Here is a 70,107-nt window from a genome sequence, read left to right as displayed (position 1 = left end):
CCAGAAAGATACACAAACTGAAAGGGAGTACAGTTTGGGAGATAATGGATAAAGGGAGATTTCTTTTCCCAGTAAGAATGTTTTTGCGATACTTGCATAATATTTTTTTTTTTAAGTTTAAAGTGGAAAAAAACATTGGGTTAGAAGCAAATTCTAGTCCTATTCTTGCCATTTGAAAATCTTGGTTTCCTCATTTGTAAAATGAAAATAACCATATTTACTTCATAGTGTTTAGCACTGTGCCTATCATGCAACAAACAGTGTTTCCTAATATGTTGCTGTCACCTCATCTGTAAAGCTGGGGTGTGTGCCCCACAAACAGCCATGTAATCCCTCATAACCTCACAAGAGGACTAGCCAAGGGCTAGCAACCACAGCCAAAAGCACTTTACAGCTAAATCAGCAAGTAGATTCCCTAGCTGCTGTAGTCCTTCAAAATCGGCAAGCCTTAGATTTGCTAACTGCCGCTCAGGGAGGGACATTCAAGAAAGAATGTTGCTTTTATATCAATTAGTCATCAGAAATCCTAAATGATGCCCAAAGCCTAACAGACCAAGCCACCTACCCCAAGGAGTCAGCTAAAAACCCAGCATCCCTCTTTGGCTTTTCCTGATCAACTATTTGGTCATCTGTTGTGACACTCTTAATTTCCCCAAATTTGATATTCCTTGCGTTAACCTTTGCCCCTTGCATCCTACAGTGCAACAGTCCTATGTTGACAGGCAGATCCATGCAGTACAAGATCATTTCCTGCTTGTCCGGGGTAACATCCCTCTTCAACCTCACCACTAAAAACACGTGTAACCTAAATGACCCACTAGCAGGGATACCTCTGAGTGCAACTCAAAGTGGGCAGGACTGCAGTTCTCAGCAGCAGCAAGTAGATACAGAAAGCGAGCCCTCTAGTCCACTTCTTCCCCCAAAATATTTTGCGTTGCTTATCAGAGAAGTGGGGATTGAGCTAGGAAAACAGCGAAGCTGGGGTACGTGGAGAGTCAGATATTTAGAAACCTGGGGCACTAGTTACTTATCTAGAGACCTGAAGCAGGTATCTTGAGGCCTGAGGCAGGTGGAGGGTCACTAATCTAGAAATCTGAGGCAGGTGGAGGGTTACTTATCTAGAAATCTGAGGCAGACGGAGTCAGAGACCCCTACTGCAGAAAGATCAGCAGCCCACAACAGGTTATGAGATTTCCACAGAAAACACCTGTTTGCAAGAGAGGCCTAAGGACTTATGTCGGCTAACAACCCCGAGGTAGCTCTCCGCTTGGAGACTACCTGTGTGCTTCTGAGCACACGCCCCATCCACCTGCTCCCGCTTTCCTTCCTTAAACGCTGTTCAATAAGCCGCCTAGACGCCTAGTTGGGTCCTTGAATTCTTTCCTGCAACGGAACACATACCCTCTACGTCAACAAACGAAGTAACAGCACTGGAGGAACCGCGCGTACCGTACACCTGTAGATAACAACGAAGGCCTAGGAAACCGGGGATCTCCGGCCTCGGGCCCTGAAACATCGTGATTGGTCCCAACGTATGCCTGCAGGCTGATCCTTTCCCCTCATTGGTGAAGGATGCTGTTCATTAGCGGAAGGCGGAAGTCAGGTGGAAGGGGCGGTGCTTTAACTGCAGAGGCCGGCAGGCCCTGGCCGGGCTCTTCGGGCCTTTGCGCATGCGTCTGACCTTCTGGACGTCCCATTGTACCCCGCGGCGGCTTCCGGTGTGGCGCAGTAGAAACAAGGGCGTGGCTGGCGAGTCGCGCGTGAGCGGAGGGCCGGGGCGGGGCCTGGGGGTGCGACAGCGTCTTCCCCCTGTCTCTTTCCTCTTGAGTCCAAGGGTCCGGGGAAGGCGTGGGGACACGCTGGTCCTGTTGTCCTTCGGGGCTCGTGTCCATCCTGTGTTCCTGGGAAAGACTCCTTTGAAAGGTTGTGAATGTCTTCTGTAGCTTACTGCTGTGTCCGTCCGTCTGTCCGTCCTTATACTGGGCGCTGGGGGCACGAAGATAACAAGCTCTTTGTCCTCAGGGAGCTCCTATGTGGTGGAGGAAATAAACCCTCTAGAAACAAATTCTAATATTAGGTAGGATGAGATACGGGTGGATCAGGAGGCTTCCAGAAGGTGGAGGTGTTGCTGTTACCAGTCCTCGTCCTGTGGAGTTCTTGCCTTTGCGCCTCTTTGAAGACACCGAGTTTTCCTTATTTCTACATTTCTAATACCTAGGCTCAGGTGCCCTTCCCCGTTTGGGATCTGCTGTGTAGAAAAACCAGGTGGAAGAATTACACCAGCTGATGTGTCGCTAGAGTAGGGGTTCTCAACCAAGGGTGGGTTTTCTTTCCAGGGGACATTTGACAATGTCTGGAGACAATTTTATTGTCACTATTAGCATCTAATGAGTAGAGGCCAGGTATGCTGCTAAACATCCTACAATGCACAGGACAGCAAAAAATTTTCTGGTTCAACATGTCAGTAGTGCTGAGGTTCAGAAACCCTGCCCTACAGTGACAGGAACAGAAATGGAGAGGGGACATATACCAGAGACATCACAAACAAGGACCAGTCTTAGTCTGTCTGTTTTTTAAAGATTTTATTTTTTTTATTTATCTCCCCTCCCCCTTGCTGCTCGCTTGCTGTCTGCTCTGTCCATTTGCTGCGCATTCTTCTGTGTCTGCTTGTCTCCCTTTGTTGTGTCATCTTGCTGCACCAGCTCTCCGCGTGCACAGGCCATCAGCTCTCCACGGGCGGCGCAGGCCAGCCTGCCTTCACACGGAGCTCCTGGGAAGCGAACCCAAGGCCTCCCATATGGTAGACAGGAGCCCAATCGGTTGAGCCATATCCGCTTCCCCTTATTCTCTTTTTGTATTCTTTATGGTGCTTAAGTAGTTGACACCCTGTATATGCTTGTCCATGCATGAATCATGTCTGATGATCCCAGCCTTACCCTTTTTTTTTTTTTTTTGCACCTGTTCATTCCTTTGCCACATATTTATTTAGCACCAGATGTTCAAGGTGCTGGGATCCAGCAATGAACAAAGCACAGTTGCTTTTCTTAAAGACCTTACTGCCTACTGGGGCATGTTTCAGTCTATTGGAGCCAGCATATGTTAATAGGGACCCATGCCTTAATTCATATGCACAAATTGTCACTGCAACAATATTTCCAAGATGCTCCACAGGAATGAATTTCCTGATAGATTGTAAAATTCAGTTTGCTGTCACCATAAATTTCTTCTCCCTAATTAGCAGGTGTTATATTTGCCTATCTTAACAATCATGTAGCGAAGGCATATTTGCAAACCCTTCATTTGTTCTGCTCTAGCCCTTTGCTGCCATCATTTATGCGTGTGCTTATCATCGACACATGCATTACCCAGGTAAATGCATAGCATTCAGGTAATTAATCATGCAACTTCTGGCCCTGGGAAGCTGGGATACACCCAGTAAACAGTAAGGTGACTTGACTAAACTAGAGGGCACATTCAGTGGCCTTCTAGGCCCCTATACTACAGTCTCATCTCGGTCTCATAGAAGGATATTGCTATTCTAGGTCCTTTTATGGTGAAAGCCCAACCTTACACAAAGTCCTGTTTGTAAGAGTGAAATCAGTGAGAGCAGAGTTGATTCTTATTTAGTAGATTGAGAGGGAATGCCTTGGACTCTTCTTGAGCATAAGTTTTAGATCTGGAATCTGCACAGTTTTCAGGAGTTCATTATAGGCTTCATGAAATCTAGAAGACATGATATTTTTACATGAGCCATGGTACATATGTATTCACAAACATTCGAGGGCAAGGGTTTGCTGCTTTCATCAGATTCTCAAAGGGATCTATGGACCCCTCCTAATTGAGAACTATTGCCCTATAGTTTAATGTGTAGCCAACATTCCTCTGGACTTTATTCTTCTCTTGTCAACTCTAATGAGTTTAACAGGTAGGCTGGTGGTCAGACAAGTAGATGGCTGTCAATATGGGGTGGGGGAGTTAGTGGAATACTAGAAGGACAAGTACTGTTCAGAAGAGTTCATCAGGTTACACAATCACCTAGAAATATGTAAACAAGTCCTAAGGAATAATAAGGTGTTGGGGTTTAAAGAAAAAAAAAGACCTGACTGCCTTGCAGAGGGTGACAGACATTAAACATAAATGTATGTCAGGTGGTGAGATATGCTGTGAAGACATTCCTATAACACGGAGTTTCTGTCACCACATACCATTTACTCAGTACCTTCTAAGTGCCAAACACTGAGCTAGATGCTTTACCATTGCCATTTCTAATCTTTTCCTCCATCCTGCAAAGTGGGTATTGTTATCCTCAGATGAGAAAATAATCTTGGAGAAGTTGAAATAATTTGCACCCCCACCCGCCCGGAAGAGAGACTAATAAACAAATTTTTTGACCAGGCTTGTAGGGGGAAGTTTGGCCTGAAGAGGGCATTCCTGAATCAGAACACATTAACGGGGAAATGGACTTTGGCCCAGTGGTTAGGGCGTAAATCTACCATATGGGAGGTCCGCGGTTCAAGCCCCAGGCCTCCTTGACCCGTGTGGAGCTGGCCCATGTGCAGTGCTGATGCGCGCAAGGAGTGCCGTGCCACACAGGGGTGTCCCCCGCGTAGGGGAGCCCCACGCGCAAGGAGTGCACCCATAAGGAGAGCCGCCCAGTGCGAAGGAGGGAGCAGCCTGCTGAGGAATGGCGCTGCCCACACTTCCCGTGCCGCTGACGACAACAGAAGCGGACAAAGAAGCAAGACGCAGCAAAAAGACAGATAAATAAATAAATAAATAAAAAAGAACACATTAATGGTGTGAAAATCTCCAGATAGAAGATCCTATTCACATATGTTAGGTGCCTTGGCTATTAAGTAAGAATGAAGGGTAAAATAATGCTGCAATGGTTTAGAGTTCAGGTATTTAATAAAGGCCTATGAAGCCAAGGTGAGAGTAAGGCAGGGGATGGATAAATGGACAAGTCCCACTTTTTGCTTGGCCAACTTCAGAAGCCAACCATTCCTGGGAGATAGTGCAATGAGTGTGACATGAGGTTGCAGCTATGCCTGCATCCTCCCAAGTTCCCCAGGCCTAAAGCCCCAGCAGGCCTTCCCTGGGATGGTATTAATACATAGTATGAGGACTGTGTTAAGAAATTTCACAGAAATTTTTTAAACCAGAGTGTTAAAAGTGAGAGAAGAGGCATCATAATAAAAGGTTTTGGAATTGGTTTAACCTGTGTTCAAAATCCAACTCTTTTTTTTTTTCTATCTGTTTACATCATTGTCTTTTTTGTGTGTGTATATCATTTTGCCATGCACGAGCCTTGCAACTCTATGCTGCACAGGAGCCTGCACCTCAATATGCAGGTCTGGGGTGCCTTTTTTCTATTTTTTTTTACCAGAAGATCCCAGGGATAGAATCCAGGTCCTCCATATGGTAAATGGGAGCTAAACTGCATGAGCCACAGCTGCTTCCCCAGCTCTTTCATTTTAGTTACTTTGCAGTTCACTTAACCTTTGATAGCAGGTAGGCATTAGATGCTACCAGGAAACCAAGACTTCACTTTTAATTCTCAGTAAATCCAAAACTTATGAAAAACTTAAGATGTGCCCTGGAATGGCCAAGTATATGGGAGTGACTGAGCAGCTGCAGCAGCACCTCCTCCAGAAGCCAGAGCAGGTAACATCAAGTTCAAAACCTTTCAGACTTGCTACCACAGTGAGTGGTGAGGTTCTTACTAGAATCCTGTATTCTTCATAAGGAAATGAGTATACTGTTGAATGCTTCTCAGTCCTTGTCTTTGTATTTACCCCCAAAACCAAGCCAAGATTGAACAGTGGGAGAGGAGGCTGGGATTGATAATGGTGAAAGACAGGACTCATTCACACTCTAGCCCAGGGTCTCAGAAGTCCTGAGCTATTTCAAAACTGACTGGTAAGGAGATCTCCTTACAGGAGAGGCATAGAAGGGGTAGAAAGAGGAAAGTGGGTTACGGAGGCTAGAGGGGCTCTGCTCTTGATCAGCCATCTTAACACTGAGGAACCAGAGGCGAAACCAGAGGTAAAAAGGGTAACATCTGTAGGCTTTCCCTACTTCCTAAGGTTGCAGTGGGAATATTTGATTCTGCCCATGGGAAATAGTTAGGAACCTTTGGGAAAAAAGAGTGCCAAATAAAAAAATTATATATCAATTAGTTAAAATGTTTCATTGAGGGAAGGTGGTATAGAAACTGTATGGAGAGCCCAGTATTTAACTTACAGAAAAAAACTGCCTTTTTAATGGATGTCTGAAGGGCTGAACCAAACCAGGAGGATAATATTACACATCCAAGGAACTCAATAGACTTGGGGATGTTGTCATTTGTACACCTACTTAAAATGCATTCTTGAGTGATTAGTGCAGTGATTAGGCCGAGTTAGGCAATGAGAAGGGGCCTGTTTTAGTTTGATAAGGCTGCCAAAAGCAATATACCAGAAATGGGTTGGCGGAGCAGATGTGGCTCAGGCAGTTGGATACACACCTTCCACATGGGAGGTCCCAGGTTCAGTTCCTGGTGCCTCCTAAAGAAGGCAAACAAACTACAAGCAGACAGACAATGAGCAAAAACAATGAAGCAGATAATGAGCAAAAACAGCAAACTACACAACAACAATAAGCAGATAGCAAAAAAATCAGGGGGTGGATGTGGCTCAAGAGTTAGGCACCTGCCTCCCACATGGGATATCCTGGGTTTGGGTCCTGGTGCCTCCTAAAGAAGAAACAAACAGACAATGGGCAAAAACAATGAGCTGACAACAAGCAAAAACAACGAGCAAACAGAAACGGGAGCCATTGAGGGGGGAGGAATGGGATTTTTTTAGACTAAGCTTACAGTTTCAAAACTGAGAAAAATGTCCAAATCAAGGCCTCATCAGGTGACGCTTTCTCCCCAAAGACCAGCTGCTGGTGATCCTGGACAACTCTCCCTCATATGGCAAGGGACATGGCTGGTCTCCTTCTCTTCCAGGTTTTGTTGCTTTCAGCTTCTGGCTTCCTCTGACTTTCTCTCTGCTCCTGTGACTTTCTCTCTCTGCTTCTGTGGGTTTCTCCCTGTATTCATCCCATTTATAAAGGAATCCAGTAAGAAGATTATGACCTACCCTGGTCCACACCTTACTGAAGTAATCTAATCAAAAGGCCCTTACTGAAGTGACCTAATCAAAAGGTCCCACCAAAAATAGGATCACACCCACAGGAATGGATTAGCTCTAAGGACATGATTTCCTTGGGTCCACCCAGCTTCAAATCTTAACTGTGGTTACTTGACCAAAAAGGAAACAGTCCTAGGGTTGACACCCAGAATGTTCTCTCCTGGTGGCAGGTATGCACAGGAGTCTGAAGAAATAAAGACCTTCTTTGCCATCCTTGGCAAATGAGTTTCATGAAAACTACCTATTACTAGAACTAAGGGTACCCAAAGCGATAGCTGTGCTGCCAGAGAAGCTGAGTATTCACAGATCCTAGAGCAGTATCATACCAAGGTCAAATGCCACCAGATATCATAAGGAGACCAGAGGCCAAGTCCCAAAGCCCTCTTTGCTTTTATGAGAAAATGAACAAGAAGAACATTGAGGAGCCAATCCAGGAGCCTAGCACTCCCAGCATCCAAGCCCCAGCCAAAAAGATTAAATGGTAACACACATTCTCTTCTGAAACATTTGCATAAAGGATTTAATAAGGAAGGAGTCATCTGCAACTTGGGAAATATGGGTTATAACTGTCTCTATCCCTGATTGAGCCACAAGACTCTATACCCTATACCCTCCAAATTTTTTTCCTCTTTCTAAAAGGATACCACAAAGATACCACAAAGAAATATTTATATTCCATGTGGGCTTGTATCTCTTTCTTCAAGTTATTTCTTCCTCTGACTTCTCCATATTTTTGCTTCATCATTGACCCTGATAAGGACCAGAAAGGCCTAGAGTGGACATAGATGGGAAATGTAAGTGAAAGGGAGAATTGTGAAGGCTGAATATGGAAGAAGTCTCCACCTGAGAAACAGTAACCTTGCCAAATTGAAAGAAATCTTCCTAGAGAAGATTTCTGGTATCTGGGAAGATGAAGCTCTTTCACCTGGGCATCCTCTAAACTCTCTAAGGGCAGGTTTCTACAGGCAACTCTGCCCCAAATGGTAGCTGCAAGGAGAAATCACAAGCTTGCAAAGTGAGATAAAATCCTAATTTTTGACATTGCTTCAGTGGATCTGGATTTCTCTTTTCAACATTTATCAGCTGGACTTCTCTCTATTCAATAGTTCTCTAATTTCCATTGCTCTTAAAATTTATGTCATTTCCTGCTTAAAATAATATTCCAATAACTTCCCATGATGCGTAATGATAAAATACAAAATTCTTAGCATACCATGTAACAATAAAGGTCCAGTCAAGGAAAACAGAAACACAAAAAATTCAGATGTTGCTATCTTTAGGTAATGTACATACCACTTATCAAATGTAATGCTGAAAGTTCATGGCACTTGTGGATAACTGGGTAAACAGAAATGACCAAGGGAAGGTGATTTGAAGTCCCCAAAGAAGCATTTGTTTTAGGTCTAATCCTCTTTTGAGGGAGAAACTGCAGTAGCATGGAAATTGTTGAGCAATGTGGCATACAAATTACTCTCTGGGGGATACTGAGAGATAAAATTCAGGAGCTGGCATCAAACTAATGGTTCCATAGTCAATGTTAATTACATACATAGTCATCAGTGGGATGAAAAATACATGATATCCATCATGTCCAAAAGTCTCCCAAGAACTTCTTTGGGGATGCTCTAGAGATCCAAATGCAGAACTGAGGTAAATGCTAAAGTCCAGACCTCAAATTTAATGCAGTACTATCTTGGTGAGCTTTGAGTGCTGCACTAAGTTGATTGTGTTTTGTGGTTTTTTTACACTTTTTGCGACGGTTTCCTCGGCCGGTAGAGGTGGGGTCTGGCTGCGGACGAGGGGTCGGTCCAGCTCTGGACAAGGGGTCGGTCCCGCTTGGGACGAGGGGTCGGTCCCACTTGGGACGAGGGGTCGGTCCGGCAGCAGACGAGGGATCGGTCTCACAGGGGTTGCGCGGTTTGGCTGACGGGGTCGCCCGGCAAAGCCGGCGACGAGGGGGTCGCCCGGAGAAGCAGGCGACGAACTGGGGACAAGGGAGGCCAGGCCCTTGTCGGGGGCTCTCAGGACTGGAGGGCGCACGGCAGAAGAACTACCGCAGAGACAAGGTAAACACGCAAGTCCACTTTATTGAGGGAGAGGCAACAGTTTTATAGGGGCTGGGGAAGGCTGATTGGTCGAAGCCACGCCCTGTTCTGATTGGTTGCCGGCGAAAGGTCAGTGGGCGGTACTGGACGGGGGAGGGGTGGTGGTTAGGGATTGGCTGTCGCTGTTGCTGGGGGAAGGGGCAGGGTTTAGGGATTGGTGGCTGCTGTTGCTGGGGTGGAAGGCAGACTTGAGTTTCCCGCCCACGCCTGGCTGTTGCTGCTGTCGGGGGAGGGGAAAAGGGCAGACTGGAATTTTCCACCCTGCGCCTGCGCAGGGAGAAAGAAGAAGAAGGGTGCCGCCCCACAGGCATCGTGTGGCGCCATCCAGGAGGAGGGGCGGCCGCGGAAGCATGGCTGCCGAGAAGGGGAGACCCGAGGGCACTCTGCGCCCATGCCGAGCTCCCTTCAGGGGTGGCGGTGAGTCTGACCAGCCACCCTATTATGGGGGCATCGGCTTGGCCTGCCGTGGCTGCTCCCCCGCCAGGCCAGCAAACCACACTTCAGCCCGAGGGGTGACCGCACTTTTTTTATCCCTCTCCCCCTTGCGACTTTTTGCATGCCATCTACCCTCTGTGTTCATTCGCTGCGGGCTCTTCTGTGTCCTTGCTTGTCTTCCTTCTTTTTGTTGTGTCACCTTTGCTGAGTCAGCTCTCCACAGCATCTGTGAGCCGGGCAGTGCTCCACAGCATGCGGGTGAGCCTGCCTTCACAAGGAGGCCCTGGGACAGGAACCGAGGGCCTCCCATACGGTAGACAGGAGCTCATCTGATTGAGCCACAGCTGCTTACCATGATTGTGTTTTTTCATGTACTAAGGTGGCACAAGTACTCTATTTTATCACAGTTCTCATGTATAGTGAAGTTACATGACAAGCACAGTTTTCTTGCTTCACTGCTGTTCTTCATCACACCAGGGTTTTTTGTTTTGAGAAATTAAGTGATAGTGAGTCTCTAGAAATACAATGTTTAAGGCTACCACAATGAATAAATAGTAATCAAGGATTTTTTTTAAATCTTATGCAGCTTTTCAAAGTTATTTCAAAACTGGTGTTTATTTAAAATAAGTGTTAACTTGAATGTATTTTTTATGATGATTATAGTAATGGTAATTTTACTATTAAAGAAAGTGAAAGGTTTAGTTTTGTTAGTACGGCTCAGTGTGTAGCTGTCAGGTGTTTCTCACCTAAGGGCAAAAGAAAATGATAGTAATAATTGTAGCAGTTTTGTTTATTTTTGCGCATGTACCAAGTGTAGGTTTAAAGGTAGGCAGGTAAATACTTCCAAAATTTGGAGATAACCACCTTTCTGTACGTTTGTTATGCTTGACTATTTCCATGTTCTTCCAGTGACGGTTTTACAGATTCTTATCTGTTTATTCATGGGGAATTAAAATGTAAATTGTGTTTTTCAACTGTAATTTCCTCTAATTGAATAAGACTGCTATAAGATATGCAAACTATAAACAGCATTAATTCTCTTATGTTCTATTATGTTATGCTGTGATTTGAACTTTTCCCATGACAATTTATTAAAAAGCACCAACAGTTTCCCATTTATGGGTAAAAAAGAAAAAGAAAAAAACAGAAACCACGCTAGATATTTCAAAGAGAATTTAATATAATGGATTGGTCAAATGGGTGTCAAAGTACAGAAATGAAAAAGGAACACTAAGGTAGAGAGCAGTTATCACACACGGGGTTAAGGAAACAAGAGGGAAAAGATTGGGTTTATCAGAACTTGGAAGCTTGAAACAGAGGCCCTGAAAAGCTGGGACTCACACCTCTGGGCAGCTGCTGCCTGACTGGGACTGGTGCCTTTGAGGGCCCCAATTAGGCTGGTTCTGGAAGAGAGGGGAAAAAAGCTGGAGGGAGGAACTAACTACTCCTACCTAATAAAGGCTACCGTATTTTTTGAATGAGTACATGAATGTCTTCTCTAATTCTGACCACTCTACTCCAGAACACCTGCAATAGTGGCAGGCAAGGGTTGCAAGCTCTAATGCTGTGTTCCCTTTTCTGCCCAGCAGAACAGAGGATAAAGAAGTTTGAAGTGTGAAGGCAACTTTTGAAATGCATTCAGTAGTTGCATTCCAATTCCCCTGACCATAGAAAATCCAGGAGTAGGAGGAGCCTGCTAATGGAGGTCTCTTGAAACACCTCCAATTCCTTAAAATCTCTGTGATTTGTTCTGGATCAGTATGTTTTAAATTTGGCTCTTAATTGTTTTTCACACATCACTCCTTTCACTTGCTATTCTCTTTGAAATAAGACTCTCCTGAAACCCCTGTATTTTCCTTATGCCTATGATCTGATCTCCCTTCTCAATGCTGGCTCAAACCCTTCCCAGCCCATTCTGTTCCTCCTCTCCCCATTTCCTTCCCCTTATTCCTTCTCTGCATGTCCTACTGTGCGGAAGCAGATCCTACACTTGGATCCTCTTCATGATCTTTCAAGCTTCTTCATGAGCATTAAGTTTCACATAATGAAGAACATTACAACCACAGGCCAAGAAAGTTGAGGAAGCACCTTTATTTTCATCAGAAATAGTAATGCTTATAAGCTTGCACAAGCCATTTACTGTAAGACACAATAAACCAGGAAGTAGGGAGGGGGGATGGCAAAAAGATATATCTTCCAAAGGTTAACCTAGATGTTATGCTTGCTCTTAAGGAAAGAGGTCTTGGTATATCTAGTGGCTTAACTCATCCTTCCTCTTTTCTGAAGGTAGTAGTAGTAGTAGATAGCAGAGTGCCTAGATGTCAATTTCTGGCTTAGGAAAGATTCATGCTGTTAACTTCTAGATGCACTTCCATGAGGGGAAGAATTTATTTCTTGTGCCATGCTCTGATCTGGCTTGGAAATACTTCTCAAGCCACTGACCACCCATTCTCAGTGTTGGGAACAGGGATACCCTAGTGTCCTGGCAGGACTTACAGATCCTATAGTCTTCTCTCCTTTAAAGCAAAATTTAAATCCACAATGAGACATAACTCTGGAGTCATAGGCAAAGCCAAGAAGGGAATTCAGTATCCTTATTCTTTTTTTTAAGATTAATTTTTATTTATTTCTCTCCCCTCTGTCCCCTCCCCCCCCCCAGTTGTCTGCTCTCTCTCTGTCCATTCGCTGTGTGTTCTTCTGTGTCCACTTGCATTCTTTTTTTTTTTTTTTTTAAAGATTTATTTATTTATTTAATTCCCCCCCCTCCCCTGGTTGTCTGTTCTTGGTGTCTATTTGCTGCGTCTTGTTTCTTTGTCCGCTTCTGTTGTCGTCAGCGGCACGGGAAGTGTGGGCGGCGCCATTCCTCGGCAGGCTGCTCTTTCTTTTCACGCTGGGCGGCTTTCCTCACGGGCGCACTCCTTGCGCGTGGGGCTCCCGCACGCGGGGGACACCCTTGCGTGGCACGGCACTCCTTGCGCGCATCAGCACTGCGCATGGCCAGCTCCACACGGGTTAAGGAGGCCCGGGGTTTGAACCGTGGTCCTCCCATATGGTAGACGGACGCCCTAACCACTGGGCCAAAGTCCGTTTCCCTCCACTTGCATTCTTGTCAGGCAGCACTGGGAATCTGTGTCTCTTTTTTTTTTTTTTTGCATCATCTTGCTGTGTCAGCTCTCCATATATGCAGCGCCACTCCTGGGTGGCTGCACTTTTTGTGTGTGTGTGGTGGTTCTCCTTGGGGGGCGCACTGCTTGCATGGGGGGCACCCCTGCATAGCACAGCACTCCTTGCATGCGGCAGCACTGCATGTGGGCCAGCTAACCACATGGGCCAGGAGGCCCTGGGTACTGAATACTGGACCTCCTATATGGTAAGTGGACATTTTATCAGTTGAGCCACATCCACTTCCCCAGTATCCTTATTCTAATTCCTATTCCTGGACATAGTTCTTAAGTTCCAGTTGTCAATAAGCCAAGAACTGGTTAACACCTCCCCACAAGTAGAAGGAAATTCTAAGAAGCATGTGTTGACCTAAGAAATTGACTTTTCAGGATTCCTACATGGTTACAACACTTCTGTATCCTCCTGTAATGTGACTGGCTCTTTTATGTGAACCCCCCAGTGGTGGGTGAGGATAGAGTTCTTAGTGAAGCTTTTCTCACACTGAAAGCACTTGTAAGACTTTTCCCCAGTATGGGTTCTCTGGTGGGCACTGAAGTGGGAGCTGTTGTGGAAGCTTTTCCCACACTCCACACAATTGTATTGGCTTTCCCCAGTGTGCCTCCCACCCCCGTGAGCACTAAATTGGGAACTGTTGTTGAATCTCCTTCCACATACAGTGTGCTGATAAGGCTTCTCCCCAGTATGGGTCCTCTGGTGGACAGTGAGGCTGGAGTGCCAGCTGAAGCTTTTCCCACATTTCCCACACTGGTAGGTTCTCTCCCCTGTGTGAGTTCTTAGGTGGGTAGTGAGACTGGAGTGCTCACTAAATTCTTTCCCACATTCAGTGCATTTAAGATGATGCTTTTCTCCTGTGTGGATCTTCTGATGCTGATGAGGTAAAAACCTCAGCTAAAACTTTTTCCACATTCATGATGTTTACAGCCATTTTCCAGTTTGGAGACTGGCTGGTGGGGAATGATGGACCTCTGAGAACAGTTTTGCCCACACAGGTGTTTGTAGGCTTTCTCCCCAAGTCTCTGGTAACTCATCCTTTCTTGGAGTGGGGATTTCTCCCCACTTTTCCCTGGAGAATTTCTCCTATGCCTTTTTTTTTTTTTTTTTAAGATTTATTTTTATTTATTTAATTCCCCTCCCCTCCCCGGGTTGTCTGTTTTCTGTGTCTTTTTATTGCGTCTTGTTTCTCTGTCCGCTTCTGTTGTCGTCAGCGGCACGGGAAGTGTGGGCGGTGCCATTCCTCGGGAGGCTGCTCCCTCCTTCACGCTGGGCGGCTCTCCTCATGGGTGCACTCCTTGCGCGTGGGGGCTCCCCTACGCAGGGGACACCCCTGTGTAGCATGGCACTCCCTGCGCACATCAGCACTGCGCATGGGCCAGCTCCACACAGGTCAAGGAGGCCCGGGGTTTGAACCGCGGACCTCCCATGTGGTAGACGGACGCCCTAACCACTGGGCCAAAGTCCGTTTCCCTCCTATGCCTTTTTGATGTTAGCTCATTCTCTTAGCATTTCTTTAGCTCAGAGTGCTCAGAAAGTTCTCTGCTAAATTTTCTCTGTAAAGTCTTGTTTTTACTTCCTCTAAATCATCCCATTTTGGATTTTCTTTTTTAATCCCATTCTTGGTCTCAAAACCTGAAAGAATAGAAATACATTGACTGTACTGTGAAGGGAAACAATGGAATAAGGAGTTACTAAACTACTATGAAAAAGAAATACCTAATTGGAATCCTTCATGTGATTAAGTCTTACACTAATTAAAAGTCTAAGTTTTTATTTTCCAATAGTGATATTTTTGGGATAATAGAAATTTGAGACCTTCAGTTTCCACCAGCTCCAAATTCTGTAGTCATAGACATATTACATCCTGGCCTCCATGCCAACTTTTCTCCTATTCTCTCTCTCTTTGGTGTTCTGACACAGTGACAAAACAGGTAAAGATTCAAGCTCTGTGTCACCTGGCAATCTATTTATAGGTGTATTTTCAATTTGTGAATGGCCTAACCTCTGGAAGCAGAATGATAAGAGACTATCTGGGTTTGGCTAGCTGAAACAAGAAGAAAACAAGTTTCTCAGTAGCTGGCAAGCACAGGCTTGGGCTACAAAAGGAGCATCAGTGCTGGAAAAGGCAGGAAGAAGACAGAATCTGGACTGGAAGCCTAACTAGTAATCTGAGGAAACAAAGTAAGTGGAACTTCATAGAATAATATGGCTTGGCCTCAATGTAAGAGGTTGGCAAATGCAAAAACAGGGCTCTAAATGCAAGAGAAAGAAGCCTGAAACACCATGAAAACCAAGACTCCCTGGCCTGTACCAGGTCAGATATCAAGACAATGTCAAAGCCATGAGCAGAAACAGCTCCTTCTTCATTTCTGGACTAAGGGCCTCTAAGTGGGCTTTTCCATCCATTCACCATCTGGAACAAGAGAGTCTTACCCAGTCTGTTAGGGAACAGGATAGGCAGATCAAGTCTCCTGACTTCCTGGCCAGGATTCCTGAGGTCCTTTTCATTCCTGTCTGTACCATCCCTTGTGGTACCATCTCATCCTGTGTGGGCTCCTTATTCTGCTGATTCAGCTCTCCAAGCTCAATTTCATTTCTCTTGGCAAGAAACATCATCACTTGCCACATCAGGAGCTGAGGCCAAGGAGCTCATCTCCTCATAAAAGGTACAACGCTTAGTAACATAGCCTCTCCCCACTTTGCGGTAGCTCAACTGTATGCCTTTGAACTTGGTGCAACACAGCTCTGGGGTCCACAGAAAGCCCTGCTCCTGGAGTTCATTCTACCGCAGCACTGTAGATATGACTGTTCTGCTAATAGGTCTGAAGTTTTTCATTAAGCTGAGAATCACTAAGAATGGCTAGGAATGTCTTGGTATCTTCATAGCTCCAGTGCATATCTGCTGGCAGGGGACAAAGAACACAGCAATTACATCAGGAAGGACTGCACATATTGAGTAAAGGATCTCTGTAGCCTAAGAAATTATATCTAGTTTTTCAAATTAAACCACAACTGGCTACTGTTATTCCTGGGAAGACATCTCACTGTGGGCTTTTAAAGTTAAAATATAAAAACTTTTAGTATAATAGAAAAAACATCCTCTCCAACTGAAAAGGAGTTGTACAGTTATCAACTAAAGCTGCCCTTTCCATTTCTCCTTAATTCTCCTGAGACTCAGTAATTTTTCCTGGAGAGATAACAGCAATAAAGATAGTGGTTTGCCTGTCTCCACAGTTGTGGGAATCCCTGGGGGAGTGTGGTCATATAAGAGGACACGATGGACAGCAAGGACTTGGAGGGAAGCAAAGACTCAGAGGAGAAAGAGCTGTTACAGGAAACACCTACTCTCACTTCTGATACATGAGTAACTCCTGATCTGGCCCATGTAAATCTGTTTCTCTGTAAATCCTGTCATCCTATAATACAAGAAATTAAATTACAAGAACTAATATCCAATGTCAAAATAAGTAGTAAACTCCTGAGAAGAGAAGTTCAGGCTGAATGGTTACTCAAGAACACTCAGCACACACGCCCACAGCCTGGGTGAAGTCCGGCATCCTCCCAGAGGAGTGTCCATCTGGGGCCTGATTGTGAGGACAAATTATCTAGAGCTGTCCCAACCAGTGCTCTCTGGTTGGAGTAACACATCTGGGAGTGTTACTCTGAAGGACACTCAGCCTCCTCCTCTCATCACCTCTACTCTGTTCATAGCCACCACCATCTCATCCCTGGATTGCTGCTGTAACTTCCTACCTGGTCCTCTTGTTTTAAACCTCCTACAGTCTATTTTCAATCCAGCAAAGTAAGTTCTTCCTTCTCCCTTTATTATTCAATTCAGCTTACTTTCCCCCCATTCACTCCACCTAACATTAAGTGCCTACTATGTTAGTTTGTGATTAGTACAGATATAAATGACATTGAGGGAAGTGGACTTGGACCAATGGATAGGGCGTCTGCCTACCACGTGGGAAGTCTGTGGTTCAAACCCTGGACCTCCTTGACCCGTGTGGAGCTGGCCCATGCGCAGTGTTGAGGTGCACAAGGAGTGCCCTGCCATGCAGGGGTGTCCCCCACATAGGGGAGCTCCACACACAAGGAGTGCACCCGGTAAGGAGAGCCGCCCAATGTGAAAGAAAGTGCAGCCTGCCCAAGAATGGCACTGCACACACAGAGAGCTGACACAAGATGATGCAACAAAAAAAACAGATTCCTGGTGCCATTGATAAGGATAGAAGTGGTCACAGAAGAACACACAGCAAATGGACACAGAGAGCAGACAACTAGGGAGGGGGAGGGGAGAGAAAAAAAATACCACAGTGATTTACTTTGTAATAGACTGGAAAGTAAACTGCTTAAAAATTTAAAAAAAACTTTAAAAAATAAAAAATAAAAAATAAATGACATTGAACTTGCCTTCTTGGAGATCATAGTGCTGTAAGTCACTGTGGCAAAAAGGAGTCACAGGGAGGTGGCAGTGGCTCAGTCAGATGAGCTCCCGTCTACCACATGGGAGGCCCTCAGTTCGCATCCCAGGGCCTCCTTGTGAAGGCAGGCTCGCCCACATGCTGTGGAGCACCACCCGGCCCGCAGATGCTGCGGAGCACTGCCTGGCCCCGAAGTACCGTGGAGTGCCACCCAGCCCACAAATGCCACAGAGAGCCTACTCAGCAAGGTGACACAACAAAAAAAAAGGGAGAAAGTGAGAACACAGAAGAGCCCACAGCAAATGGACACAGAGAGCTGACAACAAGCAAGCCGCAAGGAGGGAAGGGAAATAAATACAGACACAGAAGAACGTACAGTGAGTGAACACAGCACACAGCACACACAAAGCTGCAAGAGGGGGTTAAAAAAAAAAAAGGGAGACATAAAAATTTTAGAAGAGTTAAGTGTCAAGCAAATTGAAATATTCAAAATGATCCTCTTAAAATTCAAGGTAGAGACAAGGTAGAGACAGCAAAAGATGTTCCAGGATGCTGTTCTCCCACAGCATCTTTGAACAACTAGCAAAACCTAGGAGAGATATATCTTCCTCAAAACTCTGGAAAATAAATTAAAGGTTTGGGATAACTAGATGAGTGCTGAATAAAAACTAAAAACCCAGCTTTTTAAATGATGACATGCTTGTGGTGTACATCCTACCCCCTCCCCATGTGGTGTGAAGTCAGCCTGAGTTCCCATTGTGGGTCTCCAGCCTGTTCCAGAGGGAGCAGAGTAACCCCAGTGTCCATACTGGAGTGCTATATGTCACTGCCAAGCTACTGGGTGGCAGCCTGAAAGACTGAACCAGGAAACTTGTCTCAGGCACACTCTCCAAGAACTTACCCTGCAGGCAGAAGCCACTTGCAGACAACAACAGAAGTATAAAAAACAAGTCAAAACAGCCTGGAGCAAAGGATACTCTGAAGGAAAGTTTTGCAAAGACTGTGAAAGGTGTTTCTTGTGTGTGTGTTGGTTGGTTGGTTTTTGTTAGTTCCTGGCACTCTGGGAAATCTCTATCATATCATTAGCTGGATACAAACTAAAGGAATAGAGAGCTCAAGGACTAAGTCCCAGAGATATCATATTATATCATTAAAATATGCAGTGTGTAAAAAAAAATTACTAGACAAAGAAATGGGAAATGATAGCCAATCCGAAAACATAAAAATCCAGAAACCGGGAAGCGGATTTGGCTCAACAGATGGAGCATCCGCCTACCACATGGGAGGTCCAGTTCAAACCCAGGGCCTCCTGACCTGTGTGATGAGCTGGCCTACGTGCAGTGCTCATGCAGGCAAGGAGTGCCATGCCACACAGGGGTGTCCCCCATGTAGGGGAGCTCCATGTGCAAGGAGTGAACCCCGTAAGGAGAGCCACACAGCATGAAAAAAAGTGCAACCTGCCCAGGAGTGGCACCGCACACACGGAGAACTGACACAGCAAGATGACACAACAAAAAGAGACACAGATTCCCGGTGCTGCTGACAAGACTATAAGTGAACATGGAGGAGCATGCAGAGAATGGACACAGAGAGCAGACAACGGGGGGGAGGGCGGGAAAGGGGAGAGAAATAAATAAAAAATAAATCTTAAAAAAAAAAAATCCAGAAACTATAAACTATAAACTTTGAACATACCAGACACATACTTTTAAAAACTGATTTTCAGTATGTTCAAGGAGATAAAGGAAAGCACAAAGAAAGAACTAAAGGATATCAGAAAAACAATGAAAGAACAATAAGAGAATCTCAATAAAGTGATAAAAATTTTAAAAAGGAATCAAGCAGAAATACTGTGGTTGAAGACCACAATAACTGAAATGAAAAATACCCTAGAAAGTTTCAACAGAGGATTAGAGCTGGCAAAACAAAGAATCAGTGAACCTGAAGAAAAGACAAATTGAAATGATTCAAGTAGAGGAGCAGAAAGAAAAAATAATTTTAATAAATAAACATGATCAAGCATACTAATATATGCATTTGGGATTCCCAGAAGGAGAAGAAAGAATATTCAAAGAAAAAATGGCAGAAAACTCCCCAAATTTACAAAAGTCATGGATATGCACATTCAAGAAGCCCAGTGGTTCCCAAACAGGATAAATGCAAAGAAAATCATGCCCAGACACATAGTAGTCAAACTCTTGAATGTCAAGGACAAGGAGAGCGTTCTGAAAGCTGCAAGAGAGAAAAGCAATGTGATATGTACAAAGGGGTCCCAATAAGATTGTGTGCCAATTTCTCATCAGAAACCATGGAGGCAAGAAGGGAGGGGGATGAAATATTTAAAGTGCTGAAAGAGGGAAACGGACTTTGGCCCAGTGGTTAGGGCGTCCGTCTACCACATGGGAGGTCCGCGGTTCAAACCCCGGGCCTCCTTGACCCGTGTGGAGCTGGCCATGCGCAGTGCTGATGCGCGCAAGGAGTGCCGTGCCACGCAAGGGTGTCCCCCGCGTGGGGGAGCCCCACACGCAAGGAGTGCGCCCATGAGGAAAGCCGCCCAGCGTGAAAAGAAAGAGCAGCCTGCCCAGGAATGGTGCCACCCACACTTCCCGTGCCGCTGACGACAACAGAAGCGGACAAAGAAACAAGACGCAGCAAATAGACACCAAGAACAGACAACCAGGGGAGGGGGGGAGGATTAAATAAATAAATAAATCTTTAAAAAAAAAAAAAAAGTGCTGAAAGAAAACAGTTGCCAACCAAAAGTTGTATATCAGGCAAGACTTTTTTTTTATTTTTTAAAGATTTCTTTTTATTTATTTCTCTCCCCTTCCCCCCACCCCATCCCAGTTGTCTGTTCTCTGTGTCCATTTGCTGTGTGTTCTTCTGTGTCCGCTTCTATTCTTGTCAGTGGCACCAGGAATCTGTGTCTCTTTTTTTGTTGCATCATCTTGCTGCGTCAGCTCTCCGTGTGTGCTGCACCACTCCTGGGCAGGCTGAACTTTCTTTTGCAGGGGCAGCTCTCCTTATGGGGCACACTCCTTGCACGTGGGGCTCCCCTACGCCAGGGACACCCCTGCATGGCAGGGCACTCCTTGCACACATCAACACTGCACCTGGGCCACCTCCACACAGGTCAAGGATGCCCTGGGTTTGAACCATGGACCTCCCATGTGGTAGGTGGATGCCCTATCCGTTGAGCCAAGTCTGCTTCCCAGGCAAGACTTTTTAAAAAATAAGGAAGATATTAAGACATGTCCAGTTAAACAAAAGCTGAGGGTGTTCATCTCCAGTAGACTTGCTCCACAAGAAATGCTAAGGGTGTTCTTCAGACTGAAAGGAAAGGATGCCAGACAGTGGAGCAAAGCAACATAAAGATATGAAGACTCTGGTAAATGTCCAATCTTTGGGTTACAGTCTTAACCCCCCTAGTACAATGACATGAAGACAACATTCCCCCTAACATTTGGCATACAGGCTCAACCCTCTCAGAGCAACAAGTTGACCACCTGGCCTTCCCTAACCTTTGGGAGACAGGCCCACCCCTCTCAGACCTGTGGGGTGCTGACCTTAACTGCCCTAATCCTTGGGGAATGTGCTCCACCCTCTCTGTACCCTGGGGCAGCAAAATTCTCCCAGAACATTGGACAGGAACATCCACCATCTTCAACTGCTGGGGCAAACTCACCCTCTCTGTACACATGGGTGGGGTTCCTCTCTTGGCCCAAGGTGATGTCCTAATTCCAAATCTCAGCTTCCATGGTTTTCCTCTTGAAGTCATTTCCCCTTCAATCCCTCCTCTCCATGTTCCTTTTATTTTAGGCTGACAGTGGTTTTGTTCATACAGCTCTCTCAAAAAGTCTGTTGGTTTAGCATGCAGGAAGCAGGGGTCCAAGCCATCAGAGAGTAAGACTTTCCACAAGTCTTTCCGACATAACTACATCTTCAATCCTGATTTTCAAGTTTAGTTAAGTCCTCCAATGGGGCACTTTCATCTGGGAGCTTGATTTCCATAGACTTGGAATTTCCAGAATCAATTTCTGTTTTCTTTGTGCCTGACAGTTCAGTCCTCAGCATATCTCTCTCATCTAGCATTTTGCTATAAGCTGTAAGCAGAAGCCAAGCCACATTTTCTGGTTTTACTTTGGGAATTTCTTCAGCTAAATGCCCAGGCTCACCATTTTCAAATTTTGCCTTCCATAAAACGCCAGGAGTTAATCTTGTAAGTTCTCTGCAATTTTAAAAAATGGATCACATTTCCTCCAGTTTCCAATAATATTTCATCATTTATTTCTAAAGCATCATAAAAAGTCTCTTTAGCATTCATATTGCTATCAACTCTTCAAAGCAATCTATACCTTTTCCATCAAGCATCTCACAATTCCTCCAAAATATACCCTTTACCCATTTATAAAACCGTTTCAACATTTCAAGTAATTGCAAAAGCACTTCTTCACTCCTCAGTACCAAATTCCATATTAGTCAGCCAAAGGGGTGCTGATGCAAAATACCAGAAATTGGTTTTTTTAAAGGGTATTTATTTAAGGTAGGAGCTTACAGGAGCCAGGCCATAAAACATAAGTTACTTCCCTCACCAAAGTCTATTTCCACATGTTGGAGCAAAATGGCTGCTGACGTCTGTGAGGGTTCAGGCTTCCTGGGTTCCTCCCTTCCAGAGTCTTGCTTCTCTCTGGGTTCAGGGTTACTCACTTCCCAGGGCTCCAGCTTCAGCCTCATACTCCAACATCAAAACTTCAACATTAAGAACCCCCCAACACTGTCCTTTGCCATGCCTTTTATCTGTGAGTTCCCACCCACCAAAGGTGGGGACTCAACGCCCTATTTGCACAAGAGGTTTACATAATTACTTAATCAAGTAAATCTATGAATCCAATATAATCTAATATGCCCAGAGGAGAAGATCAGTTTACAAACATAATCTATTATTTCTTTTTAGAATTCATCAATAATATCAAACTGCTACAGTAATCATATAGATAATTATAAATGCCAGCATAATTTCCTTGGTTATTACACTTACTGTCTGTGTCTTCCCACAGAGCAGGGATCTTTGTCTGTTTTGTTCACTGTCATATCTCTAAGGACCTAGATCTATGTCTGAAATGGAGGCACTAAGTAAATATTTATTAAAAGAATGACTTGTCTTCCCACATTTTCTGTCTCAATTCCCATTGCTAATTTTAAAAGGTCCTAAGTTGTTTGAGGGGGCTGAATGTATGTGGGGTATACAAGTCCTATTCAGTAAGCCTAACAGTGTGCTGGGTATGGGGAAATTAAAATTATAGGACATCCAAGAGAATGTGTTACCTCATTGTACTAACCAGAGATATTTAGTAATGCAATTCTGTTCAAAAGGGACACATTTCCATATTCTCTGTGGAACTGGCCAAAGATAAGGTGAAGGAGGAGCCCAAAAAGGAGGCAAGAAAAGCACAATACTAAAATAAGGAAATGGGCACTGCACTGCAAAGAGCAGAGCTGGATGGCCATGGATTGAGCAGGGGGAACATCACAAGCCAGAGGGAAGGCGATACTGATAAGAGTGAGGCAGGGGCAGTATCATGGATCAGAACTGAGAAGAGAAGCAGCTGTGGTCGACTAGAATTTGGTGGCCCTCTTGAATCATACTTCCCTTGTGTAGTCCCCTCCCATCTTGGGCTTGGCCATGTGCCTAACTTTGACCAGTGGGACATTAGCAAACATGATGTAAACAAAGGTTTGATAAGCACATGCACACTGGGGCTTCTCTTCTTAGAACACTTCTGAAATGCTCCTTCTGGAAACCATAATGTGAGGAAGCAAAAGCAGCCACATGGCGATGCCCATGTAGAGAATGGAAGACCCAGCTAAGCTCCTGACTGGCCAGCACCAATGGCCAGCCATGTGAGTGAGGCTGTTCTAGATCTCCCTGCCCCCCAACACCTCAGCCATCATCAGAAGAACAACCACCTAACTAACTTGCAGAATGATGGGAAATAACAGATCACTGTTTTAAGCCACAGTGTTTTGCAGCGATAATAACTGCTTGGTTAGTGAGATGGCAGTAATTTGCAGGTATTCTGAGAAATACAGCCATCATGGCCACAGATCAGTCCCCACTGCTGCCAAATGAATATAGCCGATTCCCAGACTAATGAAGATTGTAGTAGATTGAATTACATACCCCAACAGACATGTTCTGAATCTTAAACCACATTCCTGGGGGTGAAAACCCATTGTAAATAGGGCTTTTTGAAGATGTTAGTTTTAGTTAAGATTATAGTTTAAATCCATATTACTAGAGGCCTTATATAGAAAAGAAACCAGAAGCCAGAATTAAGGAAAGGTCCCATAGGAGGAAGTCAGAAGTCAATGGAAACCGGAAGAGCAGACATAAGGAGAGAGAGATCACATGTGACAAGAGGCAGAGATGCAAGCCAAGGATCCCCAAGGATTATGGCAAGCCAGCGCCAGAATGCTAGACTTTAGGGCAGGGGTTCTTGACAAGGCATCCATGAGCTTGAATTGAAATTCAAAAAAAAAAAACATTATTCTTGTGAGGACGTGTTGGTGCAGGTGTGATATATTTATTAAATAATACACAGTGTGGACCTAGTAAGAGATCCAAGGTTTTCACCTGACTGGCAGAGGGGTCCATGGAACAAAAAAGGTTTAAGGAACCCTGGTTTAGGGAGAAAGCATTGCCTTACCAATGTCTTGACTTTGGATTTCTAACCTCTGAAACCATGAGCTAATAAGTGCTTGTTTATGCCAACTCACTGCATGGTATCTGTCACAGCAGCCTGGAAAACTAGAACAACCACCTTTGGAATTCACATAGCAGCCCCTGTCTAGGACCTCACCCATCTTCCATGTAGTATATACTCCTAATTCCCCAGGCTTACATCATCTTCATTGTTATGTTCCATTAACAAAATCTAGATATAGCTCCTACTCTGACAATTCACCACATTGGTGATGGAAAGATACCTGCTTTAGCTTTCATCTTTCACAACTCAAAGGAAAATTCCCTGAGTAACCTGGGTACAGATAACAAAAGGGTTTAGGTACGACTTTTCCTCTATGTAACTCACACAGGGCAAAATGAATGGCATTACACTGAATATCCAGGATAGCTTTTATCCCAACATTATTCCCAACAGTGAGGGAACAATATGTCCTCAATTTTTAGCTAGAGAAGAGTGCCAGGGAGTGGTTTGCTTATAAGTCATCAATGCCAGAGGAGTCCAGAGCAGAAACTGGGACCTGTTACCCACGTGGCTCTGGAGCAGGCTGTAGGTGCTTGGGCTCCCAGTTTCCTGGACTGGCTGCTTGCTTTAGGTGCTGTATCTGTCCAATTCCACCACTGTGTCCATGTCCCCACTTCTTTCTGCTTCCATGGGCCCTTGCCTGGTCTTCTGACTTCCACAGCCCTGTCTGCCCAGCTCCTGGGAGAATCGATAGAGCCAGATGAGGCCAGTAGAGTTTCCATCTCTTCCTGAAAGGCTCAGAGCTCCAGGCTGTGGCCTTGCCCTTCTCCACAATAAAGGGCCTGGAGGCTTCGGAACTTGGTTTGACACTGCTCAAGAGTCTGGTGGACACCTCATTCACACAGCAGCTTGGCAACTTCCCATGGAGCTGGCTACTATGGGAGCACTTGGACTTCTTCATAAACTGAGGCTCAGTGAGAACAGAACAGAGAGCCCTAGTTTCCTTATGAGCCCAGCATGCACCTGCCACTCTCTCATCCACCAGGTCCAGCTGTTTCGGGACAACCCTGATGTTCTCTTCCTTTTTTGTTGGTTTGGAGCTTTTAGAACTTTCTTTTTCTGCAGCTGTGGAAATCTGGGATCCATGTGTTCGTCTTGGTCTAGCCCAGAGATCACATTTGCACTACGAGTGGAAAATCCTGTTTGTGAAGAAACAAAGAGACATCAAGGCCCAAGCTCACTGGAGCATCTGCCTCAGAATCTGGATGGCCAGGGTGGCTGCTCTAGGCAGATGGCATTTGACCCACGTGGGGCACAGCTGGCTTGAGAAGGGCAAGAGAGCAGTCCACTGGCAGAACTACCCCACGGTCCTGCACCTATGGAAAGGGGTTTGGGCCGGGGAGTAGACTGTGGGGGTTGGGGTTTTGCCTTCTCCTTCAACCTCCTCTGCCACTGGAGGAACTCAGGAGATAACACAGGCCACTGTGTGAGCACACGTCCACTCGCCTCTCACAGATTGCCTCACCGGCTGCCCAGCCAGCCGCCTGCCTGCTTCACGGGCTGCCCACAGCCTGCGCCTGTCTCCCTGGCTGCCTGTTTGTCCATCTCCCTAGTCGGCCGGCTAGCCGTCTCCTGCTCTGTGCCTCTCTTGCTCTGTGTGGCTCTCGCACTTGGCTTCTTCCCCTCCCCCTTATCCTTTCCCTCCTCCACACACACTGTTGGTCCCACATTCCATTCTTGTTCTTGCTTGTGGTCACACACGCTCTCCATCCCTGGCACGAGCCTTCTGATTCTCTCTTTCCTCAGTCTCTTCTCTCTTTTTCTGCGGCTTGCCTGCTCTCAGTACTGGCCTGTTTATTTCCTTTTTTTTTTTTAGATTTATTTATTTATTTATTTAATTTCCCCCCCCTCCCCTGGTTGTCTGTTCTTGGTGTTTATTTGCTGCGTCTTGTTTCTTTGTCCGCTTCTGTTGTCATCAGCGGCACGGGAAGTGTGGGCGGCGCCATTCCTGGGCAGGCTGCTCTTTCTTTTCACGCTGGGCGGCTTTCCTCATGGGCGCACTCCTTGCGCATGGGACTCCCCCACGCGGGGGACACCCCTGTGTGGCACGGCACTCCTTGCGCGCATCAGCACTGCGCATGGCCAGCTCCACACGGGTCAAGGAGGCCCGGGGTTTGAACCGGGGACCTCCCATATGGTAGACGGACACCCTAACCACTGGGCCAAAGTCCGTTTCCTATTTCCTTCTTTCCCTCTACCTACGGGTCTCCCTCTTTCCATGCCTCCCTCCCTCTTGGCGTCTTTCCGTCCTCTCTGAACACTGAATGATGGGCTCTGAGGATCAAGAGGGCAGGCGGCCGCTTACCCAGCAAGGCGTCTGTCCTGCGTAACCCCCATCGAGGGGCCTCCGGGCAGGGGTGAGGGCTTCTGTGGCTCCTGACAGAGGGATGCGGCTCTGTCCTCACACATGGCTGGTCCCTGTAACAGCCCCGGGGTCTGAGGCTACCGAGAAAATGCCCCGCTCTAGCCTGGGGTGGGGCAGAGACAGGAGCACAGCCGTCAGATCAGGGGCAGAGCTGTGGCCAGGTGAGGGCAGTCCTCCCTGGAAAGGAGCGGTGGGCGAAGGGCAATGCGATGCTGTCAGCGAGGACAGAATAAACAAATCCACCGGAGAAAAGCTCAAGAGCTACATTAAAAATCTAACATCTCTGGACAAGAAGTTTTAGAGTGAGGGTGAGTCCTCAAAAAAATAAGAATTTCAAAAGAGAGAGAAGGAATGGAGCACAGCCCGCCTGAGAGCCAGCTGTCCAGAGCCCAGCACTTGCCTCCTGGTGACAAAGCCGCCTCTTCTGGGAAGGTTCCTGGGAGCCTAAGGAGCAAGCCAGGCTGGAGAAAGAGCCAGCTGGAGGGCTGTTTCCACGGTAACACCACAGTGCAGAGTTGCTCAAAGTGGGGTTCCTGGGCAGCAGCGGCAGCAGCACCTGAGAACTGTCAGAAATACAAATTCTCAGGCCCCCCAGATGCAAAGAATTAGAAACTGTGCAGGTGGAGCCTGGGAACGTGTTTTAACAAGCCCCCCAAGTGAGTCTGATGCACGCTCAAGCTTGAGAAACAGTCGTAGACAGCTGTCCCTCTGCAAGGCCATCCCGTACAGAGCTTGACGGGAAGTTCCTTTTACCTGATTCCTCTTGACACATAGAAATATGTGCACGTTATAGAAAAAGAGTTTTTTAAGTGTAACAGAGGCGGAAAAAACCTCTTATAGCCCCCTGACCCAAAGATAACTGCAGCAGTCTTAAAAATACCACAAACACAAACCTTTATTTTTTTCCTTCCAAAGTAACCCCATTTTCAAGAATTCTACAAAGAAAAGATTCCTTTTTATGAGTTATTAATTGAACTTCAAAGGAACCTCAGAAGCACGTGACACCTAGGAAGTCACAAGACTCTGGTTCCATGAGCGGCCCGTGGGCATGGCACATGGGTGGCACATTGAACCTGGAATGCACTGAGTCCTGCCTCCCTTTACCCCAGATCCCTGTGCCCCAACACCTCAGGAATCCCAGACCAGAGAACAGAGGTATTTCCAGGAATTAACAGGAAATAACTCACTGCTAAATACCAAAGTTTACAAAGATAGTGAAAGAGCATTTACTTTGCTTAAAACAATACTAGAGCAAATAACCTTCATAACCAAATTTCCATTTTATCAACAGAGGCTTGCCAATCTAGACACCATTGAGGCCCAGTGTTTTCCTCCGGGATATGGAATTTGTAAAGTTGAGCTGACTTTTATTTTAATTTAGTTTCATTTTTTAAGGCGGTACTGGGGATGGAACCTAGGACCTTGTATATGGGAAGCAGGAGCTCATCCACTGAGCTACATCAGCTCCCCAATGAGCTAACTCTTAAAAACTACTTGGCGGGTGGTAGACTTGACCCAGTGGTTAGGGCGTCCGTCTACCACATGGGAGGTCCGCGGTGCAAACCCTGGGCCTCCTTGACCCGTGTGCAGCTGGCCCATGTGCAGTGCTGATGCACGCAAGGAGTGCCCTGCCACGCAGGGGTGTCCCCCGCATAGGGGAGCCCCACGCGCAAGGAGTGCACCCCGTAAGGAGAGCCGCCCAGCACGAAAGTGCAGCCTGCCGAGGAATGGCGCCGCCCACACAGAGAGCTGACACAAAAAGATGACGCAACAAAAAGAAACACAGATTCCCGTGCCGCTGACAACAACAGAAGCGGACAAAGAAGACGCAGCAAACAGACACAGAGAACAGACAACTGGGGTGGGGGGGAAGGGGAGAGAAATAAATAGATAAAATAAATCTTTAAAAAAAAAAACTACTTGGCAACCTATAATGGCAGCTTTCAATTAATTGGAAAAGGCAGCCATGGCCTTTAAGGCTACCCAGAAATGTATCCAGCCAAATCTCTTCATGGAAAGGAGGACTGGGATCTGCAAGGGTAAGTAAAATCTTCTAAAAATAGAGCCTTGGGAGAAGCAGATGTGGCTCAAGCAATTGGGCTCCTGTCTACCACATAGGATGTACAGGGTTCAGTGCCCAGGGCTTCCTGGTGAAGGCAAGCTGGCCTGTGTGGCAAGCTGGCCCACACGGAGTGCTGGCCTGCGCAGAGTACTGCCCCGTGCAGGAGTGCTGGCCCACACAGAGAGCTGGCGCAGCAAGATGACACAACAAAAAGAGACACAGAGAAGAGGTAATAAGAGACACAGCAGATCAGGGAGCTGAGGTGGTGCAAGAGAATGATCGCCTCTCTCCCACTCTGGAAGATCCCAGAATCAGTTCCCAAAGCTGCCTAATGAGAATGCAAACAGACACAGAAGAACGCACAGCAGATGGACACAGAGAGCAGACAACGGGGCTGGAGGGGCGGGGAGAAATAAACAAATCTTAAAAAAAAATAAAGCCTTGGATGACAGGCATGAGTAAGAGGAGAAATGTATTCTGGAAAAGACTGGAAGGCAGTTTAATATCTTCAAGTATATAAAGAATTACGATGCAGAAGGTAAGGATAATTGAGTTCAAAAATAATGAGACCTCATTAAAAATAGAATTAAATAGTAATAAAGGAATTAGGCCAATACATACAGGGCCCCACCCCTGTCATAAATGCTATTACCCTCATCTGAAATTTGAAATCTTGTCTGTAGATATATTGCAAAGGCATTTAACCTGGAGCCAAGGGGCTGACTCAGGTTCAGAACTTTGGTTCCAGCAGATGACAGCTCCTCACCTGCCTCGGGACGGGGGCAGAGGCTTCTGCTTCCATCCTGGCTGTTCACGGGGTCTTTGGTGTGAGCTCAGCGAACCCTCTGAAGTCCACTCCTTGGACTCAGCTGGAAGCTCAGCGATTCTTTGGCTGTTCCCAAAGTGGTCCTCTCCTCGCTGAGCACTTCCAAGCCCTTCCCAGAATCTGAGGGGGGAAAGGGAGAGAAATAAATCTTTAAAAAAAAAAAAAAGATCCTTGAATGCATCCTCAGTTCTCCAACTGCACAGCCTCCAGCCTCTGGAACTGCAGCAACCACCTCTTAACTGGCCATCCTGCCCTCTCTCTCTCTGCTTCTTAACCAGGGGTCCCCACAGACCCCAAGGGGTCCATGAACAGATTTTAGGGGGTCTGGGAACTTGAATTGAAAATTCAAAAGAACATTATTCTGGTGGGGATGTGCTGGTGTGGGTGTGATCTATTTATTAAATAATACACAGTATAGTGTGGACTTAGTAAGGGGTCCTTGGTTTTCTCCTGACTGGCCAAGGGGTCCGTGGAATGAAAGAGGCTAAGAACCCCTGCTCTAATCCACTCTCTCTCCACAGAAACCAGGGTGCCCCATGCGCAAGGAGTGCACCCCGTAAGGAGAGCTCTCCGCATGATAAAAGCACAGCCCGCTCAGGAGTGGCACCGCACAGTGTGATCTTTAGAAAATGTTAGTTCACGTCCCTCCCTGGAACCCTCCTCAGTGACCTCCCATTGCACAGAGAGTAAAACCGAGTCTCCTCTTTACAGCCTGAAAGTCCCCTGCCGTCCCCTCTTCCTTTGCCCCAGACCACTGTTGTCCCCGGTTGCTAGGCTCTTTCTCAGACACACCCAGCCCCTACCCATCTTCAGCTCGTGGTGTGCGCTGTGCCTTCTGCCTGGATGTTCTTCCCTCAGATCCTGGCACGACTGCCTCCTGCCCCTTCTTCACACCTCAGCTCCAACGACACCTCCTGGGAGAGGCCTTGCCTGATGACCCACCTCCCTGTGATCATCCTGTCAGATCACCCTGCTCATCAACTCCAGAGCACTTATCTGAGAGGATCTGGACTCATTGACTCATTGTTTCCCCCATGAAATGTCCGCTCCAGGAGGCCAGAGGCCATGTCTTGCTCACTATAACATCCCCCATATCGGAGAGATGGTAGACATTTAAATTCACTTTTCAGAGCCTTCTTTGTTCTTTAAATCCTATCCCTTTAACTTTTCCTTAAAGTGACCAAGAAGAGGTACTTAGAGGCATCTGGGGTCCCGAGAAGTCATATCCACCTCCATTCCTACTTCTCACCCTCCTCTTCTTGCTCTCCCCTTCACTTTCATGATAGGTTTCAAATAGCTGTGCTGACCCTTGAATTCCTGTACTGTTTTCATTTATATTAATACTTTGGCTCTGAAATGGTGAGGGGGTAAGAAAAGAAAATGAGGAGTAGAGCTCATCAACACAGAGTAATGGCAAGGGGAACAGGGATTCGAATGGCTATTAGCATACAAGGGCTTCCACTCTTCTTCACCTCTCCAAACCCTGGTCCATACGTGTGCTACGGCCTCTCCCGTCCCATTTATTGATAATCCCATTGACTTTAAATTAATTTCCTCTACTTCTTCCCTAAATCACCACCACTAGGCTGCTCTTTCCCATCTCCAAATTATGTCAGAATAACTCAGCCCTCATCCTATGAAATTGTACCTCCACTCCCTTTCCCACTCTTCTTCCTCACAGCCCATGCACATCCCCCCTCCTCACTGAAACGCAAGGACCTCCCCTGCTTGGCTCCTACCTAGTCCAGCCCCGCAGACTCGGGGCACCCAGGCGGTGTCTTCCTGCTCTGGCTACAGATCCACTTGGGCTAAAGAGCCTCCCTCTGACCCCCACTCCTCCACTGCTCTCTTTCTCTCCCACATTTCTGATCTGGGTTTCGGTTGTCCTCTTCACACCAAACCCCCCATGCCAAAGCCCTCACGTTACTTTCACTTCTTCCATGCTTTTCAAGCCTCCATCCTCCCAAAACACACAGATCGGATCTCAGTCAGAGTCCCCACCTCCACAAGAGAAGATTTTGTGAAACCCACCACCGTCCCATACTGACCACTTAATCCAGGCAGCGAGAACTATGGGCTCTGTTACAACCCGTGGCACTCTGTGCTCAAGGAGCCATCTAGTAAGAGGAGTTGATTTTAACTCATCAGCACCTCTAATATTCCTCATCCCCTGAGGAAAGGATGGTCTTTTCTCTGGCTGTTTTGTTTTTTTTTCTGTTTTTTTCTGGCTCTGTTTTGAAGAACTTTTCTTTCTCAGTGTTTTTACCACTTTAAGAGGGGCTCTAAACATGTACTGAACAGATGAATGACCAGTAGTTGTTTTAGCAAATGACAAAGTCTTCCCATACAGTCAGGGGACAGGATCAACCCAAGATAGCCAATATATACTGGTGGGTAGCAGTGGGCTACTGGGCATTTCTCAGCTGAATGCCTCCCCAGGAACTGGATTCCTGTGTTCTTCATTCCAACTTCTTCATAACCCAAACCACAAGGTTCCCGACTCCCGTTTCTTACCAGTTGCTCCAGTGGCCCAGGTGCTCTCTGTACATCCTCAGCCAGAGCCACAGCTTCCTTGCCATTTCCTGGACACTGTTCCCTCACTCAGGTCTGAGGCTCCTCTGGCAAGATCTTCAGTAATTGCTCCAAGACCAGCAGCTCCAGGAGCTGCTCTTTTGAGTGTGTCTTGGGCCTCAGCCACTGACAAAAGAGTTCCCAGAGTTTGCTTAAAGATTCTTGAGGACCAACTACTTCCTGATAGCAGAACTGCCAGAAGTGCTGGCAGGAGGCTGCAGAGTTAGGGTTGTTGCTGGGAAGAAGTGATTGTCCCTGTGAGGAGTCCTTGCTTGGGGGTGGGTGTGCCTGGGGACCCCTTGCTGCAGCCATGATGTGCTTCAATGAACTGGCTCACACTGGGTGCCACTTCCACCCTGGGGATCAGATTCCATCACTGGGAAGCCATGTCCTCCTGGGTACCAGCAAAAGGAGTGTCTTTCTGAAATCAAAGAGACATGAGAATGTCATAGACCACTCGGGGATGTTGAGAGAAAAGGTTCAACTTTGAAGGGAGGCTGCAGATGGAAGAAGACAGCATGAAACTATCCCATATATCCTTCACTCAGATTCTTGTGACTGACTTTCTAACCCCTTCCTCTACTCCCTTCACAAATCCAAATCAAGAATCCAAAGCACTAGAAGTCTCGAAAGGTAAGTTTCAGAAAGAAGATGTGGCTCAACTGATAGAACATCCACCTACCATATGGAGGGTCCAGGGCTCGATCCTAGGGCCTCCTGACCCGTGTGGTGAGCTGGCCCACGTGCGGTGCTGCCGCGCATAAGAAGTGCCATGCCACGCAGGGATGCCCCTGTGTAGGGGAGCCCCACACACAAGGAGTGCACCCCACAAGGAAAGCCACCCGCATGAAAAACTGGGGGGGAGGGGGGGGCAGCAGAGAAGAGTAGAGAAATAAAAAATCTTAAAAAAAAAAAAAAAAGATAAGTTTCCTCCCTTACCAAACCCCTGCCTCTGTTAATGGATTACCCAGACATACAGTGTAGTCCAGCTGACCCTTCTCTTGTCCTCTGGGTCTTTTCCCTGTCCAACCCTTCACTCAAGAAGCCTGGACCTACATTCCCAATTGCCACTTTCTAAAGGAAAGGACTAGGTACCTCTCAATTAACCTCTTCATCACTATTACAAGCCCCTGGTACCACAAACCTTGCCCCTTCCCACCACAAACACACACAATGTGGATGCTAAGTGATTGGTTTGTTATACTTTCAGCATTCCTTCCTCACTTCTTCTGTAGCAGAACCTTCTTCCTTTGTGAAAGAGTTCCTCTACTCCACAGGCTCTGGTGGACCTCTTACTTACAACACCCTTCCGTCCTCCCCAGGAGTGGGTACATGACATAAACTGGGCCTATCAGAATTCTTTTCTTGCCATTTTACATAAAGGTGAGGCGGGAAAAGTTCTGGATTTTCTGGGTAGTCCTAAATTGGGAGGATGTGTGATTAGAGCTGTCTGAAACTGCAACCCACTCTCCAGTCCACTCCTCACCTGCCAAAGGAAGCCTGTTTACAAGAGACCAATACACAGGGAGTCTTGACATCTGTGGATCCCTGTGGCCAGTTTATGTAAGCCATGTCTTTTAATTAGTTTGAGCTGGGTCTCTACTACCTAGAACAGAAAGAGATGAAAACAAATACAATCCCAATGGGCAAAGCAGTATCCTCTTTAAATACCAAGCAGCATTAAAATGGATTCAGGTTGCCTTCCAAAGAACTCTAAGTGATTTCCCTTGCATTCTTTTTATATTTCAGAGCAGCAGACAGGGACTAGAGATGCACAAATCAAAGGCTTTGTTAGCACTCCTCTTTAACAACAGGCAAGAACCTGAAACAGCAATTGAGTGTCTTGCCTAGCATCACAGAGTATAATTCCCAAGCAGCAAAGCCAGAGCGTACCTGTGCCCCTGACATACATCTTGTAACTTATCTGGTTAAAGATATAATTTAATAAATGCTATCCTAGTATCATGCAGAAGGCAGAGCCTGCGCTCCTCTTGCCCTACACCCCATATCCCACTCATAGTTAAATAAAAAACAAAAACAAAAAATCCTCCACAAAACTAGTCTTCCACTGAATCGTATACTTGAAAGTGGTTAAAATGGGAAATTTGGCAAACCTGTTAACACACACACACCAATACTAGTCTCCTGGAATTTTGTTTCATTCTAACGATGAGGTCAAAGGCTCAGAGGGATGCAGAATGAGGACGGGGAGCTGGGCTGATTCGTTTCTCACTCGGCAAGTTTCTACTGAGAACCTGCAACGCACCCAGTGCCAGCGTCAGGTCCTCCGGCTGTGGCGGCGTGATCCAAGCAATGCGACGGTTGCCACCTCAGTGGGAATGGGATGAGACAAGCAGGGTCGCACGCAGGAGTGACTCCGAGCGCCGACTTCAGGGTGACGGGCCCGGGAGGCGCCCGAGCTCCGGGACTGGGAGTGGACCTGGCGCGCGGGAAGGTGACCGCACAGCGTCCCCCCACGCGAGGGAAGGCCGCCAGTCCCACCGAGACGCCCACAGCGGCCCGACCCCAGCCCGGAACTCCCCCGGCCGCGAAGAAGCTGAGAACTCACCCTGCCAGAGCTCACCCCAAAATCCCCCAGCTGCGGGGCTGCAAGCCCGCACCGCTGGCCTCTGCGCCGCACCGCCCACCGCGCATGTTCGCGGTCGCCCCCACCGTACTACAACTCCCAGGGTGCACTGCGATGGCGGGGCGCCGGCACTGACAGGCGTAGAAGCCAATGGACGAGAGAGAACCCTCAACGAGCCAATCCCTCTGGAAAGGAGGCGGGCCCTCGCGCGGGCAGTTCCCAAGCGACCCGTGGGGGTCTCCGTGACTGGCGGCCTCGGCTCCGCCCCCGCCTTTGCGCCTGGGTTCCGTCCGGGTCCCGGTCTCGGGTCCCCAGAGAGGTGAGTCTGCAGCAGGTGGGCGCGGGGTGCTGGGCAGCTCGCGAACGGCTCGAGCTGGGCCCCGGCCGCGCAGCTGAGCCCCGCGCTGGATGGCGAGCCTCGCGCTGGACGGCCGCTGCTGAGCCAGCCCGGGGCCAGCCGGGCGCGGAGCCCGAGCGGGCGCCCTTGGAGGCCCGAGCAGGTGGGCCTGCGGAGCCTCGGAGCCGACAGCCGCCGCGCCGCCGTCAGCCTGACCGCCGACTCACACACCTCGGCTTGCGCTGCTGCCCCCCTCGGTTCTACCGTTTGGCTCCCGCCGAGATGCTCGAGGTCGGTTTAAGGCAGGAGGCGGGAGACTTGGTACCAGCTATGTCTGTGACGACTTGAACTTTTCCGAGGGATGTCTGTCAGCCCAGTAGATCGTATTGTTCATTTCTTCTAAGACCGAAATAAAAGCAGTATTTTCCCCAGTTGCCGTTTAGGACGTTATGGTTTTTCTCCCCTGTAAGACAGTTCCAGATACTGCTGGAAAGGCTGCAGGACTGCGCTGTCTTGTCGAGTTGGAGGGTGAAGGCTAGGAAATGAGAAGGCCCTGGCTGTGGAACCTGAACTCTCTAACTGGGCGCTCTCAGCGTCCTCAAAGGAGCTTCTTTTGTAGCATCGTTTTAGCATTTCAGAAAGGCTTCTCTAGACGCGTGACCCCGGAAGTTTGAGCTGGCGACAAGGACAGAGAAGTTGTCTCTGGAGCTCCAAAATGGCAGCTAAAATGGAGATAACTTTGAGCTTGCAGTCTCACACTCTGACTTCGCCCAAACAAGAGAGACACATAATAACAAAGCTAGAGGAAGGGCAGGGGCCCACGGTCCCCAAGACCTGCCCGGATCCTGAGCTCTCTCGCCAGCGCTTTAGACAGTTTTGTTATCAAGAGGTGTCTGGACCCCAGGAGGCGCTCTGCCGCCTACGACAGTTCTGCCATCAGTGGCTGCAGCCCGAGCACCACACCAAGGAACAGATTCTGGAACTGCTGGTGCTGGAACAGTTTCTGACCATTCTGCCCACAGAGATACAGGCTCAGGCGAGGAAACGATGTCCAATGAGCAGCAAGGAGATTGTGGCCCTGGTGGAAGATTTTCACAGAGCAGCGAAGAGACCAAAGCAATGGGTAAGGAGGGTCCCTGGTGATCCCCCAGGATCTCCTTTTCATCTGGATGGTGTTTGGTCTCTGGATCCATCCCTAGTTAGATTTCAGAAATGGACTGAATGGCTTCTAAAGTTGCTTCTGGCTTCAGGGAGTAGTGAGGTTTTTCAGCCAACTCAGCTCTTGGCACTCCACTGAGGCAGTAGAGGATCAAGGCTCTTGACAGTCCATTAGGGCCTCATGTCCCCAGAAGACATTTTAAGGTTCTTGAATCTGCTGTCAGATCTCCCCTCCCACTTCCACCCACCCCATTCATCTTGAAGTTTTCCTCCCATCAGGATTCTTAGAAGGCAAGGTCATCCTCTTGGGTAGGAATTGGACTCTGGGAGAACGTCATCGGACTTTGTTCCAGTGAAGTGTATTACCTATTGCCTTTGGATAAGGAAGTTACAGTTCAGTTGGCCAGCATTCCTACCCCCTCCCATTCCCCAGGTCAGACCCAAATCAGGGCCTAGGCAGGAAACAAACCACCTTTTGCTTGGGAAAACGGGAGCAGTTAGAGAATGGGGGTGAGACAGTCTCCTGGAAACCCACTACTGCTGAGATCTCTTCTGGACAGCCTTTGGCAGAATGATTTTTTTCCCACTTTTCCTAATCCGACAGGACCTACGTCCAGTAGAAGTAGGGAGGGTGGTGAGGCAGAGGTTGGGAATCTGATGAACCATTGTCATGGCTGACCTTGATATTTGTGACAACCCTCCTCTGATGACTTTGGCATTGAGAAAGGACCAAGCTTTGAGGGAAGCCACCCAGGAATTCCTTGCTGGTTTGAAGCAGTCTCATTCTACCCATTCTGCATGTCCTTCCCTCCACATTCTTTGAGGGTTTCAGTGGTCTCTATCAAAGTTGATCTTGAGGCAGTCATTAGGAGTTCCAAAGGTAAAGGGTCACTGTAGAGCAATGAGAGGTAAAGCTACCCTCAGTCATAACTTGGGTGTTAATGGATATGGGGTTTGTTCCTAGGTGGCTGTTTGTATGCAGGGGCAGAAGGTGCTCTTGGAGAAGACTGGATCTCAGCTTGGAGAACAAGAACTTCCAGACTTTCAACTGCAAACCCCTAAGAGGTATCCCAGAGAGAGCTCTCCGGAAAGCCAGACAGGCTCTCAGGACCAGCTAAGCCACTGTTACAGGGAAAAATTCCAGCTCCTCCAAGAATCAACCCCCAAATTGACTGAGACAGGTAAACACTCTACAACTTCTCTCCCTTTCATCAGCCCTTTATCTCCACAGAAGCATCTCATGGTTCTGAAAAAGTATAAATCAAGTAGGTGTTTTTTTGTTGTTGTTGTTTTTTAATGTATGTAATAATAGATCTTTATTCTCTAAAAATTTCATTAGAGTGGAAGTGAGAACATAAGAATGTTTTCAACATTTTCTACTAATGAATATTTGACAGTCCAATACACAACAGGATTATTGTAGTGCCTACTTTTCTGTCCTTTTCAGAGATTCTTATAGTGACGACAGGTTCAAATATGATCTCTAAAACTACTGATGAATTTCCATTCAAGCTGTGGCTGAGTTCATCACTTAAAATGGTCCCATATTAAGAAGGGGACTAAAGGATGTTCTGTTAGAGACAAAGCTCCTCTCCATATTGTTTTCTGCCTCCTCCTCCTCCTCCTCCTCCTCCCCCCATGACATTCATTGTTTGTGCTTTAAATCCCTCTGTGTGTCTACCTCCCTGTCTCTGGTATGCAAATACAGTGGCAGGCCCCATTCTGCAAAATCCTGTGATTCCTAATAATGACTCCTGGTGATATGATTATAGGATTTGGTCAGCAGTAGAGAAGAGGATGTCAAGAAGACTAGAGCCTGTTCCCTTATGATACACTGCATTTAATGAAACATTTTGGTTTGATTATTCTCAGAACTCAGGAAAAGGAAAAAGCCTGGGGTATCCAGTGGGAAACCTCTGTAGAGGCAGCTGGATGTTTGTACCCGAGATCATCTCCATGAAGTGATATCTCATTGTTTTTCATGTGCTTATTGGCCATTCATGTATATTTGGAGAAATGTCTATTCAAATCCTTGGTCTATTTTTTTTTTAATCCCCACCCCACCCTCCGACATACACTTTGCGGCTTTTTGCATGCTATCTGCTTTCTGTGTCCATTTGCTGTGCGTTCTTCTGTGTCTGTATTTATTTCCCCTCCCCCCTTGAGGCTTGCTTGCTCTCTGCTCTGTGTCTATTCGCTGCGGGCTCTTCTGTGTTCTCACTTGTCTCCCTTTGTTGAGTCACTTTGCTGAATCGGCTATCTGCAGTGTCTGGGGGCTGGGCAGTGCTCTGCAGTGCCTGTGGGCCGGGTGGCGCTCCACAACATGTGGACAAGCCTTCCTTCACAAGGATGCCCCAGGACGCAAACCCAGGGCCTCCCATATGGTAGACAGGAGCTCATCTGATCGAGCCACAGCCGCTTCCCTCCTTGGTCTATTTTTAAATTGTTTTTTTGTTTTGTTTTGTTTTGTTATTGAGTTGTCAGAGTTCTTTATATATTCTGGATACTAGATCCTGATGAGATGTATGGTTTCCAGATATCTTCTTCCCATCTTTTCACTCTCTTGAGAGTATCCTTTGGTGCACAAGTTTTTTTTATTTTATTTTAATGAAGGCCAATTTATCTGTTTTTTTCTTTGTTTGTGCTTTTGGTGCTATGTCTAAAAAAGTTGCCTAATCCAAGGTCACAAAGATTTACCTCTTTTTTCTTCTTAAGAGTTGTATAGTTTTCAGTGCTCACATTTAGGTCTTTGATCCCTTTTGACTTTAATTTTGTGCATGGTGTGAGGTAGGGGTCAAAATTCATTCTTTTGTGTGTGGCTATCCATTTGCCTATCTACCATCTATTGGAAAGACTGTTTTCTCCACACTGCATTGTCTTGACACCCTGTCAAAAATAATTAACCACAAATGTATGGCTGGCTATTTAAATTAAAATTATATTAACTTTAAAGTTAAGTTTTTCAGTAACACTAGCCACGTTTCAAGTGTTCAAAAGCCACGTGTTGGATAGTGGCTTCCAGTAACACCATATAAAAATTTTCCACATCACAGGAAAAACTATTGGACAGTGCTGCTCTAGACCCTTCATTTGTACACAAGCCCTTCCAGCTCATTTACATCCTGATCCTTAATCTTGCCAGTGAGAAATTTGGGGAGAGAGGAGGGGAAGCAGGGTTCTGTAATTAGCCCATATTTCAGTTTCCATATACATATGTTGACAGCTTTGTAATGAAGGAAAATACCTCAGTCACCGGACTTACTGTCCTTTGAAAAGAAGTTGATCATCAATCAATGTCCATGTAAGTGAGGGGTATTTGTTTAGATAGGCTATGGGAGTGAAATTTGCAGTTTTGAGATTTTGACTCTCCTTCTTTCAGTCACTGGTTGATACTCAGTTTGATGGGTTTGCTTTTCCCTTTTCTTCCTTTTCTAAATGTTTCCCTAAAAGTAGAAAGGAGAAAGGTTGCTTGGAGAACTTGGTTCCTAACTTTAGTATAAATCACAATCATCTCAGGAGTTTATTAACTGTAGATTTCAAAGCCTACTCACAGAGATTCCGACTCAGCACTTTGGGGGAGTGGTGGGGAGCCTCTTTGTTTAACAAGTGCCCCCAGATTGAGTGTAATGTAAGTTAAGCAAAGAAGCACACTTTGAGAAACCATACAGTATATTTCAAAACTCTTTTGATGAGATCTTTCTTGAAAGCCCAGATAATGGAACATACTTTTTCTAATTACAGAGCCCACCAGAATAAGAAATGACAACAAGGAAAATCCACAGCAAGAAGGGGCCAAAGGAACAAAGCCATGTGCAGCACCAGCTGGCAGATCCAAAGGGAATGGCCTGCAAAGTCCTCAACCTAGAGGGGCAAATCTGAGTGAACCCCGGTTGTCACGGAGACAGATCAGCCCCCCACATGCTCAAAAGCCATTTGCTCACTACCAGAAACATTGCAGGGAACTGGAATATGTCAGCAGCTCCCTGAAAAACCAGCCACTGAGGGAGCTGAAAAAAAGCAAAGAAGGTAAAAGAAGCCTTAGTCATTTGGAACGTCTTGGGCACCAGCCAACCCGCTCAGCAAAGAAGCCTTACAAATGTGAGGACTGTGGGAAAAGCTTCACATGGAATTCAGAGCTGAAAAGACACAAGAGAGTCCACACAGGAGAGAGACCCTACACATGTGGAGAGTGTGGAAATTGCTTTGGGCGGCAGTCAACCCTGAAACTGCACCAGAGGATCCACACTGGAGAAAAGCCATACCAGTGCAACCAGTGTGGGAAAAGCTTTCGCCAGAGCTCAAATCTTCACCAGCATCAGAGACTCCACCATGGAGACTAAGTGTGAGACCTCATTCTTCATGTTCAGAATGGAAATATTTGTACTTCTCCTTATTTGCATGTGAATCAAAAGACTGTGTGACTTAGAAGAAGAGGAAGAAGTCCTGAGGAACAATGGTGCATATTGGCTGGTGAAGAGCCCCCACAGAGGCTGACTGGATGTGACCATGCCCAGAGACAAGGGTAAAGGGATAGCAGGTCTGAGCATTGGGCCAAGAGAAGCAGTTGCTATTGAGAGTAGGGAGAAACTGCTAAGAGAGAAACAAGACGTTCCTGCAGGTGCCCTCCTCATTGTTAGATCCTCTTGTTGCTTTATTTAGCCTCTAAAATAGGTTAAAGTATATATTCTGTATATCTGTAGTTACGCATTTACTGTCACATCAGACAATTTTTATCATGCTCACACTTCTTTAATAAAGATGAGTGATCCATCACCATTCCCTTTGCCTTTAGTTAACTCCCCTGTACCTCCATCAACAAGATAGGATTGGTCTGTGAAGTCGTCTTCACAGACAATATCCCAGGCTAATGGATATTGTCACTGTGGGCCAGGCTTCCTACTAGACCCTATACACTCCATACTACCAGGGGTGATTTGCCCCCTGGGTGAAAATTTAGCAATGTCTGGAGACATTTTTGATGGCTGTTGCTGGCAGGGGAGGGTGCTACTGGAATCTAGTGGGTTGAGGTTAGGGATACTGCTAAACATCCTACAAGTGTACAGGGCAACCCCCCACAATGTGTCAATTGGACCAAGGTTGGGAAACGCTACAATGCTCTAAAAATTCTTTAAGGACAAGCACCTTGCTTTTCTATCATTTTAGCTTTTAAACTTAGCCCATGCCCAGCCAAGAGAAGTTGGTGTTCAGTAATTAAATAATGGAGGACCCTGCTTTCCTCTCAAGACCCCTTTCTGCCAGAATGAAGAGATTTTGGTGATTACAGACTGTCAAAAACAGCAGGCTTGGGAAGCGGTTGTGGTTCAACTGATAGAGCATCCGCCTACCACATGGGAGGTCCAGGGTTCAAACCCAGGGCCTCCTGACCCATGTGGTGAGCTGACCCACGTGCAGTGCTGATGCACACAAGGAGTGCCATGCCACACAGGGGTGTCCCTCACATAGGGGAGCCCCACGTGTAAGGAATGTGCCCCATAAGGAGAGCCACCCCGTGCGAGAAAAGTGCAACCTGCCCAGGAGTGGCTCTGCACACACGGAGAGCTGACGCAGCAAGATGATGCAACAAAAAGAGATTCCGGGTGCCACTGACAAGAATGCAAGCGGATACAGAAGAACACACACACAGTGAATAGACACAGACAGCAGACAACCCGGGGGGGGAGGGGGGGAAGGGGAGAGAAATAAATAAAAAATAAATCTTTAAAGAAAAAAAAAAGGCTAAAGCCTTTTCTGTGCAGAGACTTGAAAACCCAGTAGCCTTCCGCATAACTTTTGGTGGCTCTTTACAGCCAAATCCAAGGTCCTATTTCCAAAAACTGTTAGACAATGAAAGAGTTCATTTTTAGTATTTGGCTGCTCACTCCAGTTTGCTTTCTCTCACTGGTTGTGCTTCTTTAGTCCTCCATTTCTCCCCCTATCCATTGCATCCCCTTCTTCCAGGCCAGTGCCACTATCCTTGTCCCTCAATTACTTTCCTAATCATATTCACATCTCTCTTGAACCAACTTGGTTAGTCAAAGAGGATCTGTCCTAACAGGGAAAGACTGGATTTCCACTTTTATTTATAAGGGTTTGGGGCAGGAAATCTTCCTTAAATAAGAGTTTTTGCTTGCTTGATGAATGTTGAAGTTCTTGGAAAAAGAATGAAGAACTTTTTGAGTCTTCTTTCTTCTGGTTACAAAATTAATATGTGTTCATTGTTGAATCTAAGTGTCCTTGTATACCTCTCCAGCCGTGGGCATTGAATAAATGTAACATAATTATCACTCTGAACAGCCATCATTGCCAAAAGGTTTTCAAGTCTGTGACCCTGCCTCCCCACCATGCCCCTTGCTTTGGCACATAAAAGGTTCTTCTCCAGGGGAGGCATGCCAGTAAAGGTCCAAAGCCATGGAAAAAGGGCTCTGGGCTCTCAGCCACATTTGCAGGTCTGTACTAAGTTCTTCCAACACAGGCCTCCCCTCACCCCTTTGCCCACGCATGGCTCCATCAGAAGACCACAGCACAAAATGCTGACCTGCTAGTCTGCAATTAGCTGCTGCTCACAGCACTCCAACATGAGAAAGCCGTCTCTCCTGTCACAGGCAGTGCTTACCTGTGAAATAGCCTGTGAGGTTCTGAGATCCTTCCTGGACTTGCCCCGCTCTGACCCTCGTGGGGGTGGGAATGATTCCTGCCCAGGTTGTTTGTTCCCTAGGTTGCCCTCAGGGAGGTGAAGAGGAGAGGTTCACATACCATAAAATTCATCCATTTAAATTGTACAGCTCAGTGGTTTTAATATATATTCACAGTTGTGCAACCATCACCACCATCTTATTTTAGAAGGTTTAAAACAGCCCAAAAGGGAAACAGACTTGGCCCAGTGGTTAGGGTGTCCGTCTACCACATGGCAGGTCCGCGGTTCAAACCCCGGGCCTCCTTGACCCATGTGGAGCTGGCCCATGCGCAGTGCTGATGCGTGCAAGGAGTGCCCTGCCACGCAGGGGTGTCCCCCGCGTAGGGGAGCCCCACGTGCAAGGAGTGCGCCCCATAAGGAGAGCCGCCCAGCGCAAAAGAAAGTGCAGCCTGCCCAGGAATGGCACCGCCCACACTTCCCGTGCTGCTGACGACAACAGAAGCGGACAAAGAAACAAGACACAGCAAATAGACACAGAGAACAGACAACCAGGGGAGGGGGGGGGGATTAAATAAAAATAAATCTTTTTAAAAAAATAAAAATAAAACAGCCCAAAAGACACTTCATAATCATTAGCAGTCCTTTCCTCTCCTGGGCCCCTTCATATCCCTCCCTTCTTTCTCTCAGCATAATGTTTTCAAGGTTCATTCATGTTGTAGAATGTATTGGAATTTGAATCCTTTTTTTAATGGCCAAATAATAATTATATGGATAGACTACAATTTGTTTATCAGCTGATGGACTTGGGGTTGTTTCCACTTTGGAGCTATTATAAATAATTCTGCTATGAACATTTGTGTACAAGTTTTTGTATGGACACATTTTCTCATTTCTCTTTGGTATATACTTAAAGTGAAATTGCTGGGTCATTCATTTGGTAATTCTTTCTTTAACTTTTTGAGGAACTTCCAGATTGCTTTCCATAGTGGCTGCACCATTCTACATTTTCACCAGCAAAGTAGGAAAATTTTAATTTCTCTGTATCTTCACCAACACTTGTTCTTTTCTTTCCTTTTGATTATAGCCATTCCAGAGGGTGTGAAGTGGTATCTTGTGGTTTTAACTTGCATTTCCCTAATAGTTAATGATGTCAAACAGCTTTTCATGGGTTTATTGGCCATTTGTATATCTTCTTTGGAGAAACATCTATTCAAATCTTCTGCCCATTAATAATTGAGCTGTTTGTCTTTTTATTGTTGAGTTGTAAGAGTTCTTTATATATTCTGGATACAATTCTCCAATCAGTTATATGATTTGCAAATATTTTCTGCTATTTTGCTGTAATATACTTTTACACATTTGTAATACATCTCTTTAAAACAGCTGTCGCCTGCCAAAATACAAAAGTGGCCAATACCATCTCTATTCCTTAGTTGCCAATGAAATAGCAAGACATCTCTGTGAATGGGAATAATGATGCTTGGGATCACTGTGACACCATTTGAGTCCCTGGCAGCTTTCCTGATCAAACCATAGTGATCGGTTCTTCAATCACATATGGTGCAAATTCCTTCAATGGAGGATTTTAAAAAATGAAACAATAAATCTGCTGTTCAGACTCTAGAAAAGTTTTCCACTATAATAAAGATAACACTTTCATTTACTTAGTAAGCAACAGACATTCTAAATCCTTTACATTCAAGACCTTGTTCAATTCTGTGAGATAGTTGTTATTTCTAATGAGATAGTTATTCTTTCCATTTCAGAGATTTAAAAAATTGCATAAATTCAAAGAATTTAAAAGAACATGCTAGGGCACCACAACCAGTAAACAGTAACCCCAGAATTAGAACCTGGTGTTATTTCTAAGTCTGTCCTTCATTCTAAGCAGTAAACTACTCTGTGTTTCACTACAGAGACTCCTCTCTTTGGGAGTCAGTGCTCAGTGGGTGTTCTCGTTACTGATTCCACTGAAGCCCTGAAATAAGGAAAGCAGGGTAAGACGGATGAAGAACCTGGAAAGTAAGGGCCCCATTTCAGTTTGCCAAAGGCTGTGAATGCAAAATACTAGAAATGGGTTGACTTTTTTTAATGGGAATTTTAATGGGTAAAAGTTTACAGTTCTGAGGCTGTGAAAATGTCCAAATCAAGGCATCATCGAAGATGCTGTCTCACCCAGCTGCTGGCAATCTGGTCTCCTGCCACGTGGCAAGGCAAAATGGCAGCAGGTCTCTGCTTTCTCCTCCAGGCTCACTTTCTCCCTGAGCTCAGCTGTGGGTGATCAGGCATATGGCTCGTCTCTCCCCTCTCTCTTCTGGTGGGCCTCATTGCTTCGCCTTTGGCTGCTTCTAGCCTCCAGCCTCTCAAGGTTTCTCTGTTTTTCTGCAGCTGCAGTTGATCCTGGAGTCCTCTCTCACATGTCAGGGTAAAACTAGCCCCTCTCTTTCTGTTTCTGCTTTCAGGCCTCCGCTTATATAGGACTCCAGGAAAAGGATTAAGACCCACCCTGGGTCCCGCAGTTTAATCAAAAACCCTTAATTGAAGTGGTCTAATCAAAAATGATCTAATCAAGGGAAAGAGATTGGCTCAACCAATTGCGCTCCTGTTTACCATATAGGAGGTCCAGGGTTCGATGCCCAGAGCCTCCTGGTGATGGCAAGCTCACCCACGTGGAGTGCCAGCCCACATGGGAATGTCGCCCAGCATGGGAAGGCCACCCTGCACAAGAGTGCCAGCTGACGCGGAGAGCTGGCACAGCAAAATGACACAACAAGAGATACAGAAAAGAGAAGATAAGACGTAGCAGAACAGGGAGTTGAGGTGGCGCAAGACAGTAATTGCCTCTCTCCCATTCCGGAAGGTCCCAGAATCAGTTCCCAGAGCTGCCTAATGAGAATACAAGCAGACACAGAAGAACACACAGCAAATGGACAGAGAGAGCAGACAATGGGGGGAATGGAGGAATGGGGGGGGAGGGGGCAGAGGGAGAAATAAATCTTTAAAAAAAAAAGTGATCTAATCAAAAAGTCCCTTAACTGAATCTAACCAAAAGTTCCCACATGCACAGGAATGGGTTAGCTAAAGAGCCTAATTTTCTGGGGTCTACAAAAGACTCAAACCTAGGAAGGTGTCAGTGAGAAGAGAAGATGGGTATCCCAGGTTTGCCAGTTGGCCCAGGAACAGAAATATAGGGTGGGCTTTTCTGATTTGGGGCTGCACTGGAGTATGCCACCAGGCAGTATGACTGTTACACACTGGAACAGGAACACCTAAAAGATTTCCAGAGAACATACCCCAAGAACAGGATGGTCAGAATGAACAGACAAAAGGTACTATAGCCATAAAATGGAATGTTATTCATCCATAAAAAGGAATCAAGTACTGATTCTTGCTACAACATGGATGAACCTTGAAAACATTTTTCTAAGTGAAAGAAACCAGACTAAAGGTCATATTGTATAAGTCCATCTATATGAAATGTTCAGAATAGGAAAATCCAGAGATAAAAAGTTTAATGGTGGGAAACGGACTTTGGCCCAGTGGTTAGGGCGTCCGTCTACCACATGGGAGGTCCGCGGTTCAAACCCCGGGCCTCCTTGACCCGTGTGGAGCTGGCCCACACGCAGTGCTGATGCGCGCAAGGAGTGCCACGCCACGCAAGGGTGTCCCCTGCGTAGGGGAGCCCCACGCGCAAGGAGTGCGCCCGTGAGGAGAGCTGCCCAGCGCGAAAGAAAGTGCAGCCTGCCCAGGAATGGCGCCGCCCACACTTCCCGTGCCGCTGACGACAACAGAAGCGACAAAGAAACAAGACGCAGCAAATAGACACCAAGAACAGACAACCAGGGGAGGGGGGGAAATTAAATAAATAAATAAATCTTTAAAAAAAAAAAAAAAAGTTTAGTGGTTGCCAAGAGCTGGGAGGAGAGGGGCATGGGGAGTGAGTGCTAACAAGTACAAGAGTTTCTTTCTGGGGTGATGAAAATGTTCCAAACTTAGATGGCAGCAATAGTTTCACAACCTTGTGAATAACCTAAAAACCACTGAATTGTGCACTTTAAAGGGGTAAACCTTATGATATGTTAATTACAGCACACACGCAAACACACAAGAACATGGTGGAACACTCCCCAGCCTGGAGCCTCCACTGCAGGCTCTATAACCAGGCGAGCCAGTCATTAGGGCAGGAATTGTGGCTGCCCCAGACCCACAGCATGGCAGTGGAAGCAGAGTGACTGGCAGATGACCCAGCACCCTTGTTCTCCTGCTTCTCCCCAACCCTTTATCCCTGGCTCCACCCAGATCCCTGCTTCACTTGCTTCCTCATGGCTCAGAACCAGCCCACTTCTGAAGCCTCACCACAGGTTCTACCCAGGAGCCAGTGGAAAGCACGCCTTTGAACCTACCTAGGGAACTAACCCTTAAATATATTACAACTCGGCTGGTGACCAGGCGACAGCAGGGCTCAGTGTCAGGTGTAACCACTGGGTTTCTGAGGACAAAAATGTGACACGAAGATCTCCAGATGTCACTCCTGACTTCACAAACTTTTTTGGGACTTGGTAAGGGCAGAGCCAGTCTAGAAGAACCCCAAAAGCCTCGGGTACTGGGGGTGACTCAGAGTGTAGCAGGCCCTTAGAGGGTCTGTTCTAGAAGAAGACAGAGTCCTCTCTGATCCAGAACTTGAATTGAGGGCCTGCTGTCAAGGATCACAGCAGAGAAGTCAGATGTGTGCCCTCAGGAAAGAAAAGATCTGAGCCAAAGTCATTTCTGATGGAGAAGTTAGCTCCTAGAGAGTAACAGGATGTCCTGAGGCAGGAGTCAGGGCTGCTGGCACTTAGTTATATGCCAAAGGGCTAGTCACCTGGGTAAGCCGCAGAGGGGAGGAGCAAGTGAATCTCTGAAGATAGACTGCGTCAGCTTCTCTTTCATCTCCACAGTCTACTCTGTCCCCAGCCTCTCCCCAAAACCCAAGAAAACTCTTCCACACACCCAGTTTGTTGACACCATGTGAGACTCTGTGTTCCCTTTGCAACAGGTGGGTCTTATGGAAGGAAACAATGCCTAAAGCAGGACACATGTTGTTTTTTTTCTCATTAACTTATTAATTTATCCTTAGGGAACTGCATTCTTATATTAACATCTAATTTGTTTGATTATACAGTATTGAGCAAATGCTAACTCACACAGATAAGTAGTTGCACATGCTAACCAATTAAATAGCTAGTCTCACAAGATACTCTGCACAAAGGAGGCAAAAGCAGCTTTACTACAAGGTCAGCACACAAAAAAAGTCAGGCTGATATCACAAATTGTTTTCATGTCTCTGATATGTTCATTTCTTGCATATTGCATATTATATTTAAATGTTTCATTATAGTTTTATATATATATTCAACTTAGTTTTTATTTCAAAAGTTATTTTTATTGGGGATATAGTTCAGATACCATAAAATTCATCCTTTTAAAGTGTATGCCTCAGTGTACATTTTAGTATGTTGACAAAGTTGGTCCAGACACATCTACCTATATATATATCTTGGCAACAAGTACAACATAATGTTTCCCAATTTAGCCACATTCAAGTATACAATTCAGTGGCATTAATTACAGTGTCATGCTTCCATCACCACCATCTATTTTCAAAATTTTCCAACACCCCAAATAGAAACTCTGTACCCATTAAGCAGTAACTCCCCATTCCCTACCCCTGCCCTGGCAAGCCTCACCTCTTTTTGAGAGAGACAAATGTTACTTCTTTACAAGAAGTTAGGTGCTGTTCTGGTCATACAGTTAGCATGCTGCTTGCAGTACTTCACCAGGAATCAGCTTGGGACAGTGGAAAGAGTAGTACTGCAGCTAACCAGTTATGGAGCTGTTAGGAAGTCTACACCCGTTTTCTTACCAGTAAAATAAGGGGGTTAGACAAAATGCTCTTAATTTCTTTTCAGTTCTATCCTGAGCTGCCCATCAATACCTTGAAGGTTTGGTTCTGCCTTGGACCAAAATAAAGGTGAGCTCAGAGCTTAGTATCTGGATTCTTGTTGAAGGACCTAGAGACAAGGCCCCAGCTGAGGGCTAACACTTGCTCAGGGTATCCCCCCTAATTTTACCAAGGAGATGAGCTAATCACCTATCTCCTATTTACTCTCTGGGTCCCTTCCTATCCAACAGCCTAGTTTCCTGGCTCTCTCCCTGCCAATCCTTCACAGAGGTTCCCACCTCTCTTTATCTCTGGAGGCTGGTCCTGAGCCCAGTCTGAATCTCTCAGAGAGTGGTCAGGAGGGCTCCAGGTCCCAGATCCAGCACAGGCAGCTCCAGGACCTGTGGGCTTTCATCATGTGGGCTTTCATCATGGATAGCGCAGTTCCCAAAGGTAACTAACAGCCTCCTTGACTCAGCTACCTCCTCCTGCGAGAAGATTCTAAGGCACTAACAAAAATGTGTCAGAGCAGGCTAGATTCCTGCCCCTAATTAGACATTTAGGGAGACCTTCCAGTTCTTGGAGAACAGGGATGCTCAATGTACCCCATTTACAGCCATCCAGTGGCTCTGGGATACCCTCATACCAGCTGGGACTGGCCCAGGGCACTTCACACTGTATCTCTATAGGTTGAGCATCTGGGGTCTGCCAGCCTCTGGCAGTTTTTCTCTAGAAATAGAGACAAAACAGATGAATAGAAGGGGCTTATTATACATGTGGTCAGCTGACACAGTAGCTCAGGCCCTTGTGCGTTTTTCCATTAGAGTCTTCAGTCCCATGTCCTATGCCTTTTCTAGAAGGCTCCAACCAGTTAACTCCAGGTCATTGTTTAGTCCTCAGCTCGCACATCATCTCCCCAGAAGAAATCCATTCCCTTACATGCATTCTCACAGCACAATGTACGCTTTCTTCGAAGCACTCACCACAGTCGCAATTTTACACTCATTTGTGGAATTAACCCATCTCTTTCTAAACTGTTAAGTTTATGAGACAAAAGATCTTCTTTCCATAAGCTCCACCAAGTCACCCAAACCACTAACTTCATGTCATCTCTGATTCCTTGGCCTCACTTACCCCACAAAATTGTTTTCCCTCCCAAATCTGTCTTGAAGTCGCCCCCTCCTCTTCATTCCAGTGACCACCGGGCCGCATCTCTCACTCTTCTATTCCAACAGTCTCCGGGCTCTGCGTGGTCTGCCTGTCTCCAGATGCATCCTGATCTGATGCAGAGGTCACATCTAAACACTGTGCCTGGAAGCGGACTTGGTCCTATGGATAGGGCGTCCATCTACCACATGGGAGGTCCGCGGTTCAAACCCCGGGCCTCCTTGACCCGTGTGGAACTGGCCCATGCACAGTGCTGATGCGCGCAAGGAGTGCCCTGCCACGCAGGGGTGTCCCCCGCGCAAGGAGTGTGCCTGTAAGAGCCGCCCAGCGCGAAATAAAGTGCAGCCTGCCCAGCAATGATGCCGCACACACAGAGAACTGACAGAGCAAGATGATGCAACAAAAAGAAACACAGATTCCTGGTGCCGCTGATAAGAATAGAAGCAGTCACAGAAGAACACACAGCGAATGGACACAGAAAGCAGACAATTGGGGGAGGGGGAAGAGAAATAAATAAAAAATAAATCTTTAAAAAATAAATAAACACTGTGCCCCCTTCTTCACCCCTGCCCCTGCCCCTGAGCACCCGCCAACACAGAGCCCCTGCCCTCGAAGGTGGCTGGCGCTGGCGCGCGGGGACGCAGGCGGCCTGAGGATGGGGGAGGTGTGGGAGCGATGGCCCCTACGCTGAGTCAGGAACTCGCTAGGAGGAAGGGGCTCGGGTCCCTCACGCCAGCACCACTCGCAGAGGCCCCTCCAAAAAGGAGTCAGACAGGGCCAGCCCCCTCCCAGAGAGCGAGTCCCGGGATTCGCCCTCCCGAGATTCGCCCTCCCGAGACACTCTGGGAAATGGCAACCCAGGAGCCAGGCCCACCCGAGTGAAGGGGCGGGGCTTTGACAGGAAATACCTAGCCACTCCCGCTCTGATTGGGCCACCCAGGAGCCAATCCGAGGAAGCCTCGCCTGCCCTGGCTGTCGCTGCAGGCGCTGGAAGGATGCCGCCGCGCAGTAGAGAGGCTCTCTGGGAAATGTAGTTCTGGCTAGCTCCTCGGACGGATGACGCTAGGAGGAGCCTCGCGAGAGTTCACGTGGGGCATCGATCCTGGAGCTAACGGACTGTCTTGGAGGATCATTCCTAAACTCATTCATTCACGTGACAAACATTTGTTGAGTGCAGCCTATACCCCAAGCACCTTTAAACGCTGGGTTAGCCCAAACAGCCGACATGCGTGCTGTCTTAGAAACACAGTCTAGAGAGACAGGCAAACAGCCAAATAATTGCACAAATGTAAAGCTGCAACTATTGCTACTAAGAAAAAGAAAACAAGAGTTACATGACGGGAAGTGCTTGGGGATTTTCTATACATAGAAAGGTCAGGGCCTCCCAGCTTGCTTCTGCCAGGACAGTCACTGGTTGTTTTCTGTTTTTATTGTTTCTACTTTTTTGGTGGTGGTGGTGGTGGATTGTGATAAGGATTCCTCAAGTAGATATTTAAATTTTTTCACATATAACATCTCATTTGACCCCTACAGACTTTGACGTAGACTTTATTATTTTCCTCTTGGCACACACAATATGAACAGCTCCTAAGAAGGTTGGCAATTTTCAGCATAATTCCAACAATTCCATCCTGTGTCCTTCTGCTTCCCAAGGCATACCCTACAATCCAGTTCTATTTTCTGTATATTTAAAATGCGAACGATAATAAGGAAATAGCCCAAGAAAAGGGTTTGCACATGACAAGCAAGCCCACTGATTACTGTTAGCCATTTTTATTAATATTTTTCTTAGTGTGCTGTGACAAGGCTGCTGTGACAAAGACCACACAATGGGTTCACTTAACAATAGGAATTTACATGCAAGAAAGCTGAAAGTCCAAAATTAAGCTGTCAACAAGGGTATGTTTTCTCCACAAAGTCTGTGACTAGCCTGCCTCAATCCTTGGGGTTCCTTGGCTTGCATCTCTGCCTCCCATCAAATGGTGATCTCTCACTCCTTGTGTCTGCTTTCCAGTTTTCTACTGACTTCTGGCTTTTGGGTTCTTCCTGGCCTTCTTGGACTACCTATGTCTGAATTTCTTCTGCTTATAAAGGACTCCAGTAATATGGATGAAGACCCATGCTGAATTCAGTTGGGCCACACCTAAACTAAAAGCAACATCTTCAAAAGATCCTATTTAGAAGCGGACTTGGCCCAGTGATTAGGGCATCCTTCTACCACATGGGACGTCCGCGGTTCAAACTCCGGGCCTCCTTGACCTGTGTGGAGCTGGCCCATGCCCAGTGCTGATGCGTGCAAGGAGTGCCCTGCCACGCAGGGGTGTCCCCCATGTAGAGGAGCCCCACGTGCAAGGAGTGCACCCTGTAAGGAGAGCCGCCCAGCGCAAAGGAAAGTGCAGCCTGCCTAAGAATGGCACTGCCCACACGGAGAGCTAACACAACAAGATGATGCAACAAAAAGAAACAGATTCCCGTGCCACTGACAACAACAGAAGTGGACAAAGAAGACGCAGCAAATAGACACAGAGAACAGACAACTGGGGCCAGGGGGTGTGGGGGAAGGAAAGAGAAATAAATAAAAATAAATAAATCTTTAAAAAAAACAAACAAAAAACAACAACAAAAGATCCTATTTACACATGAGGTCACACTCACAGGAAGGTGAATTAAGATTAATAACAAGTCTTTACATGGAGTACATGATTCAATCCACTATACTATTCTAATTACCTCTCAAATTATATACTCCAACTAAACTATTATTATTTTTTAAGGAGGTGCAGGGGCTTAAAACCAGAATCTCATACATGTGAAGCAGGTGCTCAACCACTGGCCTACATCCACTCCCCTCACTTATTATTTTATTTATTTTTTTTAGAGAGGTTGTAGATTTACAGAAAAATCATGGAAAAAGTACTGAGTTCCCATTTATACCCTCCTACACACAGTTTACCTTATTATTTGCATTAGTGTGGTACCTTTGTTACAACTGATGAAACAATGTTATTATGATTATATATTAACTAGAGTCCATGGTTTATATTAGGATTTACTGTTTGTGTTGTATGACTTTTTTTTAAGTTTTTATCTGGTTACATATTTACAACATAAAATTTCTCCTTTGAATAACATTCAAATAATTAATTCAGTGTTGTTCATTACATCCACAATGTTGTGTTACCATTGCCACCATCCGTCTCCAAAACTATCCCATCATCCTAAAGAAATACTCCGCATCGATTAAACATTAACTCCCCATTCCCTATCCCCACTCAGGTCCCTGGTAATGAGTATCCTAGTTTCTGACTCTTTCAATTTGCTTGTTCGAATTATTTCCTTTCAGTGAAATCATACAATATTTGTACTTTTGTGCCCAGATTATGTCATTCAATATGATGCTTTCAAAGTTCATCCATGTTGTCACATGCATCAGAACTTCATTCCTTTTCTAAGCTGAATAATATTCAGTTGTGTGTGTGTGTGTGTGTGTGTGTGTGTATATATATATATATATACCACATTTTATTTATCCATTCATCTTTTGATGGATGCTTGGGTTGCTTTCATCTTTTGGCAAGTGTGAATAATGCCACTGTGAACATCAGTGTGCAAATATCTGTTCAAATCCCTGCTTTAATTCATTTGATTATATACCTAGAAGTGAGCTTTCTTGGTCATGTGGTAATTTCTGAGGAACCTCCAAACTGTTTCCACAGTGTCTACATCATTTTTACATTCCCATGAACATTAAACCAGTGTTCTTATTTCTCCACATCCTCTCCATCACATTGTTTTCTGCTTTTTAATAGTAGCCCTTCTAGTGGATGTGAAAAGCTATCTCATTATGGTTTTGATTTGCATTTCCCTAATAGTTAATGATGTTGAGATTCTTTTCCTGTGCTTTTTGGCCATTTGGATGTCTTCTTTGGAGAAATATCTATTTAAGTCTTTTGCCCATTTTTTAATTGAGTTATTTGTTTTCCTGTTGTTGAGTTGTAGGATACACCACACACACACACACACATATTCTGGATATTAAACCTTTATTGCATATGAGGTTTCCAAATATTATCTACCATTCTCTTTGTTGAATTTTACTTTCTGATGAGGTCCTTTGATGCACACAATGTAATAATTTTTATGAAGTTCCAATTATCTATGTTTTATTCATTGCCTGTGCTTTTGATGTAAATTCTGAGAAACCATCACCTAGCACAAGGTCCTGAAAATGCTTCCCAATGTTTGCTTCAAAGAATCTCTTGGTTTGGGTTCTTATATTCAGGTCTTTGATCCATTTTGAGTGAATTTTTCTATATGGTGTGAGATAGGGGTCCACCTTCATTCTTTTGCACATGAATATCCAGTATCCAGCACCATTTTTTTTTGTAACCTTAACGAATACTTTTTAAACTTTATTTCTGTTCATTTAATAATTGAAAATATAAACAATAATTTAAAATAAAAAGAGTTGAATAAAAATATACATTTCTCAATTAAATGTACTGGATACATATAATTTTTTAAAATCATACAATATGTTACACAATATATTTGGTTCATAGTAGCACAATCATACAGTATTTGTCCTTTTGTGTCTGGCTTGCTTCACTCAACATAATGTCCTCCTGGTTACCTTTTTTTTTTTTTTTTTTTTTGCAGAGATTATTCTTTTCCCATTGAATGGACTTGGCACCTTATCAAAAATCAGGGGAATGGATGTAGATGAGGAGAGCAGATGTAGCTCAAGTGGTTGAGTGCCTGCTTCCCATGTACAAGGTCCCAGATTTGATCCCCAGTCCTCCTAAAAACAAAACAAACAAATGAAGAAACATTCCTCATTGCAGAGCAGATGTAGCTCAGTGTTTGAGTGCCTGCTGCCCATGTACAAGGTCCTGGGGTCAATCCCAGTACCTCCTTAAAAAAAAAAAAAATCAATTGACCACAGGTGTGAGAGTCTATTCTTGAACTCTCACTTCAATTCCATTGCTTTGTAAGTCTATCCTTGTGCCAATACCATACTGTTTTGATTACTGTGATTTTGAAATAAAATCAGGAAATATGAGTGCTTCAACTTTGTTCTTTTACAAGATGGTTCTGGCTATTCAGGGTCCTTTAAACTTCCACGTAATTTTGATGACTGGCTTTTCTATTTTTCCAAAGAAGGCTGCTGGAATATTGATTGAGAGTGTGCTGAATCTGTAAATCACTTTGGGTAGAACTGACATCTTAATGGTATCTTTTGTTATCCCTCCCCGCCCCCCCATGGTGCCTTCATTTGTCTGTTTGTCTTCCTCAGGGGGAGGGAGGTGCCCAATCACTTGAGCCACATCCGTTCCCTGCTTGTTGTATCTCCCTGTTCCATCATCTCACTACATCAGCTTGCTTCATCAGCTCACTGCATCAGCTGTCTTGCTCTTTAGGAGACAGAAGGAACCAATCCTGGGACCTCCCATGTGGGAGACAATATGCAATTGCTTGAGCCACATCCACTCCCCAACATCTTAAGGCTATTTAATCTGAAATCCTTGAACATGAAAAGTACTTCCATTTATTGAGGATTTCTTTGATTTCCTTTTTTTTTTTAAAGATTTATTTATTTATCCCTTCCCCCTTATTGTTTGCATTTTGCTGCATCTGTTTGTTGTGTGCTGGTCATCTTTATTTTCATTTGGCACTAGGAACTGAACCTGGGACCTCCAACATGGGAGGGAGGCGCCTAAGAGCTTGAGCTACCTCTGCTCCTTGCTTTGTTATGTCTCTCATTATGTTTTCTTCATTTCTCTTGATGCAACACTGTCTTGCTGTCTTCTTTAGGAGGCACTGGGAGCCAAACCTGGGGCCTCCCATGTGGTAAGCATGAGCTCAGTCACTTTGGCCACATCCACTTCCCTTCTTTGATTTCCTTTAGCAATGTTTTGTAGCTTTCCATGTACAAGTCCTTTACATCCTTGGTCCAATTCATTCCTAGAAAATAATGGAATTTTTTTTCATTTCTTTTCATATTGTTCATTACTAGTGTATATAATAAACACTACTGACTTTTGCATGTTGCTCTTGTACCTTGTCACTTTGCTGAATTTATTAGCTCTAGTAGCTTTGCTGTGGATTTTTACAGGATTTTAAAAATATGTAGGATCATGTCATCTGCAAATAGGGAAGCTTTACTTCTTTCATTCCAGTTTGGATGCCTTTTACTTCATTTTCTTGCCCAATTCCTCTAGCAAGAATTTCCAGAACAAGACTGAATAACAGTGTGTGGGAAAATAGCTTGAATTGCATTTGAACTTTGTATGACCTGTTCCCTATTATTGTAGATGTTGCAGTTGTTCCCTATTATTGTAGATGTTGCAGTCCTGATAGCAAACAGCTGCTTGATAGTTTCCAATAAATATGATGTGGAAACTAGGGTGGAGCCTCTCAGTTCCAGAAGCTGTGAGTTCCCTAGTCCCATATTCATTTCCTCTCCTGTGTCTTTTTTTATTTTTTAATTTTTTATTTCTTCCCTCCCCCACCAGTTGTCTGCTCTCTGTGTCTATTCACTGTGTGTTCTTCTGTGTCTACTTGCATTGTCAGGTGGCACTGGGAAACTGCATCTCTTTTTTGTCGCGTCATCTTGCTGTGTCAGAAGGGCACCCCTTGCATGCATCAGCACTGTGCATGGGCCAGCTCCACACGGGTCAAGGAGGCCTGGGGTTTGAACCATGGACCTCCCATGTGGTAGGCGGATGCCCTATCCATTAGGCCAAGCCTGCTTCCCTCCTATGTCTCTCTTTGTCCTTTATATCATAAGTTCTGCGTCGCCTTCCCTTTGAGCCAAACTATTGCTGAGCTAGTCTCAGCAACAGTGGTAAGAGTGGGCTTTCTTGTCTTGTTCCTGATCTTAGCGGAACGCTTTCATTCATTCACCATTGAGTATGATGGTGTTGGCTGTTGGTTCTTCAGATATACCCCTTATCATGTTGAGGAAGTTTCTTTCTATGTCTAGTATTCTAAGTGGTATTGTTTTGGGGTTTTTTTTTTTTAAATCAAGAAAGGGTATTAGATTTTGTCAAATACCTTTTGTCATTTGAAATGATCATGTTTTTGTCCCATCGTTTTATTAATGTGCTGCATTATGTTATTCGCTTTCCTTATGTTGAACCACCCTTTCATAACAGGGATAAATCCACTTGATCATGGTGTATAATTCTTTTAATGTGCTATTGGATTCTGTTTGATAATGTTTTGTTGTAGACTTTTGCATCTATATTCATGAGGGATACAAGTCTGTAATTTTACTTTCTTGCATTATCTTTACCTGGCTTTGGTATTGGGGTGATTTTGACCTCAAGAATGAGTTAGTAACTGTTCTCTCTTCTTTTTGGAGAAGACTTTGAGCAGGATTCTTGTTAATTCTTGGAATATTTGGTTAAATTCACTAGGGAAGCAATCTGACCCAGGGATTTTTTGTTGGGGGGTTTTTGATTACTGATTGTATTAATCAGCCAAAGGGGTGCTGATGTATAAAGTACCAGAAATCAGTTGGCATTCATAAAGGGTATTTATTTGGGGTAGAAGCTTATAGTCACAAGGCCATAAAGCTTAAGTTACTTCCATCACCAAAGTCTGTTGCCACGTGTTGGAACAAGATAGCTGCTGGTCTCTGTGAGGGTTCAGCCTGGTTTTATTATTGATTTTATTGATCTTTTCAAAAAACTTTTGGTTTCATTCTCTTTATTGAATTCTCTTTCTCTCTAGAGAATCTCTCTAGTCTATCAATGTACATAATATATTACTTTTTTTCTTGCAGTGTTCAGAACTCTGTGTCTTGGCATTCCACAGTTTGACTACTGTGTGTCTTGGCATCCTCCTGGGTGCTCTATTGTATGTGTTAAAGCTGGTAATCACTTGCCTTAGCCTGCTTTAATTATTTCTTACACCACTGTAGCTGTCTGCAAGCTGCTTCTGCCTGCAGGCCAAGTTCTGGGATGGAGATCCCAAGAAGAGTTTCCTAGTTTAGTCTTTCAGGATGCCACCTGATATACAAGCACCCCACTATGTTCATAGGGGTTACAATGCATCTTCCAGAATAGGTGCAAGTATGTACAATGGGAGTTCAGGCTGGCTCCACAGCACATCAGGGAGGGGTGATAAAAGAACACTAGCTTTTCTGACCATTTTTAGAGCTGTATTTTCTTGATTTTTTATTCACCCAGTTACTGCAACCCTTCAGCTGTTTTCCAGAGTTTTGAAGAAAATGACTGCTAGTTTATCCAAAGATTCTCTGGGACAACACCACCCTTGAGCATTCGATGCCACCATCTTAGCCAATCCTACCTTTCCTGGTTGTTTTTTTTTTTATTTCAGCATCCATCCTCTCTTCCTTGAACAGTGTATCTTAAGTATCCTTTGAAGATCACCTCTTACTCACACTGTGATTTTGGTGGGGCTGACCAGAAGTCCAGTCTCAGGAATATGCCCAAGACCTAGACCTGGCCAACAAGTCTACTCTATTCTTCTGGACCCAGTGGCTGGTTCACGGATAGTCTCATGAGCCAAGTCAGTCAAATGAAACTGACTTCAAACAGGGATGGGCCTCTGGCCAAGTCCCTTTTGTTCCGTGGTATTCAGGATGTCAGCAGTTCCCTCTCATGGAATTCCCTAGGCAGCCTAGCCTTCAAGTGTGGGACCATTCCACCCACCGTGGGTGGTTATCCCTCTCCCACTTGAGGGTATTTTATGGGGATTTTCTAGAATGGGAACAACATAGAAAAGTGTGTTACTTGGCTAGGCACCTTCTGGCCCCTCCTTTTTTCTTACACAAGTGATGTGAGCCACTTTAATTACTAATACTTTATGCCCAGAAGGTTCAATGCAGTAACATTTAGATCCAACTTGTTCAAGTCTCCTTCTTTGTTATATTATTTCAACAATATTCTATTTGAACTACAAACATAACCTTTACCTCACTCCTTCAAACCTTGCTGTAATAATTGTGTATCTAGCCTTTAGAGATGATACATCTTTATTTTGGGAATTTTCTTCGTTGAGTTTTAATTTTCTTTCCAAATTCCTTACAGGGAGCAGATGTGGCTCAAGCAGCTGAGCACCTGCTTCCCTCATGGGAAGTATGGTTCAGTTCCTGGTGCCTCCTAAAAACAAAACAAAACAAAAACAAGGAAACATGAAAAAACCAACTCAGGAGAGCCAATGTGGCTCAGTGGTTAAGTGCTGGCTTCCCACATACAAGGTCCCAGGTTAATCCCCTGTCCCAGTACCTCAAGTAAATAAATCAATAAATTATATATAAATTCCTTACAGCTTCTGTGTGACTGTTCTCTGACACACCGCCTGTCTACTTTCATTTCCCCTTTCTCTGTTAGTCTTTTAGCTGGACTGGACAATTTGAAAATGACAGGTCCATAGATGAGTCATTCAGTTGATGCATATTTTTAAGCTTCTGCCATGTACCTAGTCCCTGCCTCCTTAGAGATATCGACAATTAGTTACACAATTATTCAGTTACAAGCATGGAAAGTGCTAACAAGGGAGTAAAAAAGAGTATGGGGGAAATGTTCCAGAAATAAGGAAAATAACATGCACAATTCTTGCAGAAGTAGAGATGTTGGTGTCTTTGATGAAAACTGAAAGAAAGTTTGTGAGACTGGAGCAGAGATAGGAAGGAGAGAAAGAGAGAGAATAAAGAGAGCAGATGGAGTTCAAGCTAGTAAGGAAAGGTCCAGAAAGCCATGTTGAAGATTTTGGTTATTAGTCTAAAAACAACAAGAAGTCAGTGGAAGGCATCAAACTGAAAGATCAGATGTGCTGGCTGTGTTGGCAGAGAACAGTGATGGGAGAGAAGTTGGCAGGCTACGTCAGACAGTCCTTTATGTCAATACAGGAAAGTATTGTTGGATAAGGATGGGAACAGTAGAGATAGAGAGAAGCAGTCATACTTGAGAAGTACTTTTTAGATATAATCCACAGGACTTGAATGAATGGATGTGCAGAGGCTGGGAGAGGCAATCTGTTACTAGCATGGGGGGAAGGTGTCTAGGCTAGAGATAAAGTGAGATCTTTGTAAACAGGAGAGTGGTTAAGTTAGTTTGGGGAGACCACATACCCAGGTGAGCCCAAGATTTACTTCAAGGAACGAGAAGCACATTAGAATTCAGCTGCAGGGCACACTGAAAGCAGACGAGGAGACTGGTGCTGCATCTAGAAAAGATATTCTATACTCCACTCAGACCACGAGGGAGAAACACAGGGCCAAAACTTTCAACAAGACCAAGACACAGCCGCAGGGCAGGTCCGTAACTCCGCACTGTCAAAGCGGAAGCAGGGCCGGAAAGAGCACGGGGCTCCTCTCCTGTCCCTCAGCGCAGTCGGTGCCGAGAGTCGCGGGACCGAGGCTTGAGCTGGCCCCCAACTGTTGCACCCGCGTAGCTAGTGCGGAGGGCAAGACCCGAGGAGCTTCGTCGGCAAACGCCCCCGGCCCCCACCGCCGGGTTTCTACGGAGACCGCCCAGGGGCGCGAAGAGCTTTGGGCCGGCAGCCCCGCGCCACCAGCCCCGCGCCAGCCACAGCGCCCGCTGGCAGGCGTAGAGAGCCCCGGAAGTGAGCTCGCAGCTTCCGGTTCCCGGGGAAGCGGGCCGCTCCAGCGCGTCTCATCTCGTTGGCATTTCCGCCCACCGGCTATCGAAGGCAAGTCCAGGGTTTCTCGCGGGCCGCGCAGAGCCTCCTGGGAATCCTACTCACCACACCCTCCCCAGCGGGTACTCCTAACTTTGAGCGGCGACCCACGTGCAGCTCGAGTTGCCTGTGCTGTGCCCCGCTGTGGAGCAAAGGCTGGACCGGAAAGGGACGCCTAGTGCTCTGTCTTCCCGGAATAACACCGGAATTTTCTTCTCAGTTCGAGGAAACAAGCGATTTTACCTCTTTTTTTTTTTTAATGGAACGAAGTCATTCATTCACCCTCCTCTCCAAACCACAATCTCGTCAAGTTTTCAAAATTCATTGTGGATAGAATCAAAACCATTAAAGTGTAAAAACAAAAACAAAAAATCTCATTGCCAACATCATAAAAAGTATTTATTAAATGCCAAATTGCACATAAATCACTACCTACTGAAAGCTTAAAATCTAAAGTTAAAACTGGTAAGAATGCACCAAAAACAAAGTTAAAACATTTAACAGAAGTACACAAACAAACATACTTCTGAGGTTTCTAAACAAACTGGACACTGCAGCATTTTCTCAGGTCATATAAAGGAATATGTATTTCACATCCCCCTCCTCCCTAGATTAATACAAGGAAGACTGACAAAAAAAGAAAGAAAAAAAACCTTTGAAAGACAGGTAGTGGTCATTATCAAATCAATAGCTCCCTCAATCTGAAACAAGTAGGCACTTCTAATGAAAATCATTTGGTTACTTTTCAAACAGATGGTCAAAGCTAAAACACTTTCCGACTGAAATCCCACAGGCATAGCAAGGTTAATGAACAATTCAAAAGACTATTCACAGAAACAAGATACCATGCCTTCGTTTGTACACATGCTGTAAATTGGTAGACTGAGTAAACTTTGCAGTTGCAGATTACATGACATTTTCTGCTGCAGTCATCAGAAGACTGCCATTTAATTACATGGAATCCCAGGGATCAAAAGTTGAAAATAGAATTTATTGTGAAATACTTTATCATTTGTTTTTAGTTTCAACTTTCTGAATTCTTGGGTTAGTCACTTTTGAAAATAGAATTTACTGTGAAATACTTTGTCATTTGTTTTTAGTTTCAACTTTCTGAATTCTTGGGTTAATTACTTTATGTTAACTGGGGAGATGTGAATAGCCTATTACCTGAAGCCACAAGGCTCTAAACAAAACTATTTTGAATGAAACTCCTTTGAAAATAAATTCCACACTTTTTCAAATCACAAAATCCAAAACCCTGTCATCTGAATTCCACTGGAATAATGTCGATTCAACATTAATAAGTATTTAACAGACCTTGATATTCTAGCAATCACGTTAAGGACTTTATAGTAAACATTTTCATCAGTATATCAAAAACAAAAATGAAGACGTTTGTTCAAGAGGTGGTTTCTTTGGCACAAAGCTTTCATTCTGCATGCAAACTCAAAAGTCCATGCTGCAAAATGTAGTTAACCAACAGTCATACAATAAACTCTTGCATTTAGTTTTACATCCCTGGGTTAATTTTTATTCAGTATTTGTTAATAGCACTTAACTTGGTAGGCTAATAGTATCTCTGAATTATTGACAATCTTGTAAAATCTATGTCCATCAGTTGGCACTGTAAACAAAAGGGCATGGATTTTACTGGCTTAACACTGGTTTCTTCCTTCAACTTTCTGGGCTCAGGGCAGCTTGAATTATATCCAGCAAACCTGTTTAGGTAAAAGTGCACAATAAGACACCAACTAAAAATATGCCAACTTCATAGTAAGTGGCACACCTTGCCACCCTCCTCTCTTTGCCTACAAAATTATTAACAATATTACACCAAAAGCCATTTTAAGTAAGCACATGTGTACTGTAAATGTGAAATTGATATTTTTCTTATCTTTTATTGAGGCTTTACTTAACCTTCCAAAATCTAGGGGAAAAAGAAAGAAAACTGCAAAAAAATTGAAAGGTTAATTGAAAAGGAAGCCTTATCTGGAAAAGTGAATTTTCATACTGAGGTGCAGAATGGGATTATGGCAAAAATTCTCACCTTCCCATATACTTTCTTAGGAACAAGGAAAGGATGACAGCTTCCATATTTTCTGTCCACTCCATTCTGTCCAAGTGCCTTCTAAGATACTCTTCCCGTCTTCTTTCTGCAGGAACCGTGCTAGTGGAGTCTGCTTTTCTAAGTTCATTCACCATCCTTCAACTCTTTATTCAGTCTTTAACTCAAATTTTAGAACCCTTTGTATGAACTGAGGAGGCACTGTACCAGCTTCTTGCACCAAGTGCAGGAGAGCAAGGAGGCAGTGCTCTTGCAAAAATTTAACAAAGATCATTATATCCCAGAATTGGCCAACAAAACATTTAACTGGAATTCTACACAATTCTGGCACAACTGCATGCATTCTACACAACTTAAAGCACCTCAGAGGGATCTGCTGAAGAAAACTCTCTAGAGAGCCTCATTTCTTGATTCAAGACCCTGAAGCTCTGGCAGACTAGTGTTCGCCATCCTAAGAATGGAGATACCAGAAACAAAGATGCAAGTTTGACCTTGACATACAAGAACATGGTCTCAATTGTGGATCTGCAAAGAAGGAAAAGAAAAACAAAAGAGGAAAAAGGAGTGGGTAAGGTGGGTTAAGGCTGTTGGTTTGTTTTCGCCATTCACCAACAGCATCTCCTGCCTCTAATCAGTTAACAGCTTAGCACAGTAGGCAGCATCTTTCTATACACTCATTTCTCAATTTGCTGCTTTGTAGAAGAACCAGGGACTACCTTCCATCTAATTAGGCCTATAGAGGCTTGATTTTTGCTCATGAGGTTTCCCAGTCGTAATCCCATTTTAGCAAATACTGTTATTTTATAATGTCTATTTAAATGAAATACTACTATTCTCCTGCTCAAAAAGCCTTTTGGTGATAACTATACAATCAATTTTTCATGAAAGAGTAATTTTATTTAAGTGCATATTACAAGATCTCCTGGCTCTATGCTATCAATAATCATTCTATTTAAGAATATTTTGCTAAGTTATTTATAGGTAATAGCAACATGTAAAGACCTATCTATTGTCATATATTGTGGCTGAACTCCAACAATTTTCAACATGTATTTTTCTTTGGAGATGGAGAGGAAAATTTTTTAAAAAACCAAAGCCCAACTAAGACCTTAAGGGTTGACTCTAAAGTTTGTGATCTCTGATATACCTAAAGGGATGATGATTTGAACTTCAAGTCCTGAAGAATGTTTCTATTGCTTTCTAACTGTACACCTAAGTCAGGCTTTGGACAAGGCACAAAGGGTAAGTGAGATGCAAACACACAGGACAGCCTCCATCATGACCATCCTCACCCTCCCCAACTGCTTGCAGTGCTCACAAGTGGTGAGAATTCTAACAAACAATGTGGTGTCACGTAACACATGACTTTGTAGTTAGAGTGACCTGAGTTTAAATGTCACCTACACGTCCGTTGCTACTTTTGTATCTCGAGCAAGGAATTGACTTTTCCCTTTGTGAGCTTCAGTCTCCTCACTTATAAAATGGAGACACTTCCTTCCCTGTCACAGATTTAGCCTGAAGATTATATCAAGTATTATGCCTAAAGCATCTGGCATGCTCCCTAAACAACAGTTAACTACTATTCAACCCAAGACATGTAAAGTGCTTTCGTAGCAATTTGGAGGCAAATCCCCTTACAAGGGTTACCTTTGAGAGGGCAGGCTCTGCCGCTATCTGTAAATACCTTTCCCCACACCAAAGCACCAGAGCACCAGCAAAGGGGATAGAGAGGCTGCCAAAATGCCTTGTAAACACTTGAATCACAAAGGCCAGTACTGGCCATGGCATCAGGTCTGAGAAGAGGAAAACCATGGTTATTGATAGCCATCAAGACACTAACTAATCCACTCATTTAGGAACTTTTTACAGAGAGAAAAAAGGCTTCCAAAATCCTCTAGAAACTCACATGGTAAGCAATAATAATTTCATACAAACATTGCATATAGTTACTGCCAAAAAAGTATAAAACATATAAAAAGTTATTTACTCTCCTAGATACTCTATCTGCTGAACTGGCAAAAAATAAGTTCTTCCCTTTCCAAAACTTATTTAGAAACCAAGTAAACAAAATTTTTAAAACTCTAACAATAACCTTCATTTGAATGAAAAGTGAATTTAAAAATAAATAAATAAATATTTTTCTCAAGCTCATAAAAACAGAACCTAAACAGTAACTGAGTTAGCATACTAGAATCCTGGGTTCATTCACCAGCCATGTGACATCAAGTATGTTTCCTCAGTTATAAAACAGAAATAATACTGCCTACATCAAGGTATGGCGAGAATTAAATGATATCATACGTGTAAAGTGCTTAGCACAGTGCTGGCACAAAAAGTAACTGTATGCCTCTATACAGACACTAAAAGCACAAGCATCAACAAAAATTTGTTATATTTACATGGTGTTTTTCAAATGGGTTCGCTGATGAATAACAAGATGACTACTCAACTTGAAATTTTTCCCACACACGGCACATTTAAATGGTTCCTCTCCTGTGTGCCTTTTTTCTGGTGACATGTAAGATCTGAGTCCAAAATAAAACTTTTTACACGTGTTTCACATTCATAGGGCTTCTCCCCTGTATGAACATTCTCATGGGAAATAAGCTCAGAGATACGAAGAAAGGTCATCTCACACTTGGCACATTTTAGGGGCTTGAATTTTGAAAATGAATGTAAATTTTCCCCACAATTGTTGACTTGTTTGGAGCCCTCCTCCTCCTCCTCCTCCTTCTTCTCCTTGAGGCCCTTCTTGGGGAGGGCAAGACGCGGGGGCTGCTCCAAGTTCTTCCTACCTTGAAGGTACTGGTCCTGGGTTGCCAATGTGTGCATTTTCTTAGGCAACGCAAGATTTGTTTTCTGGCCGAACTCTTTTCTACGCTTAGGACCCACACGGGCCTTATCTGGGGCATGGGTTTTCTGGTGCTGTGCCAATCCTGGGAGCCACATAAAGCCTCTTCCGCATATGCCACACGAATATGGTTTCTCCGTTATGTGGATCTTCATGTGCCGAGACAGATGTGAGTGCTGGCGGAAGCTGGTGCCACACTCAGCACAGGTATAGGGCTTCTCACCGGTGTGGATTCTCCTGTGTGTTCTCAAGTTGGTTCTATGATTGAAGGTTTTCCCACAGTAACCACATTCATACTTTTTCTCTCCAGAATGAATTTTTTTATGTGAAATAAGGCATGAATTATCACTGAAGCTTTGGTCACATTCAGGACACTTATACACATTTTCGGATTCTTCCCAGGGAAATTCAAGGATTTCAGAAAGTGCTCTGGTTCCCAAACACTGAGATAATTCTATTAATGGTGTATGATTATCAATGGTAACTAAAAGGCTTATTAGTCTTTTTTGGCAAATAGACGTTCCATCTGATATTGTCCCTTCTGGGCTTCTAACTTCATCATCAGAGGATTTTTCTGGATAATGGACTAGGGGCACAGCAATGGAATATTTTTCTAACGCAAGCGCCTCAAGTTCCATAGACTCTAGATTTAACTGCTGATTAACCTCCGACTCACTTTCTCCTCCTGTGGATAAAAATAAAACAAAACAGAGACAATACCCTCAGGTGGTACTGGGGAAAGAACAAGCTAAGACAGATATGCAGAGGATCAGGAATACTGTGGGTGGGTTATCCTATAATCCAGACATTGACAACATACAAAATCAGAAGTTAGCAGACTCTACTGGCTTCCAAAGGATCCAGTTCTAGATGAGCCTACAAGGGGAGGGAACCAAGAATAACTATAAGTAAGGGGCTAAGATAATCCTGATAGAAATTGTCTGGAGGTGGAATTCTCTAGCAAGTCTACTTAGGACTTAAGAGTTTTTAATCTTTTAATCTATCCCAAGGGACAGGTGAGCCATCACAATTGTAATACTGATTGGGATTCATATTTCTCAAGAATAAAGAGGGCAAGTATTTTTCTGCCATAACAGGGAAACACTGCAATCAGAGATGATTTTATTATCATGAATAAATTTCTTTCTCCCTCACTGAGGAAAGATCTTGGGCCCACCAAAACACATTCCTTTTTAATATTTTTCCAAATTTGCTCCCATTTATAACACCAATATATGGTTACAAAATGGGCTTTCCCTTCCAAAGAAACAGAGCTCGATGAAAAGGATTTCTGGGCTACAGTGTAGGCCAGAGGAATCCAAAGAGTACCCAGTGTTTTCACTGATTTGAGGAGACTGAGTTCAGTGATACCAAGATGTCTAAATTGGAGGACAAAATACTAAAGAGGCGAGAAATGCCCTGACAGATGGTTCTGAAGAGCTGCACAGGGGTCCCCTTAAGACTTCGGATGAGTACCAATCTGCAAGTGCATGAGAGGAAACTACCTGAAGTCAAGGAAAGAATTGTCAAAAAGGAACAAAAGAACAATCCCCAACGTTCACACAGTAGTTCACGTTTCTACCAGACAAAGTTAAAGACTACTAACACACTAGACATCAGATAGCATTTTCAGAAGGATAATGATTTGGCTTTAGGCCAAATCGGTTTTAGACTAAAAGAAGACTGGACCTCACCTTAACAAAGAAAACAACACTTAAAAGGATCAAACTGATTCCAACTGGCTTAACTGCACCCCAAAACAAAACCAACAAATATATTTTTTAAATACAACAAAATCCAGCATAAAATGACATAAATTTCACAATGTCCAGCATCCAATCAAACTTACCAGGCATGTAAAGAAGCAGAAAAATAGGACTCATAACTAGAAGAAAAATCAATCAATAGAAACAGACCCAGAAATGACACAGATGATAAAATTAGCAGAAAGGATGTTAAAATAGCTATCATCAATATGATCCATATGTTCAAGAAGGTAGAAGAAAACACAAACATGACAAAAAGAAATAGAAGGTATAAAATGAGTAATGGGATAGTTTAGATATTCAACCTTTGTCAGGGATAAAATCTACTCAGACATAGAAATACTTCTGCATATGGTTCACCTAAGCTGAGAAAGGCATAGCAGACCTTAAGAATAAATCAATTTCTAGTCCTTAGCAAATGATAATAACCTATCCTAACTGGCTTCCCAAATAAAACTGTGAAAATTATGAAAAAAAATTGGGAAGATTACCAAGTAATACCATGTCTCATGTAAAACCAAAGTCACTGAACTACACTTGGTTTTGTTTAAAAAATAAAAAAAAAGCCACATCATGCATTGAAATTTTCTCTCCCATACAAATTCTTATATCTACATAAAACAGGGATATGTCCTACTCCCCCAAAACAAAACATGGATGAGGCATGAAATCCTAATCCTAAAATTAACCAAAGTTTCAAAATTCAGGGGAAAAAAAACAATTCCCTTACCCAGCAAGGCCATATCCTCCAAACTGTCCTGTGCAGCATCTCTGCTGAGGGATCTCGGGGCAGGATGCAGACTCACACATTCCTCTTGGGAAAAGTACACAGCCAGATCTTCAAACAGCATTGGTCCCTGTAACAGTATTACTTCCCTTCTGAGTACAAGTGATCTCAGGGTCACCACCCTACACCAACCCCCATTTAGTCTAGAAGGCAGGTAAGAACTAGAAACACCAAATGCAAGGGAGAATTGGGATTGGGGTAAAATGTTTTTGCGTGCAACCTATGGAATATAATTAAGTCTTAAGGCTGGGGATGGGTTTGGGAGGAGAGAGTAAAAATGCACATAAATTTTGAGGGCATTGAATAAGGACCAAGATGGTAGACTGTGAAAATGGCATAGTCATGCTCACTTATAAGTAAGGATGTGCTAAGGTAAAGGAGACTGAGCAGTTCATTAAAGAGGTGGGGTTGCTGGGGCCCTCCCAACGTCACTCCGTTTCGATTTCCTCTTTTTTCCTGGTGATATTCAACTGCCAATCTCACTGGCAACTCATCCTTCCCTAGGTTTACCAGTCCTATAAATCAGTAGTAGAATTTTGATGTGATTAAGAATCATCTGGAGTATGTTTTGTTGTCCTGTGGTTGTTTTTAATTAAACAAGTATAGAGTGAAGCCTAGAAATCTGCTATTTTGAGAAACATTCCAGAAAGACACTTTGGGTGAGAGTATCTGCTATAGACTCCCTGCTCCCAACTGGTCTAAAAGGAAGAATTTGCTAAACCATTTCTCCTGTGTGCTTGGTAACTAAACTAAGCTTGGTCAAAGGGCATGAGGAGACTGGAATTTAGGAAGAAGGGACCTCGCCTCACCTGGGTCCCCGTTGACGGGAGCGTGAACGCCATCAGAGGGGTGGAGGGAGGGGTACCTTCAAGTCACCACAGGGATGCCGGGACAAAGCTGGGAGGGGAAGAGAATAGTTCTTAGAGAAGGCAATTTCGGCCGCAAAACTCCTCCGCGCACCCCCAGGCTCCCATGCTTCCCCAAACCCCTTTAAGACCTAAGCGGACTGCTCCTCTCCCCTAGCCGGTCGGCCGAGCTCCTCTTGCCGCTCTGGGGCTAGTGACCTTAGAAAGCCTCCTCCTACCCGAGAAAAAGCAGAAAGCGACGCCCGACCGAGAGGCAAGAACGACCCCGCGGCGACCGAGAGACTCCCACGCTCTCAGCCCCACGCTAGAGTTACCGGGAAAGCCACAGGGAGCGGCCCGCCCCCCGACGTTGCAGCAGCCCAGCCTGTAATTGGTCTGCGTGACCCGAAGGGCCGGCCTTCTTGAACGTTGACCGTCGAGCTCCGTAGCGGAGGCCGGGAGAATCGCTAGGAATGCCGGGAGATGTAGTTTTCCCTCCGTTTCTCTAAAGCAAGTATTTCCGGTTCCGCTGGCTGGGTCTCCCCGGTGAGCTCCGCGTCTACTGGGCCGCTGAAGTGGGTCGTCTGGGTGACCGCCGACTGACGTAGCGTTTCCGAGTAGGAATACAGGGAGACTTCGAAACCCGAAGGAGAGTCGATAACAGAATCTGGATTTGATCGGCAGTGCTCTGTTGTCTTAAAACTTGGGTCTGGCAGGGGTGAAGTGAATGAGAGGCCAGGCCTTTGGCCTGAGCAGTCTGCTGAGTGTTAGGCGGATTGTGGAGCCCTGAAATGTAAAGGAAAACTACGTACACAGTTCAGATCGGCGTAGTCCGAGTTGCTAGTCTCCTACCGAAAGTATTCTAGGCATATTGTGTCCGGTGGCAGCTGTCCAGCCGAGCTATAGGGGGCCTCGAGCGGGAGTAGGGCCATCGGTTTACTTTGCGAGATGTTGTCTGCCCCTTTTTTTGTGTGTGTGTGTCTTTATTTATTATTGCGTACCTCTTAATATCACTCATTCGACCTGACCAGGTGCCAGATATTGAGACTGGGTGCTATGGGGTAGAAATTTAGAATTAGAAAATTGCACTCCTTCCTCTAATTGTTTCGGTGATCTTTGTCAATTTACAACTTTGCTTTCCACAGCTGCATAGAGCTCAGAACGCCTTTCCTGACTCCTTCCGAGGGTAGTTTCAAAGATATGATAATGTAAATGGAGGGCACTTACAAAAGTTTGTTTTAGGGCAGCGGACTTGGCCCAGTGGTTAGGGCATCCGTCTACCATATGGGAAGTCCGTGGTTCAAACTCCAGGCCTCCTTGACCCGTGTGGAGCTGGGCCGTGCACAGTGCTGATGCGCGCAAGGAGTGCCCTGCCACGCAGGGGTGTCCCCCGTGTAGGGGAGCCCCACGCT

At 45.1% G+C, this 70,107-nt stretch overlaps 3 protein-coding genes, 1 long non-coding RNA gene and 1 other non-coding gene across 12 annotated transcripts; 1 reads left to right on the top strand and 4 right to left on the bottom strand.

Moving 5' to 3' along the window:
* Positions 1-13,141: 13,141 nt before the first annotated feature.
* On the bottom strand, positions 13,142-15,861 carry ZSCAN32 (zinc finger and SCAN domain containing 32). The gene is given in 8 exon segments (XM_071211475.1): positions 13,142-13,767; positions 13,770-13,999; positions 14,372-14,462; positions 14,465-14,524; positions 15,326-15,433; positions 15,436-15,488; positions 15,490-15,671; positions 15,673-15,861. Coding segments are annotated over 8 exon segments (1,329 nt in total). The 5' UTR covers positions 15,790-15,861; the 3' UTR covers positions 13,142-13,279.
* Positions 15,862-21,579: 5,718 nt separating this feature from the next.
* On the bottom strand, positions 21,580-35,056 carry LOC101415250 (uncharacterized). Of its 5 annotated transcripts, XR_009183106.2 has the most exons (7): positions 34,174-34,592; positions 33,394-33,513; positions 32,590-32,761; positions 31,851-32,328; positions 29,277-29,456; positions 26,849-27,011; positions 21,580-25,222 (listed from the first exon to the last, which is right to left on the bottom strand). It is a non-coding gene; the product is annotated as an uncharacterized protein (transcript). The 5 variants fall into 5 exon arrangements; XR_009183107.2 differs by lacking the exon at positions 32,590-32,761 and having other exon boundaries at positions 34,477-35,056; XR_011647233.1 differs by lacking the exon at positions 32,590-32,761 and having other exon boundaries at positions 26,389-27,011; positions 34,174-34,588.
* On the top strand, positions 34,950-42,273 carry ZNF174 (zinc finger protein 174). 2 transcript variants are annotated; one of them, XR_009183101.2, is made up of 4 exons: positions 34,950-35,954; positions 36,954-37,170; positions 39,213-39,290; positions 39,731-41,723. XR_009183101.2 is itself a non-coding variant. In XM_004474349.5 (3 exons), exons 1-3 carry the CDS (start codon positions 35,547-35,549, stop codon positions 40,327-40,329), a joined length of 1,224 nt encoding a protein of 407 aa, XP_004474406.1. In that variant the 5' UTR covers positions 34,950-35,546; the 3' UTR covers positions 40,330-42,273. The 2 variants fall into 2 exon arrangements, 1 of the variants encoding a protein (XP_004474406.1); XM_004474349.5 differs by lacking the exon at positions 39,213-39,290 and having other exon boundaries at positions 39,731-42,273.
* Positions 42,274-58,696: 16,423 nt separating this feature from the next.
* On the bottom strand, positions 58,697-60,294 carry LOC131275635 (uncharacterized). Its single transcript, XR_009183100.2, has 2 exons — positions 59,813-60,294; positions 58,697-58,841 (listed from the first exon to the last, which is right to left on the bottom strand). It is a non-coding gene; the product is annotated as an uncharacterized lncRNA (long non-coding RNA).
* A 464-nt stretch (positions 60,295-60,758) lies between these two features.
* Positions 60,759-69,232, bottom strand: ZNF597 (zinc finger protein 597). Of its 3 annotated transcripts, none has more exons than XM_004474348.4 (4): positions 69,031-69,232; positions 68,660-68,747; positions 67,794-67,920; positions 60,759-65,982 (listed from the first exon to the last, which is right to left on the bottom strand). In XM_004474348.4, exons 2-4 carry the CDS (start codon positions 68,690-68,692, stop codon positions 64,892-64,894), a joined length of 1,251 nt encoding a protein of 416 aa, XP_004474405.1. In that variant the 5' UTR covers positions 68,693-68,747; positions 69,031-69,232; the 3' UTR covers positions 60,759-64,891. The 3 variants fall into 3 exon arrangements, with proteins under 3 accessions (XP_004474405.1, XP_004474403.1, XP_004474404.1); XM_004474346.3 differs by having other exon boundaries at positions 68,848-69,040; XM_004474347.3 differs by having other exon boundaries at positions 68,935-69,040.
* Between the last annotated feature and the right edge of the window lie 875 nt (positions 69,233-70,107).

The sequence above is a fragment of the Dasypus novemcinctus genome, chromosome 23, assembly GCF_030445035.2.
Source record: "Dasypus novemcinctus isolate mDasNov1 chromosome 23, mDasNov1.1.hap2, whole genome shotgun sequence".
Lineage (NCBI taxonomy): Eukaryota > Metazoa > Chordata > Mammalia > Cingulata > Dasypodidae > Dasypus > Dasypus novemcinctus.
The sequence above is the reverse complement of the archived record's forward strand: the minus strand, read 5'-3'. Positions and strand labels throughout refer to the sequence as shown.

Coding starts and splice junctions, on each gene's coding strand:
- ZNF174 (XM_004474349.5), top strand. CDS start 35,547: ATGGCAGCTAAAATGGAGATAACTTTGAGCTTGCAGTCTCACACTCTG. Junction 35,955..36,953: donor CGAAGAGACCAAAGCAATGG/GTAAGGAGGGTC, acceptor GTTTGTTCCTAG/GTGGCTGTTTGTATGCAGGG. Junction 37,171..39,730: donor CCCCAAATTGACTGAGACAG/GTAAACACTCTA, acceptor TTCTAATTACAG/AGCCCACCAGAATAAGAAAT.
- ZNF597 (XM_004474348.4), bottom strand. CDS start 68,692: ATGGCGTTCACGCTCCCGTCAACGGGGACCCAG. Junction 67,921..68,659: donor TCCCGTCAACGGGGACCCAG/GTGAGGCGAGGT, acceptor ATACTGTTACAG/GGACCAATGCTGTTTGAAGA. Junction 65,983..67,793: donor GGAGGATATGGCCTTGCTGG/GTAAGGGAATTG, acceptor TTTTATCCACAG/GAGGAGAAAGTGAGTCGGAG.